Genomic DNA, 72,089 nt, shown 5'->3' on the forward strand with positions numbered 1-72,089 from the left:
TTCTAATAATCAAAGACAAAGAAAAACTCTTGAAAGCAGCTAGAACGAAATGCCATATACAGGAGAACACTGATCCAAATGACGATGGAGAGCTCATTTGAAACTATGGAGCCAAAAAGAAGTGACAAAACATTTTCAAATGCTGAAAGAAAAGAACCACTAACTTTGAATTCTATACCCAGCAAAAATATTCTTTAGCAATGCAGAGGAAATAAAGGCATTCTCAGATGCAGGAAGGTTTAGAGAATTTGTTACCAGCAAATAAGAATGGCTATAGGAAGTTCTCCAAACAGAAAAGAACATAACAGAAGAGACTTGAATATTTGAAAAGGAAGAAAGATCAATGGAATGGGTAAAAGTAGGGATAAATAAAATAGGCTATCCTGCTCCTCATGAGCTTTTGGAGCTATCTTTTACAGCTGATGAAAATGTAATACCATCCAATGTGATGTTCAATGTATGTAGAGGAAATACTTAAAACATAAAAAAATTTTTAAGTCCTATTCTAAAAAGTTTTTTATTTTAATTCCAGTATAGTTAACATAGAGTATTATATTAGTTTTAGGTGTGCAATATAGTGATGTAACAATTCTACACATTACTCAGTGCTCATCACAGTAAGTACACTCCTCAATCCCCACCACCTAATTCATCCATTCCCCACCCCCCTCGCCTCTGTTAACCATCTGTTTATTCTCTATAGTCAAGAGTCTGTTTCTTGGTTTGCCTCTCTTTCTTCCTTTGTTCATTTGTATTGTTTCTTTTTTTTAATTTTTTTTACTTAAATTCAATTAGCAAACATATAATACATCATTAGTTTTTGATGAAATGTTCAGTGATTCGTTAATTGTGTATAACACCCAGCGCTGATCACATCACATGTCCTCCTTAATTCCCAGCACCCAGCTACCCCATTCCCACGCACCTCCCTTTCCACAACCCTCAGTTTGTTTCCTGGAGTCAAGAGTTTCTCATGGTTTGTCTCCTTCTCTGATTTCTTCCCATTCAGTTTTCCCTCCCTGTCCCTGTGATCCTTTGTGCTATTCCTTATATTCCACATATGAGTGAAACCATATGATAATTGTCTTTCTCTGATTCACTTATTTCATTGAGCATAATACCCTCCAGTTCCATCCATGTCAGTGTAAATGGTAGTTATCCATCATTTCTGATGGCTGAGTAATGTTCCATTGCATATATGTACCACATCTTATTTATCTGTTGAAGGACATCTTAACTCCTTCCACAGTTTAGCTATTGTGAACATTGCTGCTATGAACACTGGGGTGCATGTGCCCCTTTTTTTCAACTCATCTGTATCCTTGGGGTAAATACTCAGTAGTGCAATTGCTGGGCTGTAGGGTAGCTCTGTTTTTAACTTCTTGAGGAACCTCCATACTGTTTTCCAGACTGGCTGTACCAGCTTGCATTCCCACCAACAGTGTAAGGGGGTTCCCCTTTCTCCATATCCTCACCAACATTTGTTGTTCCCTGTCTTGTTAATTTTAGCCATTCTAACTGGTGTAAGGTGGCATCTTATTGTGGTTTTGATTTGTATTTCCCTGATGGCAAGTGATGTGGAACATTTTTTCATGTATCTTTTGGCCATTTGTTTGTCTTCTTTGTAGAAGTGTTTGTTCATGTCTTCTGCCCATTTTTTGACTGGATTGTCAAACAATGTACATGAGGGCTTCTTTTTCTCCACATCCTTGCCAACACCTGTTGTTTCTTGTGCTTTTGATTTTAGCCACTCTGACATGTTTGAGGTGATATCTCATTGTAATTTTGATTTGCATTTCCCTAATGATCAGTGATGTTGAGCATGTTTTCATGTGTCTGTGGTGTCAGGTCTTTGGAAAAATGTTTGTTCATGTCTTCTGCCCATTTTTAATTGGATTATTTATTTTCTGGGTATTGGGTTGTAACCAAGGAGATGAAAGACCTGTACTCTGTAAACTATAAAACATTGATGAAAGAAATTGAAGACAACATAAACAAATGGAAAGATATTCCATGCTCATGGATTGGAAGAACAAATATTGTTAAAATACTTATACTATTCAAAGCAATGTACACATTTAATGCAATCCCTATCAAAATACAAACAGCATTTTTCACAGAATTAGAACAAATAATCCTATAATTTGTATGGAACCACAAAAGACCCCAAATAGCCAAAACAATCTTGAAAAAGAAAAATAAAATTGGAAGTATCACAACTCCAGATTTCAAGTTATACTACAAAGCTGTAGTAACCAAAACAGCATGGTACTGGCACAAAAATAGACACATCGATCAACAGAACAGAATAGAAAGCCCAGAAAGAAACCCCATGATCATGTTGTCAATTAATGTTCAACGAAGGAGGCAAAATATGCAATGGCAAAAAGACTGTCTCTTCAACAAATTGTTTTGGGAAAACTGGACAGCTACATGCCAAAGAATGAAATCAGACCACTTTCTTATACCATACACAAAAATAAACTTAAAATGGATATTAAAGACCTAAATGTAAGACCCAAAACCATAAAAATCCTAGAAGATAGCACAGGCAATCAGAGATTGTTAAAATGGATAAGAAAGCATAGCCCAACTGTATGCTGTCTACAAGAAATTCACTTCAAACATGGAACAGTAGGTTGGAAGTGAAAGGATGGGAAAACATATAGCATGTAAGCATTAAAGAAAATCAAAAGAGGCTACATTAATATCAGATAAAGTGGACTTCAGAGCAAAGAAAATTATTGTAGACAAAGAGTATCATGACATAATAATAAAGGGGTCAATTCACTTAGCAATCCTGAATGTGTATGAACCAAACAACAAAACATCAAAATACCTGAAGCAAAAACTGATAGAAATAAAAGGAAAAAACTTTTAGGCTCCTGATTAATGAGTGAAGATCTAATCCCAGAAAGAGTAAAGGAAAACTATAACAATATCTCAAAAACTTCTCCTTGACAGGAGTCTTCTGTATTAAGTGCAAAATGTACTATAGGGATCTGCCATTTTCCTGGGTTAGATAAATAAGAGTGGTTTCCCTAAATAGGAAGAAGGTTTTGTCATGATGGAGAAAAAATGCCCTCTTACAACAGCTATTGGTATTTTGCAAAGAATCACACTGTATTACTGTTTACATGGATGAACAATAAATGTTGGTGATTACTGGATTGTGGGATAGTTCTATTTTTAATTTTTTGAGGAACTTTTGTTTTTCACAGTGAATGAACCAATTTGCATTCCCACCAACAGTGCATGAGGGCTGGATGTTGGCTCAAGAACACTGTTACTTTAAGGAAAGGAAAAAAGCATGGCCATGGGAGAAACATTACACACACCTCATTTTTAGAGAGCCCTCAAGTATCTGGACACCTATTGCTTTGCTTCAGCCCAGATCTGATCTGACTGCTACCAGAAGCTAACTATGTGAAATGATATTTCTCCTGGCCCATTGTCTATTGGCTTTTGACAATAGCTTCACTTAATTTATTAGTTGTAGTTTCTACCACTCACATAATCAACAAGAACTTCTACTTCTGCTAAGATGTGATAACAGGAACCAGATTTACCCTGCCATTTCAATCAAACAAAAATTTTAAAGGACAAAATATATGAAAACTGTTTTAAGACAGTATACATCAGGCAACAAAGGATAGTGATCTCTGAGAGATGGAAAACAAATGAGATAAGCCTATGATTGGCCCAGCTTATTGCCTCAAGAGTTTCTAGGCCACAGTGGAGGAGGCAGGGGAAATCCAGGCAGAGGCCAGTGGACTCCCTGAGTTGAGGAGACAGAATTAAGACTCTGGGAGAGCAAGACAACTAGAGCTGTCAGGAGAGAGTACCAAAGAGCAGACACTATACAAGAAGAGCCCCAGAGATCTGCAGAGTCCTACTGGATTATTCATCACTCCATTGCATGCCTGTGAAGAAATTATCCAAGACCAAGAGGAAGAACTCTTTGAAGGATTAGATAAAGCAGCATCCAGTGGTCATACAGGTCTGAGGATAGTTTTTGTTATCACCAGACAGAATGGAAAACCTCATCATTCATGGGGCACTGGGTAGAGTGCTTGGAATTATTTTGCCTCAGTAGTGGGGAATTGTGCTGCTCTGATCCCACCTAAAATTTTTAAAAGCAAAAATACAAAGAATTAAACTGTTTCCAAGTAACTTAACTGCATGCCAAAACAAAGGTAAAGAATATTTAGAGTGATACAAGAGCATCCAGCACCCAATGATGTAAAATTCCCGATGCCAGATCCAATCAAAGATCATCAGTCATGCAAGGAAGCAGAAAAGTATAACCCATGATGAGATGGCTAAGAATATTATCCTCCTCATATCACCACACATGCCTCTCCCACATAACCAGAGCAATTGGCATTTATTGTTATCCAAACCAAATAATTAAATTGGCATTTATAAGTTATGATTGCGACGTTTGGTTTGGTTTGGGGTTTTTTGTGATTTAAGATCTCCTCTTTAGGATAACAAAATGACAAGATCCCAACACTTCTTCAAGGTCAGCAGTTGCTATCAATTCAATCGCTATTTCAGCATTTTAAAAATAAATGCAAACATGCATTTTCCCCCCAATGGATGGAAGGTCAAAGTCTTATTCTTGTCAAGTCCTAATCAGAAGATCTCAGCTCAGAGAAGTGAAAATTATGATATGCTTGAGAGGTTCTGAGACAGCAGCTTGTTGTATTTGAAGAACCTGTGTAGGTAAGCACAAATTGAACAAGTGGAACAGTTGAAATTTGCCTGTGATTATGCTTACCTTGCCCAGCTGTTGAGAATGGCCAAGTGGAAAGTCAATGCTGACCCTGCATTCTGCAGATTGATAGTGTCAATAATCAGATTACCTCCTGCACAAATTGGTTTTTGCTGAAACCAGTTCTTAAGAATATGCAGAAAGGAAATTCCAGGTACTACATTGGCGAGTGACTTGAAAGTCCTCTGGGAACACTTAATTTACTTCTTTGATTGTGACATAAGATATCAGTTTTCCACTCTCACTCTTTGCATGACCTTGAGCAAGACATGAAATATATTTTGGCTTGTGTGAAGAGATGCAAAGATGGAATGAAATCTATTTTCCATTAATCTTTCTCAGAGAGAATAATAAAACAAGATGGTGTGCTCAGAGCTTTCCTTTGCCAGAAAGGTCTTTGACATATATAATGCATTATTGTTTTTGGAACCAACCCCAGCCTGTGCCTTGTAAACAGAGGTACTCAATCAATACCTTTGGTTGATAGATTGGTTCAGCAAGTGCAGGTGTCCATGTGAGAAATTTACAATCAGAAATAGCCCCAATAAAATGAATTCAGCAGAATCTCCGTGAAGTGTGCAGATGTAAATGCCTTCTCTCTTCTGAACCAAGTGAGAGACACTGAAGGGACAAAGAAAATTATAAAGATACAATATATCTAAAATCCAATAGTCCCATAAAGTGCCCAAAAACACCAGTGACACTAACAGATTTATGAAATACAAAATTATGCTGAGCGAAATAAGTCAATCAGAGAAAGACTTGTATCATATGACCTCACTGATATGAGGAATTCTTAATCTCAGAAAACAAACTGAGGGTTGCTGGAGGGGTAGGGGGTAGGAGGGATGGGGTGCCTGGGTGATAAACACTGGGGAGGGTATGTGCTATGGTGAGCGCTGTGAACTGTTGAATCACAAACCTGTACCTCTGAAACAAATAATACATTACATGTTAAAAGAAAAAAAGGAAGAAGAAGAAGATAGCAGGAAGGGAAGAATGAAGGGGGGGAAATCGGAGGGGGAGATGAATCATGAGAGACTATGGATGCTGAGAAACAAGCTGAGGGTTCTAGAGGGGAGGAGGGTGGGGGGATGGGTTAGCCTGGTGATGGGTATTAAAGAGGGCACCTACTCCATGGAGCACTGGGTGTTATACACAAACAATGAATCATGGAACACTACATCTAAAACTAATGATGTAATGTATGGTGGTTAACATAACATAATAAAAAAAATTTTTTTTTAAAGAAATACAAAATTAAATTTATTTGGAAGAATCTAGAATTCCATTAAAGATAGCATATACAAGGAATACCTCTGTTAGCTAACTCTCCCAAACTCAGGAAGTACTACCTATTTTGCATATGGTGATTTGTGGTTTGTTCTAGTAGCCCAGGTTTTTCCAGAAAAATATGATACAAAAATTTATTAGACTTAGAGTCTGGGAAATTGTTCCAACAAAACACATTCCTTTTCTTTCTATGTGTGGCTACAGTAAACTGTAGTTCATTAAGCTCTACATATTAAGGGAACAACAGATCATTTTAAATTTAAAAGTTTGAAAGAGATTTTTAGAAAATTATTGCCCGAATTGTATTGTTACCCCCACTGGAGTTAGGGAAAAAACTTACTTTGTCACAGTGTTACCATGTCTACACTGCACTATTTCAGGACTACTTGTGTTCCAAATTCCTGTCTTCCAACTGAGCACACCCCCTCTCATCCTGTATACCCCTGCTACAATGTTTGTGATGATCTCTTGGTATTACTCTTTGGGACCTTTGGAAGGCATGTATATTAATAGTTCTAATAATCTAAATTGCAAGATCTAAGAGGAATTGCATATTGGGAACCAAAAGCAGCAGAAATCATTTTATTTGATTAACTTAGAACCATTCTTTATCACTTAGCAAATAAGAGCTTGGAAATATTGAGAAGAAGACCCAGCAGGAGTGAGAGTGGAAAAATCTGCATTAGGGCTTTCATCATCTTATGTGAAAAAGACAGGTATTCTAAAAGACATGGGGGGGAAAATGAAAGGGTAGAAGAAGACAGACAAATTCATTTTGCTTTATAAACTTCACTAAGACTTAAATGCATTTTAAGTTGTGTAAATATAGCATGATTTAGAGAACAAGGAATCAGAAAATCACAGGCTGTCTCAATTAGAGTAGATATTTAGAAAAGATTCTGTATCATAATCTAAGATATTTTAGAGGAGATTGTTCCTTAGCTAGAAGAGAAGTGTGGTATGACTATAAACACAGGTCTGCCAGACCCACAGAAGCACACTCAGGCTGCCCTCCAAGCCATAGGAGGCAATGGCTGCAGAAATCTGGATGACTATTTGAAGGGGGAACAGATGCTCCTTGCCAAAACTATTGAAACCCTCTGAGAATGGGGTAAGCCCAGAGGCAGACCTTGTAGCTCCAAAGATAAAGAACAGAGTAATGCCATTCAAGTGGGGAGAAAATTCTCAGGCAGCCAGACTTTGATAAATGATTTTTAAATGTGATTCCAAAACAACAGGAATGCATTAAATGGGTACTGGCAGCATCTGGGGACAAGCAACACAGCACGTGCATTAATCAATCCAGCCCCACTCCTATGGAAGACATGATTCATAAGATTGTGTTTAGCATCAAGAAAAGAAGCCTGATGCTGTGAAAAGGGCACCGTACTTGAAGTCAGGAGCACTAGGAAATACCTGTAAACGGTACTGAGCATCTACTGTTCTCCAGACACTATGCTAGATGCTTGACTAGCAGTATTTATGCAATCCTTCCAGCACCCTTTGTGATAGGCAGCAGTGTGTTAGAACCAGCTTGTGCCACTTTATGAGAGCATCTCTCTGTTGTTTGCATCTCTTCCCATGTTCACATTCAGTGATGTCACACGGGTAGCTTGAAACTAAGCCATGCTGGGACTATTTATCTAAAGATAACCAGAAAATGCAACAATTCAGTATTTTTTTTCATCCAGAGAGCTGGTCGTTATTTACCAGCACACTACTGGTGAGAAGTACCATTATAACTCCCTCTTTATGAATAAGGACACAAGAACTGAGATATTAGGAAACCACCCCAAAGCCATTCAGCTGGGTAGTGTTGGAGCCTAAACTCAATCTCAAGTCTCTTTGGTTCCAAAGCCCATGCCTATAACCCATCAGTGCTCAGAAGATCCCTGGTCCAGTACCAGGTCTGATGACTTGGAACCCATCTTCAAACTTCTTTGAACTCCAGCCTTCTTTTCAGGAAATTTGATGGCTTAAGTGGAAAGATTGGTGGGTTTTACCCAATTCCTCTAGTCTATTTGTGTGGCAGTCACTCAGATGAATTCATACCCCATCATTTAAAACCTTTCAAGAGAGAGACTCAGTGTTGTTGACCTTAGTTGACCATTTCTCCAGCATTCTATGCATTTTCTGATGTTCACAATATTTTCTCTTCTCAATCAGTATGCTTGTCACCATCCTGTACATATATATTTGTGATACTATGATTTATAATAAGAAATATATATATTTGGTCTTCATCCCCATTCCTGGCACAAAGCTCCTAAAACCCTTGGAATTTTCTGAATGTTGAGATGATAAACATGTCTTTTGTTATGTTAATGGGGTGACTTTGGGGAAGTCCTAGTAACCTAAGGATGGGAGTTGATTTCCAGGAAGCCAACCATGTAATTAGAGGGTTGACATTTTCAGTCTCACCTTCCACCCCTGGGGAGGGGAGAGAAGCTAGTGATTGAGTTCAATTACCAATGTCACTTATGCTATGTAATAAAGCCTCCATAATACCCAAAATCACAGGCTGTGGAGAGTTTCCAGGTTAGTGGAAAGTGCTGGGAGACTGATGCACTCACAGAAGGCAAGGGAGCTCCACATCATTTCCCCATAATTTGCCCAATGCATCTCCCATCTGGCTGTTTCCAAGTCATATTGTTTTGTAATAAACGAGTACTCTAGTGAGCAAAATGCTTCTCTGAGTTCTGTGAACCACTCTAGCAAATTAATCCCTCCTTAAGGAAGGTGTTGTAGGAACATCAAATCTATAGATGGTAGTTCAGAAGCCCAGGTGACAACCTGGACTTGCAGTTGGAGTCTGAAGAGGGTGGGGATAGGGGGTGCAGTCCTTTAGGACCAAGCCCTTAACCTGTGAAGCCTGACATTAACTCCAAGTAGATAGTGTCAGAATTGAGTTAGTTGCTTCATGGTGTGAAAAAAGCATACTTATTGGAATTGATGTCAGAATCAGAATTTTTCATGTTTCATGACCTGGCTCATCTTCTCCCTCTCTAAGCCAACATGTATTTTGATTAGGACAAAAGACAGATTTAAGGTAACTTGAGACATTTGGATATTTTGAGAGAGAGGTGTGACCCAAGTAGAAGACCTCAGTGGGAGCCACAAGATAGTAAAAGGACATAAGATGCTATTGTTTGTTTAAGATACTAGAAGAGTGCCTTAGTTCAGAGTGAGCATTCAGAATATGTCTGTGAAGCAAATAAATGGTTGAAAGAAAAAAAAAAAACCTAGTAATGCCTAACCATTAAAAGTCATTCTTTAGAGGAAAAATTCTAAGGCTAAATATTATTCCCCTGGCTAAGGGAACCACATTTTGCATTCAAAGACTTTAATCTTGCTACAGTGAAAAACCTTAATGGGAATGAAGGAAAAAAGCTGTATCCTGAAACAACCACTCTCTTAATGGAATGCTTGATCTCTGAGTTCCCCCTACTACCTTGTGATCTTAGAAGCTGGTGTGACAATAGCCTAACACACTGCAATATTTCTGAGTCATAAACAAGAAGATAATACATATATAAGCATTTAGAGACACCATCAACCATGTGCAATTGTTCACATTTGCTGATATTCACTCTTTCCTTAAAAGAGTGCACTGTGCACTTGTGTATGACATAAACAAAGGTCACTATTCCATGTCTTCAGTGCTTGGGAGCTCAATCCCATGCCTAAGCAAATGAAAAGAATCTTTAATTCTTGAAAGTTTCACTTTTTTACTGATTCTTTGTCTTCTTCCTCCTTCCTTCTTTTTGGTGAATGTTCTACCTCCCCTGGTCAAATATAATTTTCTTCCTTATTTCTTCGCATTAGAACCCCATTTCTCAGAATGCACCTTCACTCACCAGAGTACTCTTATTACACAATTAATACATGCTCTTCACAAAATTTCTAAAACTGTAGAGAGAAGCAAACCAAAGAAGAATTTAAGATTATCTATATCTTCAACACAAACGATTTCCACTGTTAATATTCTATAATATTCTATATTGATTCTACATTTTTTTTTCTAGCTTAGCATGGCTTTAGGTCAAAGATTTCAACCAATGGTTCTCAACCAGGGCTGATTTTGCTTTACTGCTTCATCATCCTCCAGCCCCATCTCAAGTGATATTTTGACAACATCTGGAGACATTTTTGGTTGCCACAATTTGGAGATGGATGCATCTAGTGGGTAGCAGCCAGGAATGCTTCTAAACATTCTACAATGCACAGGACAGACTCCCACAACAAATGTTATCCAACCCAAAGAATTATGAGTGTTAAAATTGAGAAACTTTTGATCTAAGCAGAGCCTATGTATTCTAGGATTTCCCACACCCTCTGTATGTTTGGGAACGCTGATACTCTAATTTTTCTGGTTTATCCCTGGCCTGTCTTCCTCTTATGGCCCAATAAGTTACCATTCACACAGAATTGTCAGGCAATTAGTGAACACACACAAGTGAATGAAGAACTTGCTCCTTTTCTGTCTCTGCTATAGTCTTGTGTCTCTCTCCCACTGTGCTTAGAAACTATGATTTTGATTTTTTCCTCCCTTGTTAGTTCTCTCACCCTCCCTCCCTCCCTTTTTCTCTTTTATACACACACAGTCATTTTTGTACCTAAATACTTTGAATGGACCTTTTCCACATTTTATTATGAACTCAGTTATTTATTCTTCACATTCTTTGAAGGGTTTGGTCTTCAAGATGAATTAACAAAAACTGATGGCATCTCTAGAGAAGAAGAGTTTTGCTGTGAGGACTAAGGGGACAGGAGATGCTCAAGAACTGCTCTGGGCACCTGGGATAAATGAAGAAGAAGGCACCTAGATCATCTGTTTGGAAAGTAAAGGGAGGGTCCCCAGCTCACCAAGTTATAGACACATAGCAAGAGTCAGAGGGCCGTGGCACAAAATATAGACACCTCAATGTCAAAAGGACTTCCCCTTTCAAATGCTTAGAAGGGACAGAATCAACAATGCTCTAAGAGGCTAAGCCATTGTGATAAATTCAGAAACATTGTGCACACTGTGGAATCCCTTCCTATTAATGAAATATCCTCCTATTCTGAATATAAAATGCTTCTAAGGAGTGTTGGATACTGTGTAGATCTGTGAGTTACATTGGGTAGATGTTTGAGCTAAGAAAATTTCTCTTCCGTCCTGTTCTTTTATCCCTATTACAAACATCCTGGGTACCAAAGAGATGTCTTCACCAAGAATTAGATCTCCAATAATAATTCAGAATAAATAGTTAAAACTGGATAATCATTATGGCTAATATTTATAGGATTTTATAAACTGCAAAGCATTCTCACATGCTTTATGTTACTTGCTCCTCACAATCTTGTCAAAGCTATAGGCATTTGATCTTACATTATAATTAACATTTACTTAACTGCTAACTTAATAGTATTTGGCTTCAGGCAAACCACTTAGCCCCTTTGTTTTCCCATCTGTAAAACTAGGATAATTGCATCCTTTTTACCTGGTTCTGGCAAGATTCAAATAAGAAAATGTATTAAAGAAAAATTTTTTGTAAACAATAAATCATGTTACAAATACAAGTTATTTTGCATATGGGAAACAGAGGCTGAAAACATTAATGACATATACAATACAACAGTGAACCTTAAGGTAAACTATGGATTTGGGGTGATTACGATGTGTCAGTGTAGGCTCATCAATTGTAACAAATGTACCACTCTAGTGAGGGATGTTGATAATGAGGAAAGATATACAAGTATGGGGGCAGGAAATATTTGGGCAATCTCGGTATCTTCCTCTCAGTTTTGCTGGGAATCTAAAACTGCTCTAAAAGAGTAAGTTAAAAAAAAAGATTACTGACTTCTTGAACATTACACATCTAGTAAGTTCTCTGACATTAGCATATTCTGACATTGGCATATTTTGTCACCACATTCACTCATACCTCATTTTATTGTGTTTCATTTCATTGTACTTCACAGATTTTTCTACAAATGTGCATTTTTTTTTTACAAATTGAAGTTTTGTGACAATCCTGCATTAAGCAAATATATCAGTGCCATTTTTTTTTTATTTTTAAAGATTTTATTTATTTATTTGACAGAGACACAGCGAGAGGGGGAACACAAGCAGGGGGAGTGGGAGAGGGAGAAGCAGGCTTCCCGTGGAGCAGGGAGCCCAATGTGGGGCTCGATCCCAGGACCCTGGGATCATGACCTGAGCCAAAGGCAGACGCTTAACAACTGAGCCACCCAGGCGCCCCTATCAGTGCCATTTTTTAACATTTCCTCACTTCTCCATGTCACATTTTGGTAATTCTCACATATCTCAAACTTTTTCATTATTACTATCTTTGTTATGGTGATCTGTGATCAGTGATCTTTGATGTTACTATTATAATTGTTTTGGAGCACCACAGACTGCACCCATGGAAGATGGTAACCTAATCAGCAAATGTTTGTGTTCTGACCACTTTACATAACAGCAATTTCCCTATCTCTCTTTCCCTTCTCAGGCCTCCCTATTCCCTGAGACACAATAATATTAAAGTTAGACCATTTAATAATCCTATAATAGCCTCTAAGGGTTCAAGTGAAAGGATGAATTGCACATTTCTCAGTTTAAATCAAAATCTAGAAATGATTAAGCTTAGTGAGAAAAGCATGTCAAAAGCCAAGACAGGCCAAAAGCTAGGCATCTTGCACCAAATAGCAAAGTTGTGAATGCAAAGGAAAAATTCTTGAAGGAAATTAAAAGTACCTTCCAGTGAACACATGAATGATAAGAAAACAAACTAACCTTATGCTGATATGCAGAAAGTTTTAGTGGTTTAGATAGAGATCAAACCAGCCACATTTCCTTGAGCCAAAACCTACTCCAGAGCAAAGCCCTGTCTTTAATTTTATGAAGCTGAGAGAGGTGAGGAAGCTGCAGAAGAAAAGTTGGAAGTTGGCAGTGGTTGGTTCATGAGGTTTAAGTAAAGAAGCCATCTCCATGACATAAAAGTGCAAGGGGAAGCAGCAAGTGCTGATGTAGAAGCTATAGTAAATTCTCCAAGATCTAGCTAGGACAACTAATGAAGGAGGCTACACTGAACAACAGATTTTTAATGTAGTGAAACAGCCTCTATTAGAAGATGCCATATAGGACTTTCATAGCTAGAGAGGGGAGAAATCAGTGCCTGGCTTCAAAGTTTCAAAGGACAGGCTGACTCTCTTTTTAGGGGCTAATGCAGCTGGTGACTAAGTGGAAGCCAATGCTCATTTGCTATTCCAGAAATCCTAAGGGCCCTAAGAATTATGCTAATCTACTCTGCCTGTGCTCTCTAAATGCAAAATCAAAGACTAGATGATAGTACATCTGTTTACAACATGGTTTGCTGAATATTTTAAGCCCACTATTGAGACTTACTACCCAGAAAAAAAGATTCTTTTCCACATATTACTGTTCATTGACAATGCACCTGGTCACACAAGAGTTCTTTTTTTTTTTTTTTAAAGATTTTATTTATTTATTTGAGAGAGAGAATGAGAGACAGCACAAGAGGGAAGAGGGTCAGAGGGAGAAGCAGACCCCCCGCTGAGCAGGGAGCCCAATGCGGGACTCGATCCCAGGACTCCAGGATCATGACCTGAGCCGAAGGCAGTCGCTTAACCAACTGAGCCACCCAGGCGCCCCTACACAAGAGTTCTGATGGAGGTATACAGTGAGAGAAATGTTGTTTTCATGCCTGCTAACACAACATCTATTTTGTGGCCAATGGATCAAGGAGTCATTTCAACTTTCAAGTCTTATTATTTAAGAAATATATTTTGCCATAGATAGTGATTCTTCTGATGGATTTTGGCAAAGTAAACTAAAACATTCTGGCAAGGGTTCACCATTCTAGAAGCCATTAAGCACATTTGTGATTCATGGGAAGAGGTCAAAATATCAACATGAGTAGGACTTTAGAAGAAGTGGATTCCAACCCTCATAGTGACTTTGAGGGGTTCAAGACTTCAGTGGGGGAAGTTACTGTAGATGTGATGGAAACAGCAAGAGAACTAGAATTAGAAGTGGAGCCTGAAGATGGGACTGAATTGCTGCAATCTCATGATAAAACTGATGAATGAGGACTTGCTTCTTATGGATGAGCAAAGGAAATGGTTTCTTAAGATGGAATCTACTCCTGGTGAAGACACTGTATAGACTGTGGAAATGACAACTAAAAATATAGAGTATGACATAGATTTAGTTGATAAAACAGCAGCAGAGTTTGAGAGTATTGACTCCAATTTTGAAAGTCCTATTGTGGGTAAAATGCTATCAAACAGCATCACAGGCTACAGAGAATTCATTTGTGAAAGGAAGAGTCAATCAATGCTCCATACTTCCCTGTTGTCTTATTTTAAGAAGTTGCCACAACCACCCCAGACTTCCAGCAACCATCTATCTGATCAGTCAGCAGCCATCAACATCAAAACAAGCCCCCCCCACCAGCAAAAAGATACAATTTGCTGAAGGTTCAGATGATGATTAGCATTTTTTAGCAATAAAATAGTTTTAATTAAGTTGTGTACACTGTTTTTTTAGATATAATGCTACTGCACACTTAAAAGACTGCAGTATAGTATAAACACAATTTTTATATGCACTGGGAAACCAAAAGAACTTCACTTGACTCGCTTTATTGTGATATTTACCGTTTTAAACTGGCCTGGTGCCAAACCCACAATATCTCTGAGGTATGCCTGTATTCATTCCACTCATTCTTTTCATAGCTTTAGGTGATTTCAAATCTTAGAAACTCTATAATTTACAATCTGCTTAGATTTTAGCACAGTACAATAGATGCCTGGTATAGTGGTGGTCACAAAAAATCTGTAAATACTAAATAAATACTCTGCTTGCTTGAGTAATACCTTAAACTTAATTATGGAATAGAACACATATTTCTATGAGTATGATAATTCTATACTGAGAGGAAATACTGTATGATGGCTATGAAATAAAATTCTAAAATCAGACAATACCAAGTTTAAAACCAGGCTCTGCCATTTCTTAGCTATGTAACCAATTAAGTTACCTACTATCAATGAAACTTTCTTTAGTTCCCTATCTGTAAAATGAGGATGGTGATATTTCATAAAATTTTTGTGAGAATTAAAAACATATTATAGAAAAAGAACTGAGTGCTAGACCTAACATATTTTATGTATTCAGTAAATGTTTTCTATTTCTTATTTTATGCCAAATTTCTGAAAAAATGTATTTTGTGTGTGTTTTGAGCTAATTTCACTTTAAGGCAGACAATTTGGTATTATAAAAGAAATATCTATTCCGTGTGCTAAAAGCAAAGATTTGCTTAGAGGGCAAGAGGAAAAAGTAAGAGTGGAAAGAAATCTCCCCCTTGCATTTGTGCCTGAAGAGATTTATTTCTTTGCAAGGAATAAAAAATAAATTTTAAAAAAAGCATGAAGTCAATTTTCTCCTACTAGATCCATAAGTGAATAAAAAGAATTCTTTCTTCCGGTTCTGTTCACTATAGGCATAGAGTATATCAGTTACATCATGACCTGATTAAAAACACACTAGCCTCTAAGACAGAAAAGATTTGTCTTGTTCAAAAACCAAAAGACAAATGAAAGTACTTAACATAGAAATAATTAATGGGGATCATTGAGTTGACCACAAGGTTTTAAGAAGGAAGATTGGGAGTTTTATTTTTAACTACTAGGGGTGAAAAATAGAAACTAAAAAAAATTACACCCCTAACTGACCTTAAGTAATTGAAAGGATCTGCTGCTTAATTCCTTTTTGTCACTTACTCCCAAAGGCCTCCATCTCCAAGCCTTCAGGGCAAGGGCAATTTTCTGTTAAAATCTATCTGGGAAGAAAAAAATTGCTTTGTTCCTGGATTGTGTCTTGCTTGTCACAGCATGGGGGTTTGTTTTCATGCCAGGGCTCAGCAAACACCTGAAAAGAGAAATGTCTTTGGGAAGAGCTGACATCCCAAATTATGAGGCTGTAAGCTCTTTCCTACACCAGTCTCTGCACTAAAGTCAGCCAATGACTCAAAACAAACTTTTCCAAACACTGTTTTTCCCATTACTGTCTCTGCTGGGGAGCTCTATTCTTCAGTAATATGACCTTCTTGTTCAAAGCTTCCAATCAATTCCCCAGTTAAGTGTTGTCTTTCTGGAATTGAGAATACTGTTGAAATTTCAAGGACTGACATTTTTGTACCCCTGGGTAAGAAGCTCCTGGTGAGATAAAACAGAAAAATAATAGAGTGGGCTCATCAATATACTGCAAACCTTTGGTATTCAGAAGGACACACAGTAATTAAAAAAGAATAACAGCTTAATACTTTTGGTCAAGGTTTCTAGCTGATGGCTAAATATACTCCTCTTAATGTGATATGCCCAGGTAAGGAGAACTTTTTTAGTCTCCAAAGATTTCATGCTCTTCTATCTTTATAACTAGAGATAGGTGAGCCTCAGTTATGGTTGAGATTTCTCCTTTTCAAGATAGAAAGTATTCAATAACAGACTAATATTTTGCGGGTTGCTCTAAATTGTATATCCCTGCATGTCTACCTCAAAGAGAAAAAAAACAACAGGGCTGGCCTTCAGAAATCCCAGTTGCATGATTATCAAAAGAGTTTCAGTGCAGAAACAATGACAAGAAATTCAAGTCGGACAAATGCCAAGTGTCAGAATCAATTCTCTCTCCTGGTCACATAGCATGTGGAATGCCTTATTTCAGAGGAAAAGCTAGCAGGCTTCTACCAACACAAGATAAGAAATTAGAAAAACTCATCATACAGCAGAAGCATTTTCTTCCTGAAGGGAACAGCAGCACATACATATATAAATAACTAAGAAAATAATGAAAAGGAGCAATCAATGTAAGTAAAAATCAATGAGAAAGATGGAGTCCAATTACCAAGAATGTAGTGAGGCCACATCTAGACTTTGAGGGAGTGGCATTTTCAAAAAGTAAGATAAGCTCATTCAAGATGGAACAAGGGAAGATGGGAAAACAAGCTAATTGTCCATCAGCAGATAAATGAATAAAGAAAATGTCCATAAAGAAAATGTAATAGTCCATTGTATATTGTGTATATACATACATATATGTATATATATAATCAATACACAATATTGTATATTATACAATACATACACGCATATATATATACACATATATGTATATAGTATGCATACAATACACAATATTATATATATATTACACAATGGAATATTATTCAATCTTTAAAAAGAAGGAAATCCCATCATTTGCAACAGCATTGATAAACCTGGAGACTTTCTGCCAAGTGAAATAAGTGAGACACAGAAAGACAAATACTCCATGACTTAGTTATATGCAGAATCTAAAAAAATCAAACTTTTAGAAGCAGAAAATAGAATGGTGGTTGCCAGGTCCATGACACTAGGGATACTGGGAATTATTGCAGGAAGCATAAAGGGAATGGGGCTAATTAGACTAGTTCTAGATAATATTGGCTGGAGAGTAGTTTCCAATTGTGCCACCAGGCTTCATTCTCATTGAGCCTGGTTCTGGATAAGCCTGAATTAGCAGTAGTAGAATGCCTTGCATCAATCTTTCTCTCCACCCTCTTCTTTCCCCTGGAATCCATCACTAGTGAATCACTGGATAGAGTGCTTTTTGTCATTTTTCACAATTCAGCTGAATGTTTTTTGTAAAATGACAGCTCGAGAATTATTTATAAAATGGAGATACCCTATCTACCTCTCAAAATTGTTGTGAAAGAAAAATGTGATAATTCATGTACGGTTTATAGTTATGGTGTCTGATAATACTATGCACTCATTATACAGCAGTTGTAATAGTCAAAATGATAATATGATTATGAAGCATAAACATCTTTCTCTCCTTTAGCTTATAATTAAAGTACTTAAAGGAACATAAAAATATAGAGAATCCTACATCAGCAATGAAAAAATAGAAAAAAGTACGATCCAGTAGACAGATATTTCTGCTAGTTATGTTGCAAACAACTAAATCACAAAGTCATTATGCAGAAAGCAGTACAATGCCACAGGTGGTGAATAGAAAAGGTATTTGCAAACTGTCGTGAATATCCATTTATCCCAAGGAAAGAGAAACTGAAGGCAAATGAAGACTGTGAGAAATATGGAGAGCCTTCCAGTTAATGCCACTTTTCCTACTGCTGAACAACAACACAGAAAAGCAATTATTCTGGGTGATGTAAGGAGAAGTCAGCAGGTGGGGAAACTTCTATTGCAGTAGCTTCAAGAAGGAATCTATTCACAGCCTCACCTAAACCAGTGATTCTCAAGACTCCCTGCATGGTAAAATCATTTAGGACCTTTAAGAAATATTGATGGCTGGGTCCTTTTCCCCAGAGATTCTGATTTAATTGGTGCAACCAAATTCTGAGAACCATTGAACCCGAACTGTAGGCCAAGATGAATTAAAACCTAGAAGCAGAAGGTTGGCTCCTATTGCAACAGCTTCATCATCACAGAAAAGAAACTCTGCAGTTCATCCATAATGCTGGCTCCCTCTCTATTCCCTCGGGCAACAGGATCAATGGATGGCTGAATGCAGCCTTCTATGGAGCAGGATGTGAGGGGATTCCAAGAGCATGACAAGGCACCAGTCCAACAACCTTGAATTTGATCAGGTTTCAGGCTATGGGAGAGCTCACCTGAAAAACAAGTGAACACAGCAAAGCCAGCAGAGCTTATTAAAAAAAAAAATCCATCATGAATAGAAAGAAAATAACATACTCAAGAAGATAAGAAATAAACTATTTTTGAAAAGTAAAACAGGACATTTTTTAAGTGTTTTGTGCTATTAATAAAATTTCAAGAAAGTGCAAAGTCTATAATAATAAACAGGAGGTAACAAGCAGAATAAAGTAGCAAAGAGTACTTTATAAAATTCACTGTACAAAAGTGGGTAGCATCATTGCTCCAGTTCTCAGGTATACTTAACTATTTGTTTATTAAACCAAATATATTATCAGTGACAGAGTTTTTCAAGAAAGAGGTTGTGACTGAAAAGTTATAGCACTCAAAATGATTGATCAAATGTGGAAGCTTACAGAAGACATTCTTACAAATGCAAACCATCAAAAAAATATATGACCTGAGGACCTATGCAAAAAATATATATAAGTAAAAAGCAAAGATTAAAAAGAGTCTCTACAACATCGTCCTGCCAGCCAAGAGACATAATAAATAATAATTATAAATGGTACAAAATTCTAGACTGTATTGCCATGAGTGAAGAAATGGGAGAGAGAAAGCTGTTAGGAAATGAAACTATACCATTGTTTTCATATTACATGGGGAAGAACCTGGATATTACTTGTGTTAATATTAAGTATTAAAGGAATAGATACATTAAAATGGACATTTACCTTCTAAGTAACTAAAAGAAGATAGTATAAGACATGTTATCTTTAATGGAATAGCAGGAATCATAAAAAAGTATTAGAAATAGTGACAGAAATGAAATCAAATATATTAATTATCTCATCCAATCTCATTAAAAAATTGTCTCTCATAAAACAAACATATATGTTTGTACATAAGAGATATATCCAAGATAGAGTGACAAAGACTATAAGAATAAAAAAAATTGGCAAAGATATTCCAAGCAACAGGAAAGAAAATGGAAGCAGGGGTGGAATGTTAAGTCAGACAAAGTAGAATTCAAACCAAAAAAAGCATTAAAGACTGCAATTATGTTTTTGATAATGGATCCATCCATCCATTTTGGATATAATCCAAAATGGGAATATATATCAACCATGGACATTTAAGCACCACATAGCACAGCATCAAATCAAAGCAAAAATTATTAGAAACATATGGAAACACAGAGGAAACTAAAATAGTAGTGAGAGACTTTAACTTTTTGTACTTGATTAATCAAGTAGTTTGTGTGTGTGTGTGTGTGAAGAGGGAGAGAGAGAATAAGGATCTAAATATTAAAAGGTTTATTCCATTTGCCTCCAAACAAAGAAAAATATTTAACAAAGTTGAAAGTGGCAATACCAGCAACAGAGAGTCAAGATCAGAAATACACAGTCACCTATAGCCATATCCAATAAAATAGAAACTGATGAGGCATGCATCTTTCAGCACATATTTTTATACATGAAGAAATTAAACACAGTTTAGCATTGCTGTGGTGTTGAAATACTTGAGAAAATATGTCCATATCCATGTGTGCAATATCCTTTTAATAAATTGTATTTTATTCCTAAAAAAAATGGTGCAATGGTGGTGGCAGAGAATAAAAAAGGAATACCACTCCCAGAAAATACACTATGTGTATAGTATGATGAGACAAATGTCACTGAGGTGTCTTGACCTCTCATTTTTCTCTCTAGGTTGGTGAGTACCATGCTTATTCATATCACCTCTGTGTTTGTTGGCAGAGCTAAATGACACTACATTTCCTTTCCTTTCTCCCCACACACCAATGTCAATGTGACCCTGGAAAATGAGATCTCCAACTATCATGTAACTGTTCAAAACAACCTACTATACTACTTATTATGGCCTTTTACCATTTTTTCAGTGAAGTCACAATAAACCCCTTCTATTTGGGGGGGATACTTATTTCCCTCTATAAATTGCCACATAATTAGCACAAGATCATGCAAGCACTTACCTATAGTAACAGTATTTTAATTTTGAATTTAAAATGTTTAAGGTAAGGAGTGCCTGGGTGGCTCAACCTGTTAAGCATCAGCCTTCAGCTCAGGTCATGATCCCAGGGTCCTGGGATCGAGCCCCACACTGGACTCCCTGCTCAGCAGCAGCTCCCTCCCTCTGCTGCTCTCTCGTGCTCTCTCTTTCACTCTTTCTCTCCAATGAATAAATAAAATCTTTTAAAAAACTGTTTAAGATAAAATAAATTTCCAGGGACTAGAATTTGGATTATTTATAAAAGAGATAAAGTTAATGCTTTAACTATTTTTTATTTTTTTATTTTTTATTTTTTTAAGATTTTATTTATTTATTCATGAGAGACAGAGAGAGAGAGAAGCAGAGGGAGAAGTAGGCTCCCAAGGAGCAGGGAGCCCGATGTGGGACTTGATCCCAGGACCCTGGGATCATGACCTGAGCCAAAGGCAGATGCTTAACCATCTGAGCCACCCAGGCACCCTAACTATTTTTAATAACTTTTAAATCTGAGTTTGAGTTTAAAATGAATTTTAAATAGAAATACATTTTCTCTTTTTTTGCTTCCTAAAGTAATTTTTAAATTTAATTTAATTTAATTAATTAACATATAGTGTATTACTAGTTTCAGAGGTAGAGTTCAGTTATTCATCAGTTAGAAATATATTTTCTTGGGACACTTGTGTGGCTAGGTCAGTTAAGTGTCTGCCTTTGGCTCAGGTCATGATCCCAGGGTTCTAGGATTGAGCGCTGCATCGGGCTCCATGCTCAGTGGGGAGTCTGCTTCTCCCTCTACCTCTGCCCCTCCCCCTCACTTGTGGTCTCCCTCTCACTCACTCTCTCTCTCAAATAAATGAGTAAAAGAAGTATATTTTCTTAAATATTTAATGGCAATACAGAAATAGGACATTGATACTACTGTACAATTTTTTTCAATGAATTCTTGCACAATAAATTTTTAAAATTTCTCATATTCTGCTCATTTCATCTCATCAATAATCCTATGAGACAGATAAGAAAGATATAATCCTATTTTGCAAGAAATAGAACAAAGCCATCTAGAAGCAATTATCTCCTCCAATAGTTAATATCTTGTAGAATCTGGTCTAGCTGGCATGAATTGCACAGTTTTATTGTGGTTGAGCAAGTGGCATGGACAATTAAAAAAAAGAGAGAGAAAGGGAACTAAGATTTGAATGCCTGCTCTAAGTGAGACACCATTTGTTGGAACAAATAAAAGTAAAGTCAACACTGTTATTTAATACAGCTAGAAAATGTGGGGTTTAGTTACTCAAACATTCTGATTATAAAAATATCTAAATATTTGTCAGTTGGCAATCAAAAAGAGGATTGCAGTCATTGTAAGATAGGTACCACCTGAACAAAAGGATGGGTTACAAAAATCAAGAATAAAACACTATGGATAAGGCAAAATGGCAGAGGAATAGGAGACTTAAATTTCATCTGGTCCCAGGAATTCAGCTAGATATCAAACCATTCAGAACACCTACAAACTCAACAGGATATTGAAGAAAAGAATACCAGCAATTCTATGAACAGAAAAGCGACCACTTTCTGGAAGTGTATATTTTTCTGGGGTCGTTGTTGCCCTTTTAGCATTTTGTTCCCTCATTCATCTATTCCCCTCTGGACAAAATGACAAGATAGAAAAACACACCTAAAAAAAAAAGAACAAGAGGCAGTATTGACTGCCAGGGACCTAATCAACACATAGTAAGATGCTGGAAATAGATTTCAGAATGACAATTATAAAGATATTAGCTGGGCCTGAAAAAGGCATAGAAGATACTAGAGCATCCCTTTCTGGAGAAATAAAAGAACTAAAATCTAACCAAGGTTAAATCAAAAAGGCTATTAACGAGGTGCAGAGAGAGAATGATGCAGAAGAAAGAATTAGTGATACAGAAGACCAAATGATGGAGAATAAAGAAGCTGAGAAAAAGAGAGATAAACAACTACTGGATCACGAGGGGAGAATATGAGAGATAAGTGCTACCATAAAGTGAAACAACATTAGAATAATTGGGATCCCAGAAGAAGAAGAGAGAGAGGGGCAGAAGGTATATTGGAGCAAATTATCACAGAGAACTTCCCTAATTTGGGGAAGGAAACAGGCATCAAAATCCAGGAGGCACAGACAACCCCCCTCAAAATCAATAAAAATAGGTCAGCACCTCGACATCTAATAGCAAAACTCACAAGTCTCAGAGACAAAGAGAAAATCCTGAAAGCAGCTTGGGACAAGAGGTCTGTAAACTACAAGGGCAGAAACATTAGATTGGCAACAGACCTATCCACAGAGACCTGGCAGGCCAGAAAGGACTGGCAGGATATATTCAGAGCACTAAACAAGAAAAATATGCAGCCAAGAATACTATATCCAGCTAGGCTGTCATTGAAAATGACAGGACAAACAAAAACTAAAAGAATTTGCGAACACAAAACCAGCCCTACAAGAAATATTGAAAGGGGTCCTCTAAGCAAAGAGAGAGCCTAAAAGTAACATAGACCAGAAAGGAACACAGACAATATACAGTAACAGTCACCTTACAGGCAATATAATGGCAGTAGATTCATATCTTTCAATAGTTACCTTGAGGGCACCTGGGTGGCTCAGTTGGTTAAGCGACTGCCTTCAGCTCAGGTCATGATCCCAGGGTCCTGGGATCGAGTCCCGCATCGGGCTCCCTGCTCTGCGGGGAGCCTGCTTCTCCCTCTCCCACTCCCCGTGCTTGTGTTCCCTCTCTCGCTGTGTCTCTCTCTGTCAAATAAATAAATAAAATCTTTAAAAAAAAAAAATAGTTACCTTGAATGTAAATTAGCTAAATGTCCCAATCAAAAGACACAGGGTCTCAGATTGGATAAAAACACAAGACCCATTGCAGATGCTGTCTGCAAGAGATTCATTTTAGACCCCAAGACACCTCCAGATTTAAAGTAGGGGAAGGGATAATTTACCATGCTAATGGACACCAAAAGAAAGCTGGGGTGGCAATCCTTATATCAGACAAATTAGATTTTAAACCAAAGACTGTAATAAGAGATGAGGAAGGACATTATATCCTACTTAAAGGGTCTATCCAACAAGAAGATCTAACAGTTGTAAATATCTATGCCCCTAACATGGGAGAAGCCAATTATAGAAGACAATTAATAACAAAATCAAAGAAACACATTGACAACAATACAGTAATAACAGGGACTTTAACACCTCCTCACTGAAATGGACAGATCATCTAAGCAAAGATCAACAAGGAAATAAAGGCTTTAAATGACACATTGGACCAGATCGACTTCACAGATATATTCAGAACATTCCATCCTAAAGCAACAGAATACACATTCTTCTCTAGTGTCCATGGAACATTCTGCAGAATAGATCAGATCCTGGGTCACAAATCAAGTCTCAACCAGTACCAAAAGATTGGAATCATTCCCTGCATATTTTCAGACCACAATGCTTTGAAACTAGAACTCAATCACAAGAGGAAAGTCAGAAAGAACTCAAATACATGGAGGCTAAAGAGCATCCTACTAAAAGAATGAATGGGTCAACCATGAAATTAAAAAGGAATTTTAAAAATTCATGGAAACCAATGAAAATGAAAACACAACTGTTCAAAATCTTTGGGTTGCAGCAAAGGCAGTCCTAGTGGAAAGTATATAGCAATACAAGCCTTTCTCAAGAAACAAGAAAGGTCTCAAATGCACAACCTAACCTTACACCTAAAGGAGCTGGAGAAAGAACAGCAAATAAAGCCTAAACTCAGCAGGAGAAGAGAAATAATAAAGAATAGAGCAGAAATCAATAAAATAGAAACCAAAAGAACAGTAGAACAAATCAACGAAACTAGGAGCTGGTTCTTTGAAAGAATTAATAAGATTGATAATCCCCACCCCCCAAAAAGATTGATAAACCCCTGGCCAGACTTATCAAAAAGAAAAGAGAAATGACCCAAATAAATAAATTCATGAATGAAAGAGATCACAACCAACACCAAAGAAATGCAAACAGTTATAAGAACATATTATGAGCAACTAGATGCCAACCAATTAGATAATCTGGAAGAAATGGATGTATTCCTAGAGACGTACAAACTAACAAAACTGAACCAGGAAATAATAGAAAACCTGAACAGACCCATAACCAGTAAGGAAATTGAAGCAGTAATCAAAAATCTCCCAACAAACAAGAGCCCAGGGCCAGATGGCTTCCCAGGGGAATTCTACCAAACATTTCAAGAAGAATTAATACCTATTCTTCTGAAACTGTTCCAAAACATAGAAATGGAAGGAAAATTTCCAAACTCATTTTATGAGGCCAGCATTACCTTGATCCCAAAACCAGACAAAGACCCCATCAAAAAGGAAAACTACAGACCAATATCCCTGATGAACATGGATGCAAAAATTCTCACCAAAATACTAGCCAATAGGATCCAACAGTACATTAAAAGGATTATTCACCACGACCAAGTGGGATTTATTCCTGGGCTGCAAGGTTGGTTCAACATCTGCAATCCTTTCTTTCTTAATAAAAGAAAGATCAAGAATCATATGATCCTCTCAATAGATGCAGAAAAGGCATTTGACAAAGTATAGCATTCTTTCTTGATTAAAACTCCCCACAATGTAGAGATAGAGGGTATATACCTCAATATTATAAAAGTCATCTATGAAAAACCCACTGTGATTATCATACTCAATGGGGTTCTATATTCTGATTGAGGTGATGGTTTCATCAGTGTCTGCATTTATCAAACTCACCAAATTGTATACTTATATCCTATGTGTTATGATGTATGTAAATTTTGCTTCAATGAAAAAATGTTTAAATATAGAATGAACAGCTTTATAAGTTTTAGCTTACTTTTCCAATCCATACCATAGACACAGAGCCTTCCTTAGTGTATCAACCCCTGTAGACCATGCCTTTGTAGACCTCCTAAATTTTTAGTATTAGGCAGTAAATGAGGTAATCAAAGGCAGGGGAGAAGGAAGTGAATAGAAATTAATAATAAATATATAAATAATTATTAGGAAAAAAATAGCTAAAGAAATGAAGATCATTACACCAAAAACTCTAAAACATAGACAAAAAAATTGAAGACACAAATATATGAAAAGATAATTTGTGTTCATGGATCAGATAATTTAATATTGCTAAAATGTCCATACTAACCAAAGTCATCTATAGATTCAATGCAATCCCTATAAAAATTCCAATGGCATTTTTCACATAAGTATAAAAAACAATCCTAAAATTCACATAGAACACAAAAGACTCCAAATAGCCAAAGGAATCTTGAGAAAGAATAAAGCCAGAAGCCTCACACTTCCTTGTTTCAAACTATACTACAAAGTGATATAATCCAAACAGAATGGTACTGGCATAAAAATAGACACATAGATTAATGGAACATAATCCAGAGCCCAGAAATAAACCCACACATATATGGTCAACTATTATTTGACAAGGAAGCCAAGAATACTCAATGAGGAAAAGTTGGTCCCTTCAATAAATGGCATTGACAAAACAGAATATTCACATGGAATAGAATAAAACTGGGTCCCTCTCTACACCACTCAAAAAATTAGCTCAAAATCTATTAAAGACTTAAACGTAAGATCTCAAACCATAAAAATCCTAAAATAAAAGATAGGGAAAAGGCTCTTTGACATTGGTATTGGCAATGATATTTTGGATGTGACAACAAAAGCACAAGCAACAAAGGCAAAAATAAACAAGTGGTACACCAAGCTATTAACGCTTCTGCACAGAAAAGGAGTAAACAAAATGAAAAGGCAAACCGTGGAATGGGAGAAAATATTTGCAAATTTTATATCTTAAAAGGAATTAATATCCAAAATATATAAGGAACTCGTGTAACTCAATAACAGAAATAAAAATAATAATAGTGCTCCAATTTAAAAGTGGACAAAGGATCTGAATTGACATTTTTCTGAAGAAAACATACACATGACCAACAAGTACATGAAAAGGTGTTCAATATCACTCATAATCAGGGAAACGCAAATCAAAACCGCAATAAGATATCTCCTCAAACCTGTTAGAATGGCTATTATCAAACAGACAAGAAATCACAAGTGTTGGTGAAAATGTGGAGTAAGGGAATCTTGGTGCACTCTTGTTGGACATGTAGACTGGTGTGGCTAATATGGAAAATAGTATGGAAGTTCCTCAAAAAATTAAAAATATAACTACCCTATGATCAGTAATTGCACTATTTTACCAAAAAAATAAAAATAAAAATGCTGATTTTAAAAGATACATGTTTATTGCAGCATCTTTTACAATAGCCAAGATATGGAGGCAATGGGGGTATCCATCAATAGATGAATGAATAAAGAAGATGTGTTACATATACATATGATGGAATATTATTTAGTCATAAAGAGAAGGAAATCTTGCCATTTATGACAACATGGATGGAACTTGAGTTCATTATGCTAAATAAAATAAACAGAGAAAGACAAATACCAAATGATCTCACTTATATGTGGAATCTAAAAAAGCCAAATTCATAAAAACAGAGTTGTCTCCACAAGCAAGGGTGTGGGAGAAATGGAAAGATACTGGTCAAAGGGTACAATTTTTCAGTTACAAGAGAAATAAATTCTGGGGATCTAATGTACAGCATGGTGACTATAATTGACAATACAGTATTGTGCACTTGAAAGGTGCTGTGAGAGTAAATCTTAAATGTTCTCATCACAAAAGAATTGTAATCAAGTAAAGTGATGAAGGTGCTAACTAACTCTATTGCAGTAATTATTTTACAATATATAATCCTATCAAATTATCAGTTATAAGGTTGTACATCTTAAACTTGCACAATGTTAAATGTCAATTATTGGTTTGTTTTTTTTTTTTTAGTTTCAAGTTTTTATTTAAATTCCAGTTAGTTAACATACAGTGTAATATTAGTTCCAGGTATAGAATTTAGTGATTCATCACATACATATAACACCTAGTGCTCATCACAACCAGTGCCCTCCTTAATACTCATCACCCATTTAACACATCCCTCCACCCACCTCCCCTCCAGCAACCCCATAGAGTTTGTTCTCTATAGCTGAGTCTGTTTTATACTTTGCCTCTCTCTTTTTGCCCATCCTCATTTATTTTCTTTCTTAAATGTCAATTATTTCTTTTTTAATTAATTTTTTATTTAAATTCAATTAGTCATCATATAGTACATCATTAGTTTCAGACGTAGTGTTCAACAATTCATCAGTTGTATATAACACCCAGTGCTCATTACATCATGTACTCTCCTTGTCAATTATTTCTTAATAAAGCTGGAAAAAAATAAATGATTAAATGAATGACTCAAGATACATGAGCAGCTAGAACATCATAACCAAGCCAGAAGCATGAAAACTAATAAATACATTCATATCCAACTTTCCATGTACATTCTCATGCCATCTATCTGCTTGGACTATTTCCTCACTACTCTCCTTGTTGGTCCAAATCCACCCAGAAATAGTCACTTGTGGTTCCAACATCAAGGAGTAAGATACCTGGGAAGTAACTTAAAAAGTTCAAGGGCAGTGGCAAGCTCCCCCAGCACTGTATGTGCATCTTTTTAAAGTTTAAGCTTTTTAATTTGTTGATGCAGTAGAGATGGGACTACACTATTGTCTCAAGTAGAGGAGTTATTATTGAAAAGTGTTCTGTCTTGCTAAGCTGCCTGTCTCCTGGTGCTTTGGATGGAGAACGGGCTTTTGTTTGGGGTTTTCGTCTGCACCTGCTGACATTTCTGGGTTGCCCATTTCTTTAGCCCCAATTTCAGGATATATGAGGCAGAAAGGGAGCCCAGGCAACTCACCATCATATCATTCCTTGGGGCATGAGATCCATTACCTGTCTGCCTTCATCTCCACATCCTTCCAAGCTTTCTTATATTTGTTTTCTATTTAATGTCCAGGATTTTTAGTTGTACTTAGCATAAGAACTATGGAAAAGTACTGCACCATCTTCCTGGAAGCAGTCTCCCCTGTGTATATTCTTTATCACTCTAAATTGTTATTCTTTGCTTTTCTATATCTCCCGTATTAAGTACTTATTGCCATAATACTACTGTGGGACAAACCACATCAAAACTCAATGATTAAAAACTATATGCCTTTATTTGCTCATGAGTCTTTGAGTTGGTGATTAGGAATGGACAGTTCCTTTGGACTTAGCTGGTCTTGTTTGCATGCTTGATAACTGACCACTTGTCAGCTAGGATTGCTTGGCTCTGTTCCACATGCTTTTATATCCTTCTAGGAAGCTCACCCTGATTCAGTTCACAGTTGAAGGAAAAGGTGCAAAAAATGGAAGAAAAGGTTGCAAATCCTTTTTCAAGCCTCAGGTAACTCACATCAGCTAAAATGCATAAATACAGAGAACAAACCTGAGGTTGTGGGGCGGCGGGGAGTAAAAGAGAGGAGTGTAATAGGTCAAGGGCATTAAGAGGTACAGATTTCTAGGTATGAAATAAATAACCATGGAGATGAAAAGTGCAGCATGGAGAATATAGTCAATATTATTGTAATAATGTATGATAACAGATGATAACAACACTTATCATGGTAAGCATTGTGTAATGTATAGAATTGTCAAATCACTATGTTGTGCACCTGAAACTAATATAACATTATACATCAGCTATATTTCAATAATAAACATTTTTTAATAAAATAAAATGCCATTGGTCAAAGCAAGTCACGTGGCCAAACTCAGAATCAAAGTGCATAGAAATAGACTATGCTTTCAGGGAGAAGAACTCAAAATCTCATGGCAAAGCTTACATATACAGACAGGATCAAGAATTGGGGTCATTCATCACAACATGTGCCCTCTTTAACACTCATCACCTGGTTACCCCATCCTCCACCCCCCTCCCTCTGTAACCCTCAGTTTATGGCTAATTGAACATAATTTAAAAAATGAATGAATAAATGAATATGCACATAAAAAAAAAGAATTGGTTGGGCGCCTGGGTGGCTCAGTTCGTTAAGCGACTGCCTTCGGCTCAGGTCATGATCCTGGAGTCCCGGGATCCAGTCCCGCATCGGGCTCCCTGCTCAGCAGGGGGTCTGTTTCTCCCTCTGCCCTCTTCCCTCTCATGCTCTCTCTCATTCTCTCTCTCTCAAATAAATAAATAAAATCTTTAAAAAAAAAAAAGAATTGGTGATCATTCACACAACTAGTCTACCACTCTCCCACCAAAGGTTAAGATCCTTAAGAGCAAAGAGAGATATTTTGCCTTATGCAGCCATATACCTCAAACACTTAAAGTGCAAAAGACTCAAAGTAAGTGCTCATTAAATGTTTGAATGAATGAATGGGTAAATGAATGATTGACTAGCAGTATTTCGATATACTTGCCAACCATTTGGAAGTGGAAAGGCAGACTTCCTTTGTCTCTTGAACTCATCTTTAGATTTGAGTCTTTGGTATCTAGAGAGTTGCTAGTAATACACCTCCCATCAGGACATTTTCCAATTAGGATATCCTGGCAAACAATTTTTTTCAGGAATCTTAACTCTCCACAGCAAACTGCTTTGCCTTGAATACAATTCACTAGCAAAAAGATCTTGTCTGTACCAACAGTGAGCATTAGACATTTCAAAGCAGGCAACATTCCCCAACATAACAAGACCTACCTCATTTTATATTAATCTGATCTTTTGCCTATAATGGAATGGAGGTTTGCTATATTCACTGGGACTTGTCTATTTGGGATTGCAGATGGGCCTTAGCTCCTGAGCTAACTATTTCTCCAAGTATCCAGCACTTTCTTCTCCCATTCTGGTTTCTTCCATGTTGCTCACAGCATAAAGAGCATTACTACCTTATAATGACTCTTATGCCTCGGTTGGAATCAAAGTTCAGTGTAAGTGCATATACTTAGACAATCCCTAGAGATGTCCATGAAGCTTTAACTGGAATGATGTAACCTACATAAACCAACTTTCATCAGATAGACTTATACCGTGAATCCTAAAATTACAGCGCTCATTTCTTTTAAGATTGTGCAGAATGAAAATACAATTTATTTCGAGATGACTGTTGACATTCCCCATGATTGATATATAATATCTTTATGATGGATACTATGGTATTTCATGATGCTGCCCTCCACTTCTGAAGTCAATGCCACCTTGCTGTCCTACAAAATATTTCTCAACACCCTTGACAAAAGAATTTACAATAACTCTTGAAACATCTAATTTCCTTTCCAAATATATTGGTATGTGGTAAAAAATACATAGCAAATTATGTCTTGAGGTGATTTGAAAAGGTTACATTTTGTTTTAAAAAAAATCAACTGCTGCTAAGAGAACTAGTCTTATGTTTAAATTTCAAGAAAGACCTGGAATAAAAAAATAAATTAAAAAACCTCATCTGATTGGATAGTTTCATAATGCACAAGGAAAGTAATGTATTTTCTGTCTTCACTTCTATAAAAGAAATAAAACAAATATGAAAAGGAAGAAAATGGAGACAACAAGGAAAGATGTTTCCTTGTTTTCTCTTTCTACTTTTATATCTCCATGCTTAACTACTTCCAGCTATTTCTCCAAGTTTCCAACAGTTTCTTCTCCCATTCTGGTCTCTTCCACATTGCTCAGAGCAATGTGGTACTAACTATATTTATAGTATTAACTATAAAACCCACCTGTTTTATATAATGAGAATGATTAATTAAATAAAAACCTGAACCAATGGCAAAACTTGAAGTAGTTACAAGAATCTGGTTCAGGAACTCATAATTATTGCAAAATTAAAAAAAAAATCTATTATGCAGCAATGCCCTGCAGGGATTTTCATTCATTGACTTATCACTAAATATTTAATGAATAGCTATTATGAGTAAGGCATGCTGGATATAGTGAGACAATAAAAGGATTGTTCAGTGTCTAAAAAGTTCAGAGCTACTAAAGAAGATAAAACAATGGAATTAGATAGATAGACAAATAGATACATAGATGATAAAGAAAAAGAGAGACAGAGACCATATAATGCAAGAGGAAAGAGAAGAAAATTTAAACAATAGAAAGTAAGTTCTATGGGTCATCAAGAGAGAAATTTCCCTGGCCACTAGAGGAAAGTTGTGGTTTATGATCCTAAAAGAGGTAAGAAGAAAGAGTGTAGATATGAGGTGGTGAGAAGTGCTTTAATTTTAGAGTGGCTGGAGGAAGTGAGATGGAGTAGAAAAATCAGGAAAGTTTGCAAAACAGAAAAGTGTAAAAATACCTAGGGAAAAAGAAGTGGTTCCATTTGGTAGGAGCACAGGAGCACAGAGAACATGTGGAAAATACAAGAAACAAGATTAGCAATGTAATTCAAGGCAACTTGCATCCCAGAGGTGGAAAATTACATGGAAACCCAGCATCAAACAAATTTTAAATTAAACAGATATTTTGTTTCTCCTGCCTATTAAATTTTTAGTGTAACTAATTCTAAATGTTTCATAAATTAGCTAAGACTGTGAAAATAATCACTAAACAACACCAGAACATTTTTGAAAACAAGAATATATTTTACTGTATCCCCGATACTTTCCCATGTATAATTCCAAAGAGCAGTCCAAGGTTTTCCTCTGCCTAGATGTTTAGATGATAAATTGAAATAATTTTCCAACCCCGTTAGAAAAGGCATATTCCAGGCCAGAGCAAATAGCAAAAGCTAAATAGAAAAATAAAACATACACAACAAAAAGAGAAAGAGAGAAATCAATATTGATCTAGAAGCCAAGAAGTTATCTGAAGAATTTCTGGTTTATGCTATATTTCACCCTGTTTTGAAAATAGGAAGAAAAAGTACGGTAGGCAACCAGAGCTATGCAGATATGTTTTTATTGCTGCCTCATTTGTTTTACCACCAAAGCCAGAGCAAAAGACCATAAACTTTTCCATGAAACCCTGATCTCTGGAAGGGTGTGTAAATGGAACTATAAAAAATGCACTGAAAGCTGATATTTGGCAGTCAGTCAAAATCGCTCCATTTCTGAAATTAAATGGCATGGCCTCTCCAAGAATGAGAGATGAGGGACTCAAAAGGCTGCTGCATTATTTCTGCAACTATAAGCCAGATGGTTTTAAAAGCCAAATGCTCCACACATGAGTAAGTCACTGCTCTAAATGAATTTCTTTGGGATCTGCAAAATGGAACCTGAGCTGTCCATACCATTGGGATATGTTCCACTGCACATCAACCTGTTAATAAAATGCTTACCAGCTCATTCAACATTTTACCTAAAGAAAAATCGTAGTAGCAAAAGGCCCTATATAGCATGTTTAGAAAAAGCATAATGTAATCCTTAGCATGCACAGGGAATACAGAACCCCAAATCATGTGTGACAAAAAATCTTTTCATTCAGGGAGGTAGGGACTGAGAACAATAACAGGTGTATTTAAATTAATTGCTCCTAATAAAGTGAAAGCTGTGGAAGTAATACAGCTTTAATGAAGTACAAATTCTAGAGCTAAAGTAAATTTAGTGAAGATATGGGACCTATGAAATCCAAACAGAGCTAATCATCTGATTCAAAGATACTGATCATTACCAGTACCATAACTGCTGTTCCTGTGCCTCATTCACTGCTCCTAGAACTGCCTGTATATGATCTCCCAATCTGCCAATGCTGCCATAGCCCCTCAAAGAACAAAGAGCAATGGCCTTTTCTGTGTCACCCTTAGAGTTGTGTCATAGTTGAAAAATGGCACCTGGTAGCTCAGTTGGTTAAGTATCCAACTGTTGATTTTGGCTCAGGTCATAATCTTAGCATTGTGAGATTGAACCCCACATCGGGCTCCATGCTGAGTGTGGAGCCTGTTTAGGATTCTCTCTCTCCCTCTGTTCTCTCTGTCTTTCTCTCTCTTTCTTTCTCTATCTCTCTAAAAAAAAAAAAATGGCAAGGAACTAAGAGATATAGCTCTTAACATTTGTATTAATCTGTAGTAGGGTTCTCCAGAGAAACAGAACCAATAGAACATATAGAAGAGGAGCTCTATTATGGGAACCAGCTCACACAATTATGAAGGCTGACATATGCCACAAGATGCTGTCTGCAAGCTGGAGAACCAGGGAAGCTGATGGCATAAGTCCTAGTCCAAGGCTGAAAACCAGGAGCTCTGATGTCCAAGGGCAGGAGAAAAATAGCTCTCCTAAATCAGGAAGAGACAGTAAATTCACCCTCCTTCCATTTTTTTTCTATTTGAGCCCTCAATGATGCCCACTCACATTGGTGATCTTCTATACCTAGTCTTGTAAGAAATTCAAATGTTAATTTCTTCTGGAAACACCCTCACAGACACACCAGAAGTAATGCTTGCCAGCTATCTAGGCATCCCTTAGCCCACTGAGTTAACACAAAAATTAATCATCACAGCATTCTATTTTTAAAATAAACAAAAACACACAGGGCCATTTTCCTTAAGAAATAATTTCAACACCCAAGTCTAAATGCTGTGCTCAGAAACCCTGTCTTTTCATTCTCCCAGAAAGTACACTGCTCTCCTTCAACAAAAGGGTTCATTCTTATTTCCTGTTTCTTCAGTTTTCTATAGGACTATATTGCTTCCTTGAAGCTTCCAAAAGATTTATTTACTTCTACCACCACCACTGCCAATGGAGACTTGGTCATGCTTCTCTCCTCCCTCTGGCAAGGGGTAGCAAGCTCCTACCACAAGACCAGTTTCAGGCCTTTTCACCTGAGTGCCAGGACCAAGAAGAAGTGTAGGAAGCTCTTTGCTTCTTTCAACCCCCAGGCCTGCCTCATATTTTGCCTTATTTTTGGAATGACTGCCAGTGGGAATGTCCAATTCCTTCATGGGAAAACTCATCACCACTTACAAGGATAGGACCACACCCTCAGGGCTTTAAAAATTAATCACAAAATAATAAGACTTGGGAACATGTTTCTAGATAGGAGTTACTGGCTTATTGTGTCTCATTTATGATCAATTATTTATACTCCATTAACTACATTTTAGTTAGACATCTCCCTGAAGGCATACGAGTTGGCTTTATCTCATCCATTAGTTTAACAAAGGTCCACCAAGTATCTATTGTGAACAAGGCCATCCCTGAGATGCTGAGGAAAGGAGGTAGATAACTATATGAAAAGTGTCCCTGCTTTCAAAGCACTCATAATTTGGTGGAGAAGATAAGACCTGTGCGTGGAAAGACATATGGAATACAGGGTGGTGGGAAGTACAGGAAAGCATGGGTAAAAGCTAATCTTACAAAAAAGAAAATCAATCCTTAATGACCTCATACAAAGGCCTTCTAAAGTTAATAGCATCCAGAAAGTCCTTATGTTTCATTTTCCATCTTTGATATTAGAAAGAAACCAAAAAGCCTGATTTTCCTTCCTTCCTTCCTTTTCTTTTTTCTCTTTCTTTCTTTCTTCTTTTTCTTTCTTTCTCTCTTTTCTTTCTTTCTTTCTTTCTCTCTTTTCTCTCTCTCTCTCTCTCTCTCTCTCTCTCTCTCTCTTTCTTTCTTTCCTTGGAAGTCAAGTAGTGATAGATAATAGGAAGAGGTGTACAAGGAAAGATCTGAGAAACCTTCATTAAAATACCCTGGACAGCTCTCTGTGAACCAGTTAATGCCTCTTCTTTAACCAAATTTGACTTTAATATGCAGAGGGAATGCAGGATAATTACACAGTAGAGTTTATGGAAATGGCAGAGTAAAAATTATTCTTTGCTTGCTGTTAGGGTAAATTCCATCTGATCATTATTGAAGGTGAATAGACAATTCCTCCAGGATGTTTAAAAGGTCTTTCTTCCTCCATTTCTCCAGGTCCGCCTTTCATCCTGTTTTTTCTCCTCTATGATTTAAATTAATACTAAATAAGCATACACTGAAAATAATAGGAGACTTTACAAAATCATTTCACTTCAAATATTTGAACATCTATGATAGAAATCCACAGTTTTCATTCACTTGATTTGATTGAGCTTAATGTATCAAAGTATAGAATAAATACAAGAATTAAAAAGCTCCATGGTTGTAAGGATGATTATTCCTATATTTTCATGGGGCTATCATGCTCAAATGGATTCTTACTGATTTAATTTTTTCATGTATGAAACACTAACAGTACTTGGGAATTGTTTTACACAGCGGAGCTCTGGACTTCAGCTACTCCCTGTGTTTTGCTTTAGTTGTTGCTTGTACAATATCGTGCCTCCTCACCTAGAATGGAAACTTCTCAAAGGCTTGAATAACTTGCATTTACTTTGTGTTCCTCTCAATACATGGAATAGCATTAAGCAAAATTATGGTTGGCATTTACTAAACATACTTAGTTAGTTTAGTTACATACTTGACTCATTGGTTGAGATGTGTACTTGAAAGTTGTGTAATTTTAATCAAAATAACATTTTGGAAGTCCATTTATATTATCCTTTTAAAGATATTTTATCTTAAAAGGAATGATTTTTCTTAGCTCATCACATCATTTGCCTATATTTTTTAGCCATATTACCATTCTTCATCATCTACTTGCCCTTGTCTTCCTAAATATTTAATGATTTAAAAACTAACACAACTTCACTCAGGAAAGCAAATTTATTCATAGTCTATCTGTTTCTGCCCAAATCTTAGTCATAAAGAATTTAGTCTTTTAGAATACTAGCTTAACCCATTTGGACTACTCTTTAAAAATACCATAGACTGGGTTGCTTATAAACAACAGAAATTTATTTTTTAACAGTTTTAGAAGCTGGGAAGTCCAAGATCCAGGTGCCAACAGATTCTGTGTCTGGTGAGAGCAACTTCTGCTTCACAGATGGCACATTTTCACTCCCTATGTCCTCAAGTGGTGGAAGCAGTGACAGAGCTCTCTGGGGCCTCTTTTATAAGGGCACTACTAATCCCCTTCCTAAGAGCTCTGCCCTCATGACCTAATCACCTCCCAAAGACCCCACCTCCTAATACCATCATGTTGGGGGAATATAATTTCAACATATGAATTTTGAGGGAACACAAACAGTCAGCTCATACCAAATAAAAATAACCACTACCACTCTTAATTTATTCATTATCTTCTTAGATAACACTTTCTTAAAGAGCACAAGCTATAAGCCAAATTCATCTACAAAGGTGAGAAAATTAATATGAGAGTAAGCCTCACTGATAAGCTGTGAGCTTTGGGGTCATCACTTGAATTCTCTGTGTCCGTCAAAACACCTTTCTTTCCTTCCAACTTTCTAGCCACATGAGGAATGAGGGAAAATAACATACCCCACCCCCCCAAAAAAAAACCCAGAAGCTTTAAAAACTTTTTAAGTTAATATCTCACACTTTCTATTAGTATGCATAGTGTGTCAATCAGAGAACATAAGGGCAGCCAGTGGGATGGTAGAAATATTAGGAAATAGAAGAAGATTCAGTTTAAATCAGCTGACTAGAGTTCCATAAAAACAGAAAAGTTGTCAAGAGCAAGAGTAATTACTCTATTGTTTTTCCTACCTTGAAGCCCACCATTATACTTGGGAGCAGCTAATGTGCTGAGGAAGTCAGCATGAGCTAATGAAGACTCAAGGCTGTGACCTACAAAACTTGGGTTCAAGTTGAGTTTTTTCAGTAAGAGGGAGTGCAAATTTCAGCTTGTCACCTCCTTGATAATTCTAGGAGAGTGTTTTTAACATGGCTTTGAGATATCATAAAGAAAAGTCCAATGACATAGTTGGGAGAGGCCTCAGAACCCAATTCCAATCCACTTTTTCTTGAACCTCTTCCAAAACATCTTGAAAAAGAATGTTCTTGAGGCCTATGCCTGAAAGCCTCCATGCCTCCTCACTCCCTCAAAAACCTCAAAAACAATTTGTTTGGTTTGGCTTGATCATAAAGAAGTTTTGCAGGAAGTAGGATACTAGAAAGTATATGGATTGGGCGGAGGAGTAGGAGACCTGGATTTCGTCTGGTCTCAGGAATTCAGCTGGATAGGGATCAAACCATTCTGAACACCTACAAACTCAACAGGAGATCGAAGAAAAGAAGAGCAACAACTCTCTCATCAGAAAAGCGAACACTTTCTGGAAGGTAGGACGTGCGGAGAAGTGAATCCGAGGCGATATTCAGAAGGATAGACAGCGGGGGAGGGGCCTCCAGCGGCCGCTTCTGGAAAGTGATAGAGCCGCGGAGCACAAAATCGGAACTTTTAAAAGTCTGCTCCACTGAGGGACGTCACTCTGGTGGCTAAGCGGGGGGCTGGAACCCTCCGGGACAGTGTGGTCTCAGGACCCATGGGTGACAGAAAGACCGGGGGTGCCTGAGTGTGGCAGAGCTCCCAGGTATCGGAGCAGGGAAGCCGGCTGCAGAGGCGGAGCCCAGGCGCGGGCTCTCAGCTCGGGGTTGCCATAAACCGTGATCCGCGGCACAGTCGGGCCACTGCTCCTCCAGCAGGGACCCAACAAGAGGCAGATCCGGGGAGACTCACCTTCCTCCCCCGGGAGGAGCCGCACGGGAGCGCACCGCAGGGATCTGCTGGGTTTGGAGACTCCACCCGGGGTCGGGTGCCAGAGATAGAAATGCGCGGTCACAGGCCGGGTGAGCATGGAGTGCGGCTGGAGACCGGGGAGACGGGAGTGACTGACGGCTTTTCTCTGGGGGCTCACTGAGAAGCGGGGCCCCGAGTTCTCGGCTCCTCCGCGGCGGAGATTGGGAGGCCGCCATTTTCACTCTCTGCCTCCAAAGCTGTACGGAAAGCTCGCAGGGAACAAAAGCCCCGGAGAGCAAACCCCAGCAGATTACTTAGCTGGGAGGGGGCAAGGGCGGGGCAATTCTGCCTCCGGCAAAGACAATTGGAAACCACGGCAACAGGCCCCTCCCCAGAAGATCAGCGAGAACAGCCAGCCAAGACCAAGTTTACTGATCAATGAGAACGGCAGAACTCCAGCGCTAGGGGACTACTGCACATAGAATTCATGGCTTTTTTACCATGATTCTTTAGTCTTTCAAAGTTAATTTTTTTTTAACCATCTTTTTTTTTTTTTAATTTTTCTTTTTCCCTTTTTCAACCAACATCTTATCAATCCCTTTTTAAAAAAAAAAAAAAAACATTTTTATTTTTCATTTTTAGAGTCATATTCTATCCCTTCATAGTGGTTACCCGTATTTTTGGCTTATATATATAAGTTGTTCTCTCTTTAAAATTTTGAGATAGTTTCTTCTAACAGATCAAAATATACCCTAAATCTCTCGTATATGGTGTTTTCTATTCCCCTGCCTGATCACATCCTCTCCCTTTTTTTTTTTAAATCCTCTTTCTTTTTTCAAACAACTTCTTATCAATTCCTTTTATAAAATTTTTTATAATTTCCATCTTTACAGTCATATTCCATCCCTTCATCATATCAACCCTTATTTTTGTACATATATAAGTTTTTCTTTCTTTAAAATTTTGGGAGGCACTTTCTTCTAAAAGACCAAAATACACTCCAAATCTAGTGTGTGGCACTGATCATATTTGATCACATTCTGGTTTTTTTGTTGTTGTTGTTTTGTTTGTTTTTGTTTTTATCTTTATCTTTTTGTTTTTTTTCTTTTTCTTTTTTCTCTCTTTCCCTTTCTTTTCCCACTGCTTCAGGTTTTTTCTGATTTGTTTAGAGTATATTTTCTGGGGACGTTGTTACTCTGCTAGCATTTTGTTCTCTCATTAATCTATTCTCCTCTGCACAAAATGACAAGATGGAAAAAATCACCTCAACAAAAAGAACAAGAGGTAGTACCGACTGCCAGGGATCTACTCAATACGGACATTAGTACAATGTCAGATCTAGAGTTCAGAATCATCACTTTAAAGATACTAGCTGGGCTTGAAAAAAATATGGAAGTTATTAGAGAAACCCTTTCTGGAGAAGTAAAAGAACTAAAATCCAACCAAGTAGAAATCAAAAAGGCTATTAATGAGGTGCAATCAAAAATGGGGGCGCTAACTGCTAGAATAAATGAGGCAGAAGAGAGAATCAGTAATATAGAAGATGAAATGATGGAAAATAAAGAAGCTGAGAAAAAGAGAGATAAACAACTACTGGATCACGAGGGCAGAATTCGAGAGATAAGCGATACCATAAGACGAAACAACATTAGAATAATTGGGATCCCAGAAGAAGAAGAAAGAGAGAGAGGGGCAGAAGGTATAATGGAGCAAATTATAGCAGAGAACTTCCCTAATTTGGGGAAAGAAACAGGCATGAAAATCCAGGAAGCACAGAGAACCCCTCTCAAAATCAATAAAAATAGGTCAACACCCCGACATCTAATAGTAAAACTTACGAGTCTCAGAGACAAAGAGAAAATCCTGAAAGCAGCTCGGGAGAAGAGATATGTAACCTACAAGGGTAGAAACATTAGATTGGCAACAGACCTATCCACAGAGACCTGGCAGGCAAGAAAGGACTGGCAGGATATATTCAGAGCACTAAATGAGAAAAATATGCAGCCAAGAATACTATATCCAGCTAGGCTGTCATTGAAAATTGAAGGAGAGATAAAAAGCTTCCAGGACAAACAAAAACTAAAGGAATTTGCAAACACAAAACCAGCCCTACAGGAAATCTTGAAAGGGGTCCTCTAAGCAAAGAGAGAGCCTAAAAGCAACATAGACCAGAAAGGAACACAGACAATATACGGTAACAGTCACCTTAAAGGCAATACAATGGCACTAAATTCCTATCTTTCAATAGTTACCCTGAATGTAAATGGGCTCAATGCCCCAATCAAAAGACACAGGCTATCAGACTGGATTAAAAAACAAGACCCATCGATATGCTGTCTGCAAGAGACTCATTTTCGACCCAAAGACAGCCCCAGATTGAAAGTGAGGGGGTGGAAAACCATTTACCATGCTAATGGACACCAAAAGAAAGCTGGGGTGGCAATCCTTATATCAGACAAATTAGATTTTAAACCAAAGACTGTAATAAGAGATGAGGAAGGACACTACATCATACTTAAAGGGTCTATCCAACAAGAAGATCTAACAATTGTAAATATCTATGCCCCTAACATGGGAGCAGCCAATTATATCAGCCAATTAATAACAAAAGCAAAGAAACACATCAACAACAATACAATAATAGTGGGGGACTTTAACACCCCCCTCACTGAAATGGACAGATCGTCTAAGCAAAAGATCAACAAGGAAATAAAGACTTTAAATGACACACTGGACCAAATGGACTTTACAGACATATTCAGAACATTCCACCCCAAAGCAACGGAATACACATTCTTCTCTAGTGCCCATGGAACATTCTCCAGAATAGATCACATCCTAGGTCATAAATCAGGTCTCAATCGGTACCAAAAGATTGGAATCATTCCCTGCCTATTTTCAGACCACAGTGCTTTGAAACTAGAGCTCAATCACAAGACAAAAGTCAGAAGGAACTCAAATACATGGAGGCTAAAGAGCATCCTACTGAAGAACGAATGGGTCAACCAGGAAATTAAAGAAGAATTAAAAAAATACATGGAAACCAATGAAAATGAAAACACAACTATTCAAAATCTTTGGGATGCAGCAAAGGCAGTCCTAAGAGGAAAGTATATAGCAATACAAGCCTTTCTCAAGCAGCAAGAAAGGTCTCAAGTATACAACCTAACCCTACACCTAAAGGAGCTGGAGAAAGAACAGCAAATAAAGCCTAAACCCAGTAGGAGAAGAGAAATAATAAAGATCAGAGCAGAAATCAATGAAATAGAAACTAAAAGAACAGTAGAACAGATCAACGAAACTAGGAGCTGGTTCTTTGAAAGAATTAACAAGATTGACAAACCCCTGGCCAGACTTATCAAAAAGAGAAGAGAAATGACCCACATCAACAAAATCATGAATGAAAGAGGAGAGATCACAACCAACACCAAAGAAATACAAACAATTATAAGAACATATTATGAGCAACTCGATGCCAGCAAATTAAATAACCTGGAAGAAATGGATGCATTCCTAGAGATGTACCAACTACCAAAACTGAACCAGGATGAAATAGAAAACCTGAACAGACCTATAACCACTAAGGAAATTGAAGCACTCATCAAAAATCTCCCAACAAACAAAAGCCCAGGGCCAGATGGCTTCCCAGGGGAATTCTACCAAACATTTAAAGAAGAATTAATACCTATTCTTCTGAAACTGTTCCAAAAAATAGAAATGGAAGGAAAACTTCCAAACTCATTTTATGAGGCCAGCATTACCTTGATCCCAAAACCAGACAAAGACCCCATCAAAAAGGAGAATTACAGACCAATATCCCTGATGAACATGGATGCAAAAATTCTCACCAAAATACTAGCCAATAGGATCCAACAGTACATTAAAAGGATTATTCACCATGACCAAGTGGGATTTATCCCTGGGCTGCAAGGTTGGTTCAACATCAGCAAATCAATCAAGGTGATACAATACATTAACAAAAGAAAGAACAAGAACCATATGATCCTCTCAATAGATGCAAAAAAGCATTTGACAAAGTACAGCATCCTTTCTTGATCAAAACTCTTCAGAGTATAGGGATCGAGGGTACATACCTCAATATCATAAAAGCCATCTATGAAAAACCTACAGCAAATATCATTCTCAATGGGGAAAAACTGAGTGCTTTCCCCCTAAGGTCAGGAACGCGGCAGGGATGTCCACTATCACCACTGCTATTCAACATAGTATTGGAAGTCCTAGCCACAGCAATCAGACAACAAAAAGAAATCAAAGGCATCCAAATCGGCAAAGAAGAAGTCAAACTCTCACTCATTGCAGATGATATGATACTTTATGTGGAAAACCTAAAAGGCTCCACCCCAAAACTGCTAGAACTCATACAGGAATTCAGTAAAGTGGCAGGATATAAAATCAATGCACAGAAATCAGAGGCATTCCTATACACCAACAACAAGACAGAAGAAAGAGAAATTAAGGAGTCGATCCCATTTACAATTGCACCCAAAACCATAAGATACCTAGGAATAAATCTAACCAAAGAGACAAAGGATCTGTACTCAGAAAACTATAAAATACTCATGAAAGAAATTGAGGAAGACACAAAGAAATGGAAAAACGTTCCATGCTCATGGATTGGAAGAACAAATATTGTGAAGATGTCAATGCTACCTAGAGCAATCTACACATTCAATGCAATCCCCATCAAAATACCATCCACTTTTTTCAAAGAAATGGAACAAATAATCCTAAAATTTGTATGGAACCAGAAAAGACCCCGCATAGCCAGAGGAATGTTGAAAAAGAAAAGCAAAGCGGGCGGCATCACAATTCCGGACTTCCAGCTCTATTACGAAGCTGTCATCATCAAGACAGCATGGTACTGGCACAAAAACAGACACATAGATCAATGGAACAGAATAGAGAGCCCAGACATGGACCCTCAACTCTATGGTCAACTCATCTTTGACAAAGCAGGAAAGAATGTCCAATGGAACAAAGACAGTCTCTTCAACAAATGGTGTTGGGTAAATTGGACAGCCACATGCAGAAGAATGAAACTGGACCATTTCCTTACACCACACACAAAAATAGACTCCAAATGTTTGAAAGACCTCAATGTGAGACAGGAGTCCATCAAAATCCTAAAGGAGAACACAGGCAGCAACCTCTTTGACCTCAGCTGAAGCAACTTCTTCCTAGAAACATCACCAAAGGCAAGGGAAGCAAGGGCAAAAATGAACTATTGGGACTTCATCAAGATAAAAAGCTTTTGCAAAGCAAAGGAAACAGTCAACAAAACCAAAAGACAACCGACAGAATGGGAGAAGATATTTGCAAATGACATATCAGATAAAGGGCTATTATCCAAAATCTATAAAGAACTCATCAAACTCAACACCCAAAGAACAAAGAATCCAATCAAGAAATGGGCAGAAGACATGAACAGACATTTTTCCAAAGAAGACATCCAAATGGCCAACAGACACATGAAAAAGTGCTCAATATCGCTTGGCATCAGGGAAATCCAAATCAAAACCTCAATGAGATACCACCTCACACCAGTCAGAATGGCTAAAATTAACAAGTCAGGAAATGACAGATGTTGGCGGGGATGCGGAGAAAGGGGAACCCTCCTACACTGTTGGTGGGAATGCAAGCTGGTGCAGCCACTCTGGAAAACTGTATGGAGGTTCCTCAAAAAGTTGAAAATAGAGCTACCATATGATCTAGCAATTGCACTACTGGGTATTTACCCCAAAGATACAAAAGTAGGGATCCGAAGGGGTACGTGCACCCCGATGTTTATAGCAGCAATGTCCACAATAGCCAAACTGTGGAAAGAGCCAAGATGTCCATCAACAGATGAATGGATAAAGAAGATGTGGTATATATATACAATGGAATATTATGCAGCCATCAAAAGGAATGAGATCTTGCCATTTGCAACGACGTGGATGGAACTGGAGGGTATTGTGTTGAGTGAAATAAGTCAAACAGAGAAAGACATGTATCATATGATCTCACTGATATGAGGAATTCTTAATCTCAGGAAACAAACTGAGGGTTGCTGGAGTGGGGGGTGGGGTGGGAAGGATGGGGTGACTGGGTGATAGACACTGGGGAGGGTATGTGCTCTGGTAAGCGCTGTGAATTGTGCAAGACTGTGGAATCTCAGATCTGTACCTCTGAAACAAATAATGCAATATATGTTAAGAAAAAAAAAAAAAGAAGAAGAAGAAGGTAGCGGGAGGGGAAGAATGAAGCGGGGGAAATCGGAGGGGTAGATGAGCCATGAGAGACAATGGACTCTGAAAAACAAACAGGGTTCTGGAGGGGAGGGGGGTGGGGGGATGGGTTAGCCTGGTGGTGGGTATTGAGGAGGGCACATTCTGCATGGAGCACTGGGTGTTATGCACAAACAATGAATCATGGAACACTTCATCTAAAACTAATGATGTAATGTATGGGGATTAACATAAGAATAAAAAAAAAAAAAGGAAGTACATCGATTTTGGTGTTAGGGAAATGGGTTTGATTCCTAAACTTGGGCTAATTTTTTATCCCCACTTTTAACCACAAAGTATAAGACTATTATCACATTTTGTCTTACAAGTTTGATAGTAATTGTAAGTGGACTGAGCATTCAGGAAAATATTATTCTCCAATTTGTTCTAACTAAAGGCAGGATGGCTTCGAATGACCAAAACAGCTGTACACTTTCAACAACTAATTTACATATACCTAGGGTTCTTGAAGTTTGCCCTAGGACACCAGAGATGCTGGCCATGACCTATTGGGAATATCGAAGTATGAAACAAGGCCATTGAACAAGAAGAGGTCAGAAACTTCTCAGAACTGTTGCACAATTTTTCAGCAGCAAACTTTTATTTCTGACACTGTTCTTCTGTGTCACCCACTCCTACCCTGGCATACAAATGTGGATGATTACCTATTTCATGTGGTAGTGAAATAATCAGAAGACAACCTGAAAAGATATTGTGGGTTTGGGAGCTTATGAAATCTTTGAGAAAACTTGTCTCAAAGTCAGCTGTGGCTTAGTCATTACCTGATTCCCAGGTAGGCCTATAAAATTTGACATCTGGCTATCAAATGCTATCTGTTTGATTACATTATCCCAGCCAAGGATATAAAAGGGAGTCAGTTCTCTTAACCAAAACTCCAACTCTTAGGGTCGTTATGAAGATTTTTTTTTAAACTTTTTTTTTAAAGATTTTTTAATTTATTTGACAAAGAGAGACACGCAAGAGAGGGAACACAAGCAGGGGAGAGGGAGCAGGAGAGGGAGAAGCAGGCTTCCTGCGGAGCAGGGAGCCCATTGCAAGGCTCCATCCCAGGACCCTGGGATCATGACCTGAGCCGAAGGCAGACGCTTAACGACTGAGCCACCCAGGTGCCCCTGTTATGAAGATTTTAATGAGATAATGTGTGCAGAAGTAATTTCCAGTGCTTCAATCGTATAAAGTGGCAATGATTGATTGATCAAATTTCCTTTCTTTTAGATGTTAAATTCTAAAGATTCTTGTTGAGCCAATTTTAAATTACAATGGGTATGTAGTTTGTTGTAAACATAGATATGTTAAATCTATGATGTTCTGAGTTTATGGACATTTTGACATTTACACTTATTTCCATCCTAAAAATCAATAGATACACTAATCATATCCCTACACCTTATATAATCCCCAAACCTCATAGCTCAGGAATGGATAGAATCTCAATAGTGTGCATCCACTAAGTATATATAGTAGAAGGTCTTTAACAGAATATCAAATTCAAAATAGCTTAACACAAGGAAAACTATTACATACAATAAGAGGTCCTTAGAAAGAGTGGCTCCATAACTTAGGAGAGTTGCTGAGTAGATAGTTTCACTATTTTGGCAAACTCATCAAAGACCCAGGTTCTTTCCATTATTCTGTTTGAACATCCTCAGCACCTCTGCTTTGTTCCCAGACTAGCTGCCCTCAGGGCTGCCAGATTCACTTGTATAGTTTCAGGACTCATATCTAGGAATAAAAATACTGTTTTCCTTGTACATTTTTAAGTCAGGAATCTTTTCTCAAAAGCCACCAACATATATACCTCTTATCTCCTTAGCCAGAACTAAATTACATGAATAACCTCAGTACGGTTATCCACTAGAGAAATGGAATTACCATAATTTAGATGAATGAGAGTGTACCTTATAATTGGAGATAAAGTCATCTTTCCTACACCCACAGCAGCATGGAGCAAACAGCTGTAGAAACAAATCTAGAGCTCTGTCTAGAGGAAGAAGGGGGAGTATACAATAGTAAGTATACAACCAACAGTGTCCCTTACATTAAGAAAAAATAAGTGTTTTTATGTTTTAAATTTTTGACCAAATGGATCCATTCATATGATCTGAAAAATCAAATCAAATAGAGATTAAAATGAAAAACAAAACTCCCTTGCCCCATGCCACTTAATCTCTGGTTTTTCTTACAAGGATCAAACTAAACTTTAAAACTATTTCTAAGAATATATTTCTGATGATCACCTTCAGCCTTTAAATAATCTGCTTTTTCACTGTATTTCTTGATACATTAATTTGAAATAGCATCTACTGACTTCTTATTCTGACATGAAATTTAATTCTCTTATATCATCCCAGGCCTTCCTTTCCCCTTCCTGCTAATATGGTTCTTTCCCTCCTTTTTAGGTTTTTGTTAAAATTGTTTTAGTAACTTTAAATAAGTGTTCACCATTAAATTTTTTTTGTAACAGTATCACTTGCCTTTAAATTGTCAAGTTTGATAATATATGAATTATTTCCAAGGCCATAACTGTTTTCTGTGCTTTATTTATAGTTTAATTGTAAAAGCAGAGAGTCAGCTAATCGTTTTTTGTTTTTTATTCCTCTCTAGGTACTATTCACTGCAGAGCCAAGTAGTCGGTTATGATTGGTTTTGCTTATTTGTATAACTTTTTAATTTTTCCAGAGTTTTTAGTTGTCTTCTTATCCTTTCACATTGCTTGCCTTTATTATATTCTTAAGTAGTTTGGTTTTCTCGAGGATAATATCAAATCTATGAAATGCCATTTTTTTTGCTAGATACCTTCCTTCTGGAGCCTCTGTTCTCTTACTTTTGTCTGGATTGCCATTCTCCAGATCTGCTGCCAAGCTGCCATATGGGACTCCTGCCTTTCTCACCTACCCTAAAGCTGTCTTTCCTTGGATTTCATGTCTTCCAAATTCTTACATACTCTCCTCATTTTGCTAAAGTAAATCCTCAAGTAATATCCTAAGAAACTTTGTCTGGGAAGTAAATTCCTTAGTTTCTATAAATGTCTTTATTCTTTACTCATCCAGATTGAGAATTTGACTTGATAGTTTGAAAATATCTTTGAAAATAATTTTTTCTCAGAGCTTTGAAAGCACTTCTCTACTTCCTTTCAGTATTCAGTATTGCAAATGTGAGGTTAATGTTAGTTTAATTCTCATTCCTTTGTATGTGACCTGGTTTATTCTCTCTGGGAGCTTTTGGAATCTTTCATTTATTTGGCATTCTATGGGGCACGTGAGTGGCTCAGTCGGTTAAGCGTCTCCCTTTGGCTCATGTCCTTTACTTTGGCATTCTAAAATTTTAAAGTGATTTGTCTAGGTGTAAACCTTTTTGTAATTTACAGTGCTCTACATTCCCCAGTGAGCCCTTTGAGTCTGATGATCCTTATTCTTCAGCTCTTTAAATTTCTGTTTTAGTACTTATTCTATAGTTTCCTTGTATTTTCTCTGTACCTCCTCTTAGTCAAATGTTTACCTCCAGTTTCAGTCTTTTATGTCTCTCATTTTTTCATTTATCCTTTCTTTTTACTTGTCTTTTTTTTCTGTAGCTAGTAAAATTTCATAAAACTCATATTCCAATTACAAATTGGACTTGATATATTTTTACTGTTTTTAATTGCAAAACTCTAATTCTTAGTCTCTAACTTACTAATTTTTCAAGGTTCATCTGATCTTATTTGTAGAGATGATATTTTCCTAAATCTCTCTGAAAGCACTGAGTTATTTCACAGCTCTATAGTTGAGTCATCTTAATTTTTGCTAGAGTCACTTTTTTTTCCTATTAGTTTTTCTTCACTTTTTTCCTATAATATTCTAAATTTCTCTCATGCTGATTGAATGATATGTTTATATAAACCAAAAATCCACCATCCAGCTTCACTTTAGAGCTATTGGCAGGTAGCTAGGGACTCATTAGTGTCAGAATGTGTATGTCTTTATTAAGCAGTGCTGCAAGTCAGACCGGCATCCCTGGAGCTTCTGATTCAATATATCTGAGTAGGCCCTGAGAGTTAGTATTGCTGTAGCAAGTGCTCAGATGGCAATGATGCTGATGATCTGAGAACCTCACTTTGAGAATCCCTATTCAACAGCTCTGCAAACGAGAGCTGCTCCTGCCTCCCACTGACCCCATCAGCCCCATATATTTCAGAACCCAATTTCCTTCACCCTACTTCATGAGCCATCTGTCCTCTACCTTCTTTCCATCTTCCACAAAATTGCTGAAATCTCTTCTCTACTAACAGTCCACCACCCAAACCCTATGTTAGGGGTAATACTTTATTTTGTTTTGTCCTTGTTTCCTATTTGTTTGTTTGTTTGTCTTAATTCTTTACTATCACTTTAATCACATTTGGAGTGAGCCTGCCTTGTTGAGCCAAAGTCATACTGGTTATATTTCATTACATCAGTATGTCCCTAGCATCATGTCTGTCTTTGATCTTCCTCTATGTCCATAGCTCTCACTACCAACCATAATTTCAAGTCAAATTTTTAAAAATTGATTTTAGTTGTAAAAATTTCAGATATCTGACAGTATATAAAAGAGGAATGTGTGGAACAAAAAAAATATATTTTTAAGTACCTCAAAAATAAAATATGGCATATGTGGGCTAGCTGTTTACCAAGCCCAATTTCTCTTCTGGGACACCTGGGAAGTCTACATGTTCTAGTCTTTGATAATGGGCTGGCAGTGGAAATGATGTGGCCAATGTGGTTAAGAAGTAGATGGGCCTTCTTTGCCTTCTTTTTCACCCATATGCCATCTTAATGCAAAGTGCTCTGTGGCCTTAGAGGATGGCAAAGCCACAGACAGAAGGAAAGTGGGTCCATGAATGACTGACCCAAAAGAAGAGCAGTTGATCAAGGGACAACTTCATGGACTGCTATATGCCAAGTCGCTAAAACATTAGAGTTTACATTACAGCAAACTAATTAATTCTACTTAAATTAAATGATAAAAGAAGAATCCCCTAAACGTGTGTTGGATAAATTAACTTTGTGTTGGACTATTGTCTACATGAACTTGTTTCATGAAAGCTAAGGATCCACATAGAATTTGACCACAGCAACGTGTTAGATCATTTTCAGTTGATGTATTACTTAAAATTTAGTCCTATAAATCTAAAGAAATTGTTCTTGTTTCATGTACACTTTAATAAATAAGATCCAACATTAAATTACGATGAATGAATGGGGTAATAGATATAAAATACTTTCTAAAAAAAAGATATCATCTAAGTGTCACATAATAATGAAATTTTCTTAGGAATAAGGGTGAATTAGAAACAATTTTAAATTTATTCTTTGTATTAATTTGTTAACTGAACTTGTATATTTCAGATTCTTCCCCAATAGGCAGAAGATTCAAGATTATTGGAAAGCTTAAATTAGTTTTCTCATCTCGGTTCCTAAGTTAGTGCCACTGCACTGTTTTAAGAAGCTCAATTTTTGTATTATTCAATTTTTAAAACATGAGAAGTTCTAATTGAACATCATCAGTGCTTTTAACCTTTGGAAACTCTGAGGTTCCAACTGCAATATGTCATAGGTCATCTAAGATGACTGAGGACCTTGAAGGCCAAATGAGTCTAATCAGACACATTTCCACTTTGGTAATTGAACCACTGGCTTCATTCCATATGTCTAGAGTGGCCTCTCAAAAGTGAGTTGTTATCCTTCAGCCCTAACCTTCATTATTAAGGCCTACCTACAAAGAGATAAGAAAGAAGAAAAAGAATTTTGAGAGCACTTCAGTTCTTCTGCAGATGTGATATTCAGTAGATCACTTATAAAATCTCAGGTTTCTACACTCTATCTAACAAACGTATATTAAACACATATTATATATCACATTCTGGGAGATGGCCATAAGGCAAGGATAAGGAGTTCACCTTTATTTGCTAGAAGAAAATTCAATTCTCAGCCTACTTTTATAAGACAAGATTTTTGATTTCCTGTGTAACAAAGCCTAAAATATTCATGTCTTAAATCCAGAAGGATTTGCAAAAAAAAACATTAAACTCATCAGTTCAGACTAGGTCCACTTGTGATTGTTTTGACAGGAGCTGGATTGGTGATTGTTTTAGTGCATGATGGAAAAGAAATAAAAATGTAGTGAGCCAAAGAAATAGTGTTAACAAAAATAGAAAGGAAAAAAGTTTACCTTACTTTTTTAAAAAATAGACATTTTAAGGGTTTTATAAATATCCACATGTCTAATACAATTAATTGACTAACACAAATCACCAGTATTATGGCACTCAAGCAGGACTGGAAGAACTTCCATTTGACAACATTGTTAGTTCAGCTGGTGTTGCTGTCAATACTTAAAATGATGTAACACTGCTTATTGGTAAAATCTAGTCTTATATATATCTGGGCCAAATTAGCTGTTCACTAATCCCTCTCAACTAGAGTTTAAACAATGTTTATTGAACATCTACTCTGTGCCACTCTGCTTATCATTGAGCTAAGATTTCATATGTGTGGTCCCTGCCCTCAAAAACCTTGACCTAAAAATGAAAACTAATGAACAGCAACAGGTAACAAATAACACTCAAATGGTACAACCAAGTTCTACTACAGCCCAGAGGAGGCAAAACTCACTTCCAGTTTCAGTTTTCTTTTCTTTTCTTTTCTTTTATTATGTTATATCAGTCACCATAGTACATCATTGGTTTTTGATGTAGTGTTCCATGAGTCATTGTTTGTGTACACTGTTGGTGGGATTGCACGTTGGTACAGCCACTTTGGAAAACAGTGTGGAGGTTCCTCAAAAAATTAAAAATAGAGCTACCCTATGACCCAGCAATTGCACTACTAGGGCATTTACCCCAAAGTCACAGATGTAGTGAAAAGAAGGGCCATATGCACCCCAATGTTCATAACAGCAATGTCCACAATAGCTAAACTGTGGAAAGAGTCGAGATGCCCTTCAACAGACAAATGGATAAAGATGTGGTCCATATATACAATGGAATATTACTAAGCCATCAGAAAGGATGAATACCCAACTTTTGCATCAACATGGATGGAACTGGAGGAGATTATGCTAAGTGAAATAAGTCAAGCAGAGAAAGTCAATTATCATATGGTTTCACTTATTTGTGGAACATAAGGAATAGCATGGAGGACATTAGGAGAAGGAAGGGAAAAAAGAAAGGGGAAAATCGGAGGGGGAGACAAACCATGAGAGACTATAGACTCCGAGAAACAAACTGAGGATTTTAAAGGGGAAGGAGGTGGGGGATGGGTTAGCCCAGTTTCAGTTTTCTTATGACTTTTCTTAGAGAGATGAAATTTCACCTGGACCTCAAAGATGGTTGGGATTTCAACAGGCAGTGAGAAGCAGGAAGTTTATTTCAGGGCAACAAAATATGTCCATAGAAAGATGAGAAAGCCCAAAACAGTTTAAGAGCTTTAAGAGGTCACTCATGAATGTGAGATTCATGACTGGAAGAGTAGGGAAGAAGAATAGAAAAGTAACATAAGTACTCTAAATTTCAAGTTAATCTGGAAAGATCATAAGCTTTGATGACAGGCAGACAGGTCTGGTTTCTCATCCTGCAACACCAAGCCACATGGCTTTGGGCAATTACTTAATCCCTCAGAGCCTTCCTTCTATATTTATATAATGGAGGTGATAAACCTAATTAGTGATCTGTGAACCACTGACCAGGATGGTGAAATAAAGCACTATATGAAAAATGCCTAACAAAGTAATGCATCAACATGTTAGTATTTTCTTCCTGTAATACTTCATTAGATATTAATTTTAGTAAGTAGTTGAGTGGTATATATGCTTCCTCATCAAAATTGGGATCTGGTAGTACTAGCTAAGAGAAATACCCAGGACCAACCAGTCAGCTTTTCTTGGCAGTGAGGATTTAAAAGAAAAAAAAAAAAGGATAAGGAATTCTGTACTAACTAAAAAGGTTTATTCAGCTCAAAGTATATCTTAGTCAACTTATCTCTCTCATACAAGATGATCAAAGAACAAGAAATTCTATTCCCATTTTATACCCAAACCGTAAATATAGAATCCATAATGTAATAGAAATAACTTTTATAGGGGCCCATGGGTGGCTCAGTCAGTTAAGCATCCAAGTCTTCATTTCAGCTCAGGTCATGATCTCAGGGTCATGAGATTGAGCTCCACGTCAGGCTCCATGCTCAGTGTGGTGTCTGCTTGTCCCTCTTCCTCTATCCCTCCCCCCGTCTCTCTTTCTCTCTCTCTCTCTAGTAAATAAATAAATAAAATATCTAAAAAAAAGAAATAACTTGTACAGAAACATGAGAAAAGCTAATTAATTTAGATGTATAACTTTCTGGATTTCAAAGAGTTCCTTAGTTCATGACTTCACTGGTGAAAACTAGCAAGTTTTTATAGGAGAAATAATATAAATCCTACATACACTTTAAAAAAGGGGGGGAAGAACTCTCTAACCAATTTTATGAGGCCAGCACTGTCCTAATAACCAAATCAGACAATTACAATATTTTCAGTGATGAAATGAAAATGAATAAATTGCCCTACCTAGGTGTCATGATTATTATGAGAACTAAAATGTAACATAGTTGAAAGTGCCTTGGAAAGTTACATATGCTATACTGAAACCCCACTTCCTATATTGAGTCATAATCTGTAGTATTGAACTGGCATTCAGAGCCAGTCTACGATGTTACACATGGTCCTCTTCACACTCCACTCCCAACACAGCATAGTCCTTTCTTGCATTTCATAGTTCCAGGTGTATGTCTTTGCAATAGACACTGAATCTATTTCCCATACAGTCATTTCCCCCTCCTTATCCACATACATTCCAAGACCCCCAGTGGATCTCTGAGGATGCTGATAGTATCAAACCCTGTATATACTATTTTTTTCTTATATATACACACTTAAAATAAAGTTTAATTTATAAATTAGGCATAGTAAGAGATTAATAACTATAGTAATAAAATACAACAATTATAACATAATACTGTTAAAAAGTTGTGTGAATGTAGTCTTTCTGTCAGAATAGCTTTTTATACTGTACTCTTCCTTTTTCTTCTTGTGATGAGATGAGATGATACAATGTCTATGTGATGAGATGAAGTGATGTGAATGACATAGGCACTGTGACATAGTGTTAGGCTACTACTGACCTTCTGACAGTACATCAGAAGAAGGATCATCTGCTTCCAGACCATGGTTTACCGTGGGGAACTAAAACCACAGAAAGTTAAATCATGGATAGGGGGAGACTATTGTAGTTTCTTTCTAACGTTCTTTGCCACTCTCAATAGATTGTAGGACAGCATTTGCAGGTTTATCTAGTCATTGAAATCACATGGAAACCTGAGTGATATAACAGGCAATACCCAAGCTATAAAATTAGGCAGAATGACTTTTTTTTTTTTAAGAGAGGAGTCAAAAGGTGGGGGAGGGGCAGAGGGAGAGGGAGAGAGAGAATCTCAGGACCCTGAGATCATGCCCTGAGCCAGAAACTTAGAGTCAGACACTCAACTGACTGAGCCACCCAGGCACCCCAGAATAACTTTTTTTTTTTTTAATCTCTGATTTCCCGGCATTTACCAGCTATGTGTCATTGAGCAATTTAACCTCTCTGAAGACTTTGTGTGAGATGGGAAAATATGTTTCTTACAAGCTGTAAAATCTGGCACCTAATAAGTGCTAAATGTTTCATTCCTTTCCTCTTTCCAAGTATATAAACTGAGGATTCAGTTCTACTTTACAACTGCAAAGTGCTGTATGTCAATTTATAAGCCATAGGCTGCTGCAAATAATGTTATCCACTAATGTATTAGGATGATGATGGAAAAGGAAGAGGAAGAGATGAAAACTGACAACAAAGCACATTACCACAGGAACTTGGAATAGGACTTGGTTGTTCAGGCTCTTAATCCTGTATATTTTTATATGATCTCAGTGTTATGTATGCTTCCTGGTATCCAATCCAAAGTGAATTGGATATAAAACTCAGAACCCACAGCTGTTGCTAACATTATTATATCACTTTTTATTTTTATCTTACTAACCACGCCTAAGTAGGATGAAATAAATGCATCTGAAGTCTAAGTAGGTGTCTATGCTGAATTTTGCACTGAATTTATAAATAGACTAAGCATGAATTTCAATAGGGTTCCATGTACTTTTGCCCTTTCTTCACTGTTTTAGAATTGAGGTTAACTTATCTCATGAATAATGAGATAATGTCAAGAGAAAATACTTTGTCTTTTATTAGATGATTAAGGCAAAATATCTGGCTCATCCTCACAAAAATGATACCATTTTGTCAAATATAAAAAATTAAAATGATTTACACAATAAATTGCACCAATGTCTTTGCCAATAACATTAGATTTCTCCACCAAGTTTTGACCAATTTTCCCTTATCATCATTATTAAAATGACATTTAGTCATCACCATATATAAAACAATAGTTCATAGTATATTACATATCAAATAATAATCCATCATTTATATATTATTAGCTATACTAAAAACAGCACAAATTAAACGCAGTCTATGGTGTCTTACTTCACTTTAATAACCAAGTAACAGTGGCCCAAGCCCCCAGCATGTTTAATGCAGTGTTTGACCAATTTCATCCTTTCAAAATTAATTATTGTTTGTTTGTAAGTAGGAAATTATTTTCTCTCATTTAAAAAATGAAAATTAACCACTGAAGGTCACTCTAATGTTTTGGAAGATCTGGAGAGTTTATCACTGTGGACCACTGAAATGTTTCTTAAACCTGTTTTGCTGCAGCTGAGCCCCTCTGGTCCTGAGCTGTTGCTCCACCCTCCACCAAACCTCTCTGGTTGCACCAGACACCCTGCTACAAGGTTGTAGTTACTCAACTGCAAACAAAACCAAGTCTGTACTTTAACAATGCATTCAACACTTTGCTGGGAAAATTCTAGATCAGTTCCCTTTTTGAAGTCTTCCTTCTATTTTTTTATCTACATTTTCACAGCCTTTTCACAATTTTGTCCATCCCACCTTGTGTATTACTTGAAACAAAATGGCACTATGATCACCACAACCACAGTTCCATAGGAACAGGAAATGAGGTTTGGAGATACAAAACTAAATGTAGAGGAAAGTTTACCAGTTATGAATATGACCTACCAAAATGGGCTCAGTTAAATACCCATTTCATGTTACTTTACAAAATGCTCCTTTTTTCAGGCTGAACCATTAATATTTGCAGTATTTCACTGGATCCGGGTCTTCTATGAGAATAAGTGGGAACTTAGTTTTGACTTGCCTATGTGAAAGGGTTATTTCAAGGGTTAGGCTTTTTTCCCCAGAACAGTGGGTCAATCTTCTCCAAAGTTTCCATCTTAGAGGAAATTGCTTATGATGTTTCAAATAGTTAGAAGATGATGATTGTTGTTGTTGTTGTTGTTGTTTTAGCCTAAAAAAGCTATAGGTACAGATTCTATTTCCACCACCTGCTGAATTCCAATCACTGTGTAGCAAAAATATATCTGCCCTGGTGATTGAAAAATGAAAAAACTAAGACCCACAAATACTGAGTGATTTGTCCCACATAATGTAATCCCACAGATGGAAATGTAAAAACTATAACTTTATAAAAACTATAACTTTTACTCTTTCTCAAATTCAGTATCTATTTAGTGAGTGAACACATAAGCCATTAGGAAAGGTTGACAAGTAAATTGTCAGGAACTAAATTTTACCTGCTTTATTCTTGCATTGAAAATATGAGATCATATAGTATTTGTCATTCTCTGTCTGACTTCTTTCACTTAGAATAATGCCTTCAAGTTCCATCCATGTTATCACAAATCTTAGGATTTCCTCATTATTTTGTGACTGAATAATATACAATGAAATATTATTCAGCCATTTTATATATATCTACCAATTTCTTTATCAATTCACCATGTCTTGGTTATTGCAAACAACGCTGCTATGAACATAGGAGTGCAGGTATTTTCTTGAGCTAGTGTCTTCATTTTCTTCAGATATATTCCCAGAAGTGAGATTGCCAGGTCATATGATATTTCTATTTTTAATTTTTGAGGATCCTCTATACTGTTTCCCATAGTGGTTGTACCAATTTACAATCCCACCAACAGTACTCAAGGGCTCCTTTTTTTCTCCAGATCCATGCAGGCATTTGTTATCTCTTGTTTTTTTGGTGATGGCCATTCTAAAAAGGCATGAGGTGATATCTCATTGTGGTTTTAATTTGCATTTCCCTGATGATTAGTGATGTTGGGCATCTTTTCATTTATTTGTTTACCTTTTATGTATTTTCTTTGGAGAAATGTCTACCAGGTCCTTTGCCCATTTTTTAATTGGGTATTTGGGGTTTTTCCTCTTCAGTTATATGAGTTCTTTAATGGTTTGCCCATATTTTTTCCCCGATCCATAGGTCGTCTTTTCACTTTGTTGATGATTTCATTTTTGCTGTGCAGAAGCATTTTAGTTTGATGCAGGTCCACTTGTTATTTTTGATGACTATAGCTTTATAGTGTAGCTTGAAATCAGGAAATGTGATACCTCCTGCTTTGTTTTTCTTTCTCAGGATTTCTGGCTATTTGAGGACTTCTGTGGTTCCATAGAAAGTGTAAGAGTGTTTTTTCTGGTACTGTAAAAAAATACTATTGGAGTGCAGCTGGGCCACAAAGCTTTCAAGAGTTGTGACCAGCCCTTCTGATCAGATGGGGCCAGGAGATACTCCACTGATGGGGGTATGATTCAGCATTTTTTCTGGGTATGGGACAACCTGGCTCTAGGGCCTGCAAAACTTGTTTGAGGATCTGAATCAGGCAGATTTGCACCCCACCAAGTTTCCTAGCCAGAATATGTCCCTAACTTGGTTCTGCAGATGAGCAAAACTCCTGATTGGGATCACTACTTGGGCACTGTTAGGTATGAAGTCAGTCTGCTAAGATCCATGTGCTGGTTGTTGCAAGTCCTTCCTCCCTTCTCTGTCACAGTCAGATTCCCAGTGGTGAGCCCCACAGATTCCCTGCAATCCCCATGGTGTGAAATTAGAATGGGGACTCCCACAAAGGGATGCCACTGCTACACATACTGGTTGTCCCCCCTGCTGGGTTCTCTTTTCTCTCTGAAAGAACTGGAGGCTTACAGGAGATCTCTCCTTGTGGTGTGGTGGTGTGCTGGCCTGAGGAAGGGGAAATGTGGTCAACATGTAGCCACTTCTTATTTTTTTTTTTTTTAAAGATTTTATTTATTTATTTGAGAGAGAGAGAATGAAAGAGAGCACATGAGAGGGGGGAGGGTCAGAGGGAGAAGCAGACTCCCTGCCGAGCAGGGAGCCCGATGCGGGACTCGATCCAGGGACTCCAGGATCATGACCTGAGCCGAAGGCAGTCGCTTAACCAACTGAGCCACCCAGGTGCCCAACATGTAGCCACTTCTATACCCTTTCAATGCAGTCTGTCTTGGTCTCTGTGGTTCAGGGGGGTGCTTTAGCCTCACTCCCATATTCTAGGATTCTCTCAGTGGTGTCTTATTCTTGAATGATTGTTACTTGTTCTTGTGAGGGAGAGTGAAGTCAGCAAAGACCTATTTCACCAAGTTGGTGATGTCTCTCCGTTTGATTTTCTTAGTGATATCATGGGAAGTGAAGAAATTTTCAACTTTAATAAGGTGCAATTTATCAAATATTCTTTATATCATTAGTGCCCTTTGTGCCTTATATAAGAAAATTTTTGCTCATTTGAGTAAATTAAATATGAGCAAATTCTTTGACTTTCCCTTGATCAACAGGCAGAACCTAAGGTTCCTCCTCTTGAATCTGCACTGGATGTATTACTGCTTGGCCAATACGGTATGGCAGAGGTTATGCTAGGCTCAGGTTTTAAGGGACTAGCAGTTCCCAGTTCATGTCTCTTTGAATACTGGCTTTTGAAATCCACTCACCATGTTCTAAGAAACCTGAAGCAGCCCTTGGAGAAGTCCCTGGGTTGGGACAGAGGCCACTAGATGTCAACTGTGGTTGAGCTCCCCACTGATCGTCAACATCAATTGGCCAGCCATTTTGGAATGAGATACTCCAGTCCAGTTCAGTGATCCCAGTTTGATGTATGAAGGAGAGTTGAGCCATCTTGCCAAAGTTGCAGATTTGTGGGCAAAATTTAAAATTGTTGTTTTAAGCCACTGTTTGTAGTTGGTTTGTTACACAGAAATGCTAATGAGAATACTATCTTAAGGTTGCAAAGACTTGTTCCTTGTTTATCTAGAAGTTAAATAACTTTGGATCTTCCATCCAGTATTCTGATGCCTTTCAAGTTACATTTTATAAATGGTACTAGCTAGGGGTTGAGGATTATTCTTTTTCCATACAAATACCAAGTTGTTCTATTACAACTTTTGAAAACTTTCTCCATTCCTTTCAACCCACCCCCATTAAATTAACTTTCATGAAAATCTACTGACCATGTATATGAAGACCTATTTAGAGACTACCATATTCCATCCATGTATATATTTATGCATATGCTAATGTCACACTGTTAAAATGTAATTTATAGTTACAGAACTACATGAAGTTAACTGTAGGATACTAGAACTCCTCCTTTTTCAAAATTTTGGGCCTCTAATAGATCTTTACATTTTAATATAAATTTTAGAATCAGCTTATTAATTTTTACAAATAAGCCTGTGGAGAATTTAATTGGAATTGCACTGAAATCCAAAGATCAATTTTGGAATAATAAACATCTTAACAATATTGAGACTCCCAATTCTTGAACGTTGTATATCATTCCATTTATTGATGCCAGCAATACTTAGTGTGCTTAATTCCATTCAGTAATATTACGTAGGTCAACATAGCTGTCTTGAACATCTTATGTTCAATTTATCCCTAGTCATCGCACATTTTATTCTGTTGTAAGTAGATTTCCAATTGTGTACTGTTAGCACATAGAAAAGCAATTGATTGTTGATCTTATGTTCTTCAACCCTGATAAATTCACTTATTAGATCTAGTAATTGTTTTTAGATACCTTGGAGTTTTCAGTGTTAAAAAAATAACAATGACTATAGAGACTCTTTAACTTGCTCTTTTACAATCTATGTGCCTTTTATTCTTTCTCGTCTCATTGCAATGGCTTAGACTTCCAGTACAATTTTAAACAAAAGTGGTGAAAGATAACCTTGCTTATTCCAGATCTTAAGGGAAGTATGGTGTCAGCTGTGGGTTTTTTCATGGATGCCCTATAGCAGATTTTTTTTAGATTTTATTTATTTATTTGACAGAGAGAGAGAGCACAAGCAGGGGGGAGAGAGAGAAGCAGGCTCCCCACTGAGGGAGGAACCCCATGTGGGGCTCAGTCCCAGAACCCTGGGATCATGACCTGAGCTAAAGGGAGATGCTTAACTGACTGAGCTACCCAGGTGTACTGAGAAAATTCTTATCTATCTCCAGTTGTGCAAGAATTTTGATGATGAATGGGTGTTGAATTCTCTCAAATGCTTTATCCTCATCTGTTGACATGCTTTTAGTTTTTTCCATTTATTCTGTTAGTATGGTGAATTACACTAGTTGCTTTTTGAATTTTAAACCAAACTTGCATTCCTGGGATGAAATCTACCTAGTCATAATGTGCCTCACTTTTTATGTATTTCTGAATTTGATTTGCTAATGGTTTGTTTATGGGGTTTTTTAAACAGGAACTTTGTCTGATTTGGGTATCAGGAAAATGCTGGTCTCATAAAATTGGTTGGAGAGTTTTTCTTCCCCTCTTTTTTTTTTTAAAGAGTGTATGTAAAATTATATAATTTCTTCTTTAAAACCTTGCTAGTTTTCACCAGTGAAGTAATCTGAACTGAAGAGCTCTTTGTGGGAAGGCTTGTAATTACAAATTTATTTGCTTTAATTTAAAAAAGTATCCATTTTGGCAATTTGTCTCTTTCAAAGAATTTTCCAACTTCAACTAAATTTCAGATTTTTTGGTATGAACTAATTCATAATATTCATTTATTTTCATTTCAATTACATACTGTATTAAATGATGCTCTCTCAATCATTTCTGATGATCATAATATATAATTTCTTTCTTCTTTCTTGATTAGTCTGGCTTGAGGTTTATCAATCAAAATGATGTCTTAAAAGAAATCATTTTGCTTTCATTTATCTTCTTTATTTTATTCATATATGTTTCACTGATATCTGCTGTTACCCTTATTATTCCCTTTCCTCTATTTTTTGTGGGTTTACTTTGCTTTTCCTTCCTGGGTTCTCAAGATAGAAGTAGATCACTGTTTTGTGACATTTCCTCTTTTCTTATATATAAGTATTTAATTTTTTCTTAGTATTTTTTAAATTAATAGACAGTTTTTAGATTACTTCTAGGTTTACTCAAATATAAACTGAATATAGAGAGTTCTCATATATTCCCTATCACCTCCTCCCTATTTTTGCCAATTATTAACATCTTGTATTAGTGAAAAACATATGTTAAAATTGAGGAACCAATATTAATAAACTATTATTCATTAATATTAATTATATTAATATAATATTATATATAATTATAATAATTATATATTATATTATGATTATATGTTATGTATAATTATTATCTATTGTAATTATATAACTACTATATAAATATATATTATACATTATACATTATATATTGTAATACTATATTATTATGTTATATAATTAATATAATAATATATAACATATATATTATATTATATATGTATATATAATTATATTAATTATATTATTTATACTGTTATATTAATTATATTATTAATATACATTAAAGTCAACAGTTTGCATTAGGGTTCACTTTTTTGTGTTGTATAGTCTATGGGTGTTGACATAATGATCAGGGGGAGGGGCTAAGGGAGGAGGAGAAGCAGGCTCCCTGCCAAGCAAGGGCCCAACTCTGGACCATTTCTTAGCATTTTTAAAATGCATACTACAATTTTTGATATGTTGTGTTTTCACTGTCATGTAGTACAAAATATTTTCTAATATTTTAACATGTGGGTTATTCTGAACTATGTTAATTTCTAAATATTTGGTGGTTTTCTACATATATTGTTGTTGCTGAGTCATAATTTAATTCTGTTGTACTGAGAGAGCATTTCCTGTAGACATCAGCTTTTTTATTACTGAAATATGTTATATGGGCCAGCATATGTTTCATCTTTGTGAATAGTTTTTGTGCACTTTTAAAGAAAATGTATTTTTCTGGGGCACCTGGGTGGCTCAGTTGTTAAGCGTCTGCCTTCGGCTCACGTCATGATCCCAGGGTCCTGGGATCAAGCCCCGCATTGGGCTCCCTGCTGAGCAGGGAGCCTGCTTCTCCTTCTCCCTCTGTCTACCTGCCTACTTGTGCTCTCTCTCTGTCAAATAAATAAATAAAATCTTTAAAAAAAAAAAAAGAAAATGTACTTTTCCATTATTGAGTGTAGTATTCTATATATGCCAATTAGGTCATGTCTGTGCAGGCTGTTCACGTCTCCTATAGAATTATGGGTTTTCTATTCAATTATTAGATCAACTACTTAGAGAAAAGTGCTGAACTCTTCAGCTATGATTGTGTATTTGTCTATTCTGCCTTCAGTAGTTTCAGATTTGTAATACACATTTAGGATCTTTATGTCTTACTGTTTCATCAGCCTTTTATCTGATAATATTCCTTGTTCTGCAATCTACATTGTCTGAATTAATATATCCACACCAGCTGTTTCACATTACTGTTTGCATGGCATATCCTTTCCTATGCTTTTGCCACCAAACTGTTATTTGTTTACTATTCATCTCATGTGTTCTTTTTCTTTCTTTCCCTGCCACCTTTTGAATTAAATGAGTATCTTTAGTGTTTCTTTTTATCTCCTCTACTGGTTATTATCTATACCACTTTGCTTCTTTTTTAGTGGTTGCTCTAGAGTCTAAAATAAGCATCTTTAATTTATCATTTTCTACCTTCCACTAAATTCACTTCACATATAATGTAAAAACATTAAATACAATAAAATACTTCCATTTCTCCTCTCCCTTCTTTTGTATTATTGTTATACATTTTATTTTATAGAAGTTATTTCCCATAATACATTGCTATAATTTTTACTATAAGGTGTGAGTTATATCTTTATATTTATTCTATATTATCTATTATATGTATATTACGTATATTAATGTTTATGGACATGTTCCACACTTGTGGTGGTCTTCATTTTTCTGTGTAGACCTGAGTTTCCATCTGGTTTCACATTCTGTCATCCCAAAGAACATCTTGTAATTTTTTTTTGTTGCGAATCTCCTGGCATTAAATTCTCTCAGTTTTCATTTGAAAAAAAAGTTCCCTTCATTTTACCTCCAATTTTGAAAAATACTTTCACTTAATATACAACTTAAAGTTGGCAAGTTTATCTTTTAGCACTTGGGTAACGTTTCATTGTCTTCTGGCTTGCATTGTCTCTGACTCATTCTTGGCTTTGTTATCCGGAATGGAATGGAATGGAATGGAATGGAATGGAATGGAATGGAATGAAACGTAGTTTCTCGGGCTGTTTTTCAGATTTTTGCTTTGTCACTGGTTTTCAGCAGTTTGATTATGATGTGCCTTGGTGTGGTTTTCCCTGTGTTTGTCCTGCCTATGACAGAGTAAGATTCATGGATCTCTACTTGGTATTTTTCATCATATTTGAGAAAAAAAGATTAGCTGCTCTTTCTTCAATTTTTTTGTGTGCCCTGACTTCTACCTCAACCCTTTCTAACACTATCATCACATGTGTGATAGTTTGATATAGTTTCATAAATCAATGAGTGTTTTAATTTTTTCAGACTTCTATCTTCTCTAGGTTGCAGTTTGAATCATTTTATTGTACTGCCTTCAAATTCTCTGAATTTTTTTTTCTTTTTCAGTGCCTAATCCGTTAAGCCAATCTAGCGAAATTTTAATTTCAGATATTGCATTTTTCAACGCCAAAAATCGTTTTATACCTTTATTTTCTCTCCTTATGTCTTTTTTCTTTAAATCCTTGAACATATTTATGATGGCTGTTTTAAAATTTCTTATATACCAATTCTATCATTCTTGTCTATTTTTATTGCCTAATTTTTCTCCTGGTTATTGGCACAATTCTTCGCATATTTAGTATCTTTTTTAGGATGCTAGAATTTATAACTGTTACTTTATTGAGCACCTGGATTTTATTGGCCCCATTTAAAAGATGTTAGCTTTTGTTTTTGCAGGTAGTAAAGATATATGTGGGCCCACTTGATCTTTTTGAGATGTGTTTTTAAGGTTTGTTAGGGTATTTCTGGAGCAGGCTTTACTCCACAGTGGGCTAGCTCTACTACCAAGGCATGATCCTTCTGAGACATCTACAGAATGCCTCGAGTGTACCTTGAGGTGTCTTCACTGTGGCTCATCAGAACTTAAACCCTCCCTACCACTTTAGGAGCTCATGGAATCTCAGTCCACACATACACACCTTAGTGTTCAGAAAAAGTCTCAATAGGATCCCTATACAGATTTCTGGGGTTCTTTGCATAATTCCCATCTATCCCACATTCTTTCCCACATATTCCAGCTGCTTCAGGTTCCTTGAACTCTAAACTCTGTGTTCTCACCTCTGGAATATCACCTTCTTCTATTTGGATTCCCCTTACCTGCAATGCAAAAGGGACTTTCAAACAGAAAGCCAGGGTGATTTTCTTGTTTATCTTGTTTTTTACTCTTCTCTCAAAGATCTCAGTCTTGTGCTGCTTGCCTTCCAACGTCTTCAAACAGTTGTTTCAAATATGTGCTCAGTCTCCTAGTTGTTTGTGGGGGGAGGAAAAGACTGATACCAGTTATGTCATCGGGCTGGAAGTGGAAGTTGGTTTTTGTGATTTTTAAAAATATCCAATAACCACCATTTAAAGATTTTTTTTTCGTTTTTTGTTTTTGTTTTTTGTTTTTGTTTTTGGCATAGGAAGAAGGAAATGTGACTCATCTGTAAGCTCAGTACTTTGTTAGCCACTATCATTATTGCATAGTTTTTCCCCATAAATCTGTATAATCCTTACACTATTCAATTCAGACTATACATGCTATAACCGGCTTTTGTCACTAAACACATTTTTTTCATGATGGTTTACGCCCATGGTTTTCAATATCTCTATCTTATGATATCATACTCTTTACGCCCATGGTTTTCAATAGCTTTATCTTATGATATCATACAGATACATGTGCCAAGACATAAGTAATTTGTGAACATTTTTGGCCTCCATTGTAACGTCAAGGTCCCTCTGTTTCCCATATCCTAGTTCTTCTCAATGATTCAGAAAATAGAGCACAAGAGTTAATGTCTCTTAGAGGATGGGATATGTTCAAATTGGAGAACAAAAATTAAGGCTGTATTGTTCAAGCAGTCAAGCTTCAAAGGGATGAAATTCCATGTTCATGAGCATTGCTATTTTCATTGCCTTCTTTGAAGCCACGTTGGCCCACACAGATCTTCTGGAATGGTGGAAGATCCAATCCTTTGTCTCTTTCAAGGCAAGTAAGTCTATCTCTCCCGAGTAGAGTCCATGCCTGGAAAAGTTACACAAGACTCTGAAGGAGATAGTTTCAGGTAGCAAGTTATTGGGAAGGAAACATTCACTCTCTTCATTTGCTGTCTTGCAACTTTATTTCAGCTGGTATAGTGGGTATGGATTTTTTGACTCACTAAAGCGATAAATTCTGAGAATACCCACGGAAAAAGGCAGAGAATATGGCTTTGTCCCCCTGGGTCATTCAAATGAACCTATTGTAATAAAAGTTTTCTCTATACATCCCAGTCCATCTGAAATGCAGAATCAGAACCCCAGCCAAAGTATAATTTTGCCTTGCATTGAGAATTTTCCTTTTACATGTGTGGAAGTAGATTTTCCTCTGGTCTTCTTGGAAAAAGATGTGATGGAACTGAGCTGTATTGACTCATTCCTGGGTCTTTTATTTAATTTAATTTATTTATTTATTTATATTTTGGGGGGATCTTTTATTTTTATAACAAAGTAATAACCCAACAGTCTGAACTTAACTTCTTATAGACATTTGTCTCCAATATTTCACTATTCTACACTAAAATTAACATATTAGTATTAAGTCTTTATATGAAACTTTGTTTTGTGGAAATTATACTTGGAAGTTGAATTGTGCTGCTAAAAAATAGGAACTGAGCATTATTTACATTTTTAATGGAAATACCAAATTACCCTCCAAGAAATATGTGCAGATATATATGCTTATCACTACAAAATGGATTTATCTTTTTATCAAATTCTCATCAATATTGGTCATCTTTAAAAAAAAAACTTCGCCAAAATTGCGGGAAAAAAATTATCACACTTTGTTCTACGGTATTTTGATTACTTTTCACACTTAATGGGCATTTATTCTTTCTGTTTTGAATTGCCAGCTCATGCTTATTGTTTTTCCTGTTAGGGTTTTTTATTTTTATCTTCTTCTTAATGATTGTCTATTTTTCACAATAATTTCTTTGTTTCTTCTTCTTGATTCAGAACTTGTCATTTGACTATTATCTCTACTTATGGAGGAATGTCTTCCTTATACATTGAAATTCTGCCACCCGCCTATTTTCCAATTATGACTGACGATCAAATCTATTTATACTTGCATTTCTAACACCTGACTGGTTAAGTATCACAAGATCTTAAGCATAATGGCAAAGTTAACATATTGTCTAGATATAGCGGTCCTTCAAATCACCTTTTCTCTCCTTTCTTCTTTCAATTTGACACCACCTAACTGAAAAGCCAGTTCCCACTTGTGTGCAGAATTCCAGGCCTTGAGAGGCAGAAAGGGACTCTGAGGAGCAAAAGTATAACCCACTTTTATTTTTTCTTTCCTATCTATCAAAATCCACATTATTGTTTGGTTGGTTTTAATTTAATTTTATTATGTTATGTTAGTCAACATACATTACATCATTAGTTTTTGATGTAGTGTTCCATGATTCATTGTTTGTATATATGTGCCCTCCTTAATACCCATCACTGGGCTAACCCATCCCCCCACTCCCCTCCCCTCTAAAATGCTCAGTTTGTTTCTCAGAGTCCATAGTCTCTTATGGTTCATCTCCCCCTCCGATTTCTCTCCCTTCATTTTTCCCTTCCTACTATCTTCTTTTTTTTTTTTAAACATATAACGTATTATGTTTCAGAGGTACAGGTCTGTGATTCAACAGTCTTACACAATTCACAGCGCTCACCGTAGCACATACCCTCCCCAATGTCTATCACCCAGTCACCCCATCCCTCCCACCCCCACCACTCCAGCAACCCTCAGTTTGTTTCCTGAGATTAAGAATTCCTCATATCAGTGAGATAATATGACACTTGTCTTTCTCTGATTGACTTATTTTGCTTAGCATAATACCCTCTAGTTCCATGCACGCCATTGCAAATGGCAAAATTTCGTTTTTTTGATGGTTGCATAATATCCCATTGTGTGTGTGTGTGTGTGTGTGTGTATACCACATCTTCTTTAGCCACTCATCTATTGTCAAAATCCACATTCTGTTCTCCCTCCCCAGGTCTGTCAAAGATAATGCTCCATTGTAGCTTCAGGCATTTCTTTTTTTTTTTTTTAAGATTTTATTATTTATTTGACAGAGAGAGACAAAGTGAGAGAAGGAACACAAGCAGGGGGAGTGGGAGAGGGAGAAGCAGACTTCCTGCTGAGCAGGGAGCCCGATGCGGGGCTGGATCCCAGGACGCTGGGATCACGACCTGAGCCGAAGGCAGACGCTTAACGACTAAACCACCCAGGTGCCCCTCTTCAGGCATTTCTAACTAACACCCTGAGGGTATTTGTCTACAAGACAAATTAATTAGTCCTTGGCTCATTAGGACCAGAATGCACACCAAATATCCTGATGGGGTGACAGGGAGAGAAATGTTGGGGTGTACATCTATAGCCAAGACACCCTGGCCCAGGTCTCTGAGCAGCTGTACTGGGTTGAAGACATTGGCTTTTCCTGAAGCCAGGAAAGAGGCCAGCAGGGCAGCTGAAGAACGATCTGGAGTGCTAAGATACCTGGGCCTTCTTCCAACTTGCTCTAGGCTCCTCGGGGTTTCTCTTCTTATTTCAGTTTCATTTCATTTTGGAGACACGAACAAATAGTAACGTCTAAAAGGCCAAACTCTCTGACATTTCTTTTTTCTTTTAATTTTTTTTTTAGACAGGGGAGGGGCAGAGGGAGAGGGAGAGAGAGAATCCAAGCAGGCTCCACACCCAGCATGGAACCTGAAGCGGGCTCAATCTCACAACCCTGAGATCATGACCTGAGCCGAAACCATGAGTCGGGTGTTTAACTGACTGAACCACTCAGGTACCCCAGAAATTTCATTTTTAAAAATTAGTTTTACAAACCAACAGGATCTCTCTTTTATAGACTGAAACCCCGGAATAGGTCCTCAAACTGAGGGCTTCATGCAATATTAAACTTATATACAACTTGCAATATCATGCTAATGCCTTGGAAGACATTCAAGCCACCTTCCTCTGATTGTAGAGACCATTTGGATCCAAGATGTAAGAGTGACAGATAAACATCAGGAGAAAAGGTTTCCAGCCAGTGATAATTCCTGTTTCATTCACCATCAGTAATCCTCGGCGCTGCTACATTTGTAAATGTTTATGTAACTGAATTGATGTAAATAATTCAAAGCAATATTATCTTTGATATTCAGAAAGATTTTTCTCTGAAGGCAACTAGGATGACATTCGGGCATTATTGTCTTAATTAGAAAATGTTTTGATGTGGTTTTATTTCTTATGTATGTGTATTTAAGCTGAATTCTCTAAGACTGTGTTTGTGAAGGGCTGGAAAAGACTTTCTCAGAGTCAAAGTCATGTAAGAAGCAATTCCAATGCAGGAAGAAGAAAATGGATATCTTCACATTTCCAGTGGAAAATAAGGCACACTCCCCAGGAAGGAAAGTCAACTCAGTCCCTGCAAGGGGTTACTTGAATCTGTGGAAGCAGAAGAGGCCATGGAGAGGGAACTAAGCTGTGTGGAAAAGATTAGGCAATGGTGAGGAAGAGTGAAGGTGGAGGGACTTTTGGCCCATTCTCTCAAGGGGGTCAGTTTTTATCCAAGGCTCGCCCCTTGAAAATTCATTCCCCTGTTTATTCTGTGATGACCTTGGAGCCTTTGGAGAGGAAAGGGCTGGTCAGACCTGTGCTGCAGTCTGTGAGAACCAGCTTTACTCTGGCCTCAGGACATGAATGAACAATAAAATACATCTGCCCTCAGAGTATGAAATGGTCTCTGCAGTGTCATCAAAGATGCCCCTCGGTCCCTGATAAAAGTCCTCTAAGAATCCAAGAGAGGTCAGTTGCCTGGCCTGATTTGCCCATGATCTACCCCGAAGGAGACTGGAGAGCCACCACCTCTCCAGGCCCCTCCAAACACTAGGCTCCTGTGAAAAAGCATCTTGCTCATTTCCTCCCTCCCAGCCAATTGCTATGGGCAGCATGCTGGCCTTTAATGAAACCGTCCGCAACCTTACACTTCCCCAGGAGGTAGTGGAGGAGCAGGAAGCTGGGAAGCAAAGGACACAGAGTACAAATTGCATTCTGAGACAGGAGGGGGAGGGAGCCTCTCTGAGATTTCAGCTCCAGAGCAGCCAGCTCCATTGATTTTGCCTCTCTCCTTCACTCTGTACTGTTCCTTTTTAGCTTGGTTGCTTTTATGCAGGAGTGTATGTTGTGCGTGGTATGAGCTAAACCTTCAATAAACAACACATAACACCCCCAACACCCAACAGAATTAAATGCATGAGCAAACAAGTTTTAGCCACCTTTCTTATGCCCTCCTGAGAAACTCAGGTTACTAACATCTGGCAGGGAACTACTTCTCCAAGTAGCAGATAAACTCGGAATCTAGAAGGAATGAATGCTTTCCCAGTGGGCCTGTCTGTTCACTTGCCTTTGTGAAGGACAGTTGGCCTGCACCTCCCCCATTTGGGGACAGCAAGTTCACTGTCTTTCTGAGAGCAGAAAACCTTTGCAGGGAGGGTGAGGCAGCTTTTTCAACCCTTTCATTTCTGTGGGACAGACTGCTCTAGTTACAGACTGCTTAATTGCCACATCAGGGGCTCTGCTTTCAGGAAAAAGGAAAATGAGGGTGGGGGGTGGGGTGGATCTTAGTTCTGCAAATCTAAAAGCTTGTAAAAACCCATCTGGGGATTTGTTTCAAGCAGGACCCACAGGACTATGTATCAGGCTGGTGGGAGGCAGAGGATTGGATGCTTAAAAAAAAAAAAATCCAATTCAGCTTCCTTGTTTCCTGACAGCGGATTTCAGATTTTAGATTTAAAGCCTTTTGAGGAGGAAATGCTTCCTTTTGACAAAAGGAACACCCCTGCGCACCCCCATATTGCTTATACACAACACGGGGACCCTCACCACCACCACTCCAAATAACAGCCAAGCGACTTGGAGGCTGGTGCTGCTTTTAATGAGAAAAAGATGAACTTCCTGTACATTTTTTAAATTAAATAAACTATATGAATTATTCATTTTTCACCTCCCCCCAAAATATGGATATGATTATATTTTAAACATTATTATTTCCCCAATCGAATAATCAATTTCTTTCATGATAACCTCAGCAGAAGGAACACTCTCCTCTGAATTGCTGTCACATTTATGACCAGTCCCACTCATGTGATTTACTGCATAGACAGCCTTACAGCTACTTAGGAGCACAAGCCCTTCCCGCTGGTGCCTGAGTAAGGATAAGGTGCCTGAGGATAAGTACCCGAGCCCCAGAACCCTCATTTGTATTGGTCGCACTAATGCTAGGTGACTTGATCTGTCCACCTCATCTCTGACAACCTGAGGTGACTGAGGGATGCAACAGAGAAGCTGCATGCAAGCTTGCCGAGAGCCAGGCAGCCGAATTCAAATCCTACCTACAAGCCTCAGGGGTTGAAATAGCATTTATCTCAATCAATCCTAAAGGTTAATGTGCAGACATGGTTAGCTCTGTGGAAATGAGAAAGAACATTTTCTTCTCTTCCTGACTCTTTGCTATGAAAAAAATTCATCTTCAGAAGCCAAGAGGAGATCATTAAAAAGCAAATGTCGGTCTGCTTCCAACGCATCCATTTTCTGTGCCCAACCACACGCGCTGCCCTTCCTGCAGTGTCCTTGGCCAGGATCACCTGAGCGCTCTCCAGGAGGAGATGTGCTGACTCAGAACTCTGCAGTCAGTGCCTTAACTGCAGACCATCTCTTCCTTTGTGAATCCTCCTCAGCCCATTTGCTCAGTCAGATGATGTCACGTTACCCAGAGCCAACCAAAGTGTGGGTGCCTATCTCATCTTCTCTCTTTTTCAGTCCCAGAGGAGTTAAAAAATACGCACACAAGCTTCTAGAAGGCAAAAGGCAGAGGGACTATCAAGCTGTTCTGATGGATGATTCTTGAGGCCAGAGGAGCCCAGCCCTTTCTCTGAGTCCAGCGCGATGAGGAGGCGCCTGGAGCCAGCATCTTCCTGCAAGGGAAAGGACTGCATGCGTCAGCTCTGCTGAAGTATTGGAGCAAAAGGGCTGAATGGCTGGTCTCCAGTGCAAACCCCAGGAGGGATTTTTTTTTCCACTTTCCTGCAGGGGTCATACATCAGAGCCAGAAAACATGAGGAAAGGGATGGGCTGAGGTGTACCAGCTGGTCAGAGGTGGGCAGAAAAACAGCCCCAGCAAAGCTGTGCAGTAAGTCAGCAGCATTCCCTGTACCCGGGCAGCAGCATCTGTGAAACTGAGTTGTGGCTTTTAGGTTATTGTTTCATTGTCCCACATGTAAATAATCCCTTAGGCAGGTTTTCTTCTCTTGGTTATTATTATAATGCATATCATCATGAGCTCAATCACGCACCATCTCAATCCCTTTTACAGAGGAAGAGACAAAGACACAGGGAAAAAAATCATGGTGCCAAGGGGACAGGAGGCCAGTGTTCTAGATCTAGCTCTGCCACCAACTTCCCACATAACCAAAAAGAGCCACATCACCTCTCTGCGTCTTCATTCTGAGGCAGACATTATTGGTTGCCAAGAGCCATATCTTTCTCTCCACATACTTCTTGCTGGCAGAACCCCAATTTTGTTTAGCTAGTCAGTCTCCCCTGTGCTCAGGGAAGTTGGCTACTTCCCAGCCTCAAGGGATGAATATCGATTAGCATACTTCCATTCTCCTCGGGTAATTAGTGTATGCATGGGTGTGTCAAGTAATCTGGCAAATGAGATATAAGACGGCAGCAGGCCTCTGAGGACACTTTCCTCACTCATTAAAAAGAACACTGATGGGGACTTGCCCCTCCTTGTATCTGAACTTTCTCTATCAGGACATAATTAACGTTTGGAGCTATAGCAGCCATACTGCGACTATGAGGAGAAATGCCATCCATATACCAAGAATGGCAGAGTAGAAAAATAGAAAGCACCTGAGTGTTTGACTACATGGTTACGCCACTGAATT

This window comes from Neomonachus schauinslandi, chromosome 2 (assembly GCF_002201575.2).
Source record: "Neomonachus schauinslandi chromosome 2, ASM220157v2, whole genome shotgun sequence".
Lineage (NCBI taxonomy): Eukaryota > Metazoa > Chordata > Mammalia > Carnivora > Phocidae > Neomonachus > Neomonachus schauinslandi.